This window comes from Camelina sativa, chromosome 13, assembly GCF_030686135.1.
Source record: "Camelina sativa cultivar CO46 ecotype springtype chromosome 13, ASM3068613v1".
Classification (NCBI taxonomy): Eukaryota; Viridiplantae; Streptophyta; class Magnoliopsida; order Brassicales; family Brassicaceae; genus Camelina; species Camelina sativa.
In genome coordinates, this window is record NC_141892.1 from 15769142 (window position 1) to 15831397 (window position 62256).

A 62256-nucleotide genomic window follows, 5' to 3' on the forward strand; every position below is an offset into this window, starting at 1 on the left:
TAATACAAATGCTTTCACAAATAATATTAGTATAATTTTTTTTGGTTCAAAGAAAACAGAAAACTATACAATAAGAAAAGGTCCATATAATGTACGATGGACATAAGATGATTGAAATACAAAGAGGACATAATAAAAAACATATCAAACGGTTAGGGTAAGGTAATATTTTTAGTAAATATATTAGAAAATGGGCAGTTGTATACACATATGACATAACGAAATAATATGTTAACGAAGTTATCAACATTTAGCAAATTTACTCAAAAGAAAAGCTGAAAATTATGATTCATGACAACCAACATCCATATATAAATATCCAAGATAATCTAACTAGAGTTATACAAATTCAGTGATAGAGAATTCTGAAAGAAAATTTCTTTTAAAACTGACAACTTCAAAGTCTAGATATTCAAATTTAAATTATGGTAAGAGGTTTACCAAAGACATCTTCTTCTCGGCTTTTTCTTTACATTTAGACAAAATCAGCATAAACTAATTTGACTTATTAAACAATATAATTTCTCTAGTTAGACGCTTTCATAAACTTCTCTAAACAAATATTCTAGTTGTCGCAATGTGTGCTATATATAAACTACCTTCTTTAGATTACAATTCATTCAACAACAGATCGGTTTCGAAATAACAATCGTACTAACAAAAGCTAAGTCTAGAACAAGAGCACACAAATTCAATCAACATGGCCAATCCTAGTAATTGGCCATCTCTTCTTATGTTGGTCTTGGCCTTGTACGCCATTGCTGCTCATACAAGTGCTCAATACACATACTCTCCACCATCACCACCACCGTACGTCTACAATTCTCCATCACCACCTCCTCCATACGTCTATAGCTCCCCACCACCTCCTCCATATGTTTACAAGTCCCCACCACCACCTCCTTACGTCTATAGCTCCCCACCACCTCCTCCATATGTTTACAAGTCTCCACCACCCCCGCCTTACGTCTATAGCTCTCCACCACCTCCTCCATATGTTTACAAATCCCCACCACCCCGCCTTACGTCTATAGCTCCCCACCACCTCCTCCATATGTTTACAAGTCCCCACCACCACCTCCTTATGTCTACAGCTCCCCACCACCTCCTCCATATGTTTACAAGTCTCCACCACCCCCGCCTTACGTCTATAGCTCCCCACCACCTCCTCCGTATGTTTACAAGTCCCCACCACCACCTCCTTACGTCACTACAAGAAAACAAGCCTTTTGCGAGGACACATTGCGACGGAGTACAGCTCTCGCAAATTTGCGATAGATTTGCGAGGGATTTACTAGTAAATAAAAAACCATAGAACATTCTTCGCAAATTTGCGTCAAACTCAGTCGTCGCAAATCCGCTGCTCAATTGCGACGCATTTACGACAAATTCGCTGGGAAGGTCCCTTTCTCGCAAATCCATCGCAATAGTGCGACGATTTTGCGAGAACATACTCCATAGCAAATTTGCTATGGAATTGCGAGTGATTTGTGATAATAATTTTTATAAATATTACAAAACTTAATAGAATTATTCTGAAATACATTTGAAGATGAATTTACTAACTTTTAACATTATTTTGATGGTTTTTACAAATTATATATTCAAGGTTTGCGACAAATTTGCGATTGATTTGCTAGAGCCATAGCAAATTCGTCGCAAATCCATCGCGAACTACGCAAAACATAGCAATTCCCTCGCAAATAGAAACTTTAAACCCTTAACCCTAAACCCTAAACCCTAAAGACTTATTACATTACTATTAATGATTAAAAAAGTTGAATCCAAAACTATTAATCAAAGATAGCAGTGCAACACAAAATTGTTAGAGAGTTGGACAATTTGGCAAATATTTGTCTCAATGTAATGAACATATATGTGATGTAGTGTAGAACATCATCATGTTTAGAGTAAGATGCAAAATTGGACAATTTTTGAAAGTTTGATGATAGAAAAGAGTATAATGACACCATTGGACCTTATAATATACTTGAAAGTTAATTTGACTAATTTGTTACAATTATTTTGATGGTTTTTGCAAATTAGATATTCAAGGTTTGCGACAAATTTGCGATTGATTTGCTAGAGCCATTGCGAACTACGCAAAACATAGCAATTCCCTCGCAAATAGAAACTTTAAACCCTTAACCTAAAGACTTTGCGAGGGATTTGCTACGTTCCCTCGCAATTTGCTCGCAAAAACTCTAAATTATAAAAATTTAAATTAATTAATATTTGCGATGCTTTTGCGAGGGAACGTAGCAAATCCCTCGCAAATTTTGCGTTGGAATTGCGACGCCGTTAATTTCCTATATAACTAAAAAACCTAGTTTGAGCGAAGCTCAAACCCAGCCGACAAACCCTAATTTCCTTCTTCTTCTTCCGATTTCTTTCTTCTCCGGTTGCTCTCTTCTCCGGTTGTTCTCTTCTCCTCTCTCTTCTCCGGTTGTTCTCTTCTCCTCTCCCCTTTTCCGGTTGTTCTCTTCTCCTCTCTCTTCTCCGGTTGTTCTCTTCTCCTCTTCTCCTCAGCAATCAACTTTGCGTATCAACAGTATTTCTGCCTCTCAAACTTTTTTCACTTTGGAACAGTTACTTGCAAGTCCCGGGCGTGCTGGCTTACCAAAACTGGATCCTAAGCGACCTCCGGATACTCTCTGGTGAGAATGTTATGTATCTAACCTATAGTTTATTTTTATGTTTTGTATTTTCAATGATCCTCATTCCTTTTATCTTATGTTTTGTAGGTTTGACCAGGATTCTTCGGTTGCTGCTACTGTCCGGACCATTTTTGAAAGAGATTTCAAATCAGCTCATGCCAATTGGACCCAAACACCAGGTCCGGTTGTAAACCGGTGGTTTGAAACTTTTGCGGTAAGTTACAGATTGTTGATGTGTTTAAATTACAGATTTTGTTTGTTTATCACTTGATTCATTTCTCTGTCTTTACAAGCAAACATATAACTGGGATGCGTCCATCAATGGAAGAGTTAGAGCTGAGTTTGAAAAGAAGTTGAAGAGTCGGATGAGTGATCAAGTGTCTCGGTGGAAGGGTAAGTGGAAGAAGAGAGGTAATGACGCAATGCCGCGGTGGCTTGATCCTACCGTATGGGATGGCTTGGTCCAGTTTTGGTGTGAACCAAAATCAGAAGCAAAGAGTATCAATAGCCGTAATGCTCGCTATAGTGATCCTAATGGCACCGGAATACATAAGCACCGTTCTGGTCAGACCTCTTTTAAAGCCCGAGCACGAAAGCTTGTAAGTATCTCTGTTTAACACAAGTTCATTATTCATATCATATCTACAATATAGTAATATAGTTGTTTCATTTCTCTGTTTTTAGTCTGAGAGTACTGGTGAGCCACTGCCTGATTTCCTATGAGTACTAGAAGACACTCATAGGAAACCTGATGGGTCATTTGTTGATGGACTGTCTGAGAAGGTGTTCAATGAAGTGTCGTCAAAGATAGCTGAAGCTGAGTCTGAGCTATTATCAGCGGATAACATGGAGAGTAGTGCTTCTGGCGGGTTATCAGTAACTGTGAAGAACCAAATCTATACCGAGGTAAAACATGCTTCATTGTTTTTGTTAATGTTTGTGTTTGTGTAAACTATGTGTGTAAACACTTATGGTGTTTATGTTTGTGTAAACACTTATGGTGTGTATATGTTTTGTTGGCAGGTTGCTCCGAAGAAAAAGAACCGGATATATGGGGTTGGTAACATGCAAGCAGAAGCATCTTCAGCTCATATTGGTCAACCGCCTCCTCCTGATGAAGATCCACTTGTTCTAGCTGCGAAGCTTGCTGCTGCCGAAGCTGTTCTTGCAACTCAGGCAACTCAGTTACAGAAGATGCATAGTTATGATGCATACTTTGATTATCTTGCAGAGAAAGATCCAGAGTTTGCTGCAAGGTTTCGCCGACAAGATACAGCTGTTGGAGACATAAACACCGGAGAGGCAACCGGCAGAGAAGCTACCGACGGCCAAGCAACCGACGGAGAAGCTACCAGCGGCCAAGCAACCTGATGAACTCTCTTTCTCTTAATGTGTAATGTGTAATGAACAGCTTAGAACTTGATCTCCCTTGTAAACTTATTTTGTGTTTTTGAAAACTTAGTACTTCTAATTACAGCTTTAATTTGCATAAGTTATAAGGTTTAATTCTAATTACAAGTTTAATTTTAATTACAAGTTTAATTCTAATTAAGCTAACCAAAATGAAAATTTTAATTTTTTTTATACCATAATTATTATTTGCGACGGAAAACATAATTGCAAAAGCATCGCAAATTTGCGAGAGAGTTACTAGATACGATATTTGCGAGAAAATTGCTTTTTAAACAAGTCCTCGCAATTTGCGATTAGTTTGCGAGGGAATTTTTTTCCTCGCAAAAGTTGCGAGGGATTTGCGACGTTGACCAATTTACGAGAAGCGATTTGCGAGGAACGAACTTTCCTCGCAAATACCTCGCTTTTGTCGATTTGCGAGGGATTCACTACATATTCGTCCATCGCAAAACCGTTGTTTTCTTGTAGTGCGTCTACAGCTCCCCACCACCTCCTCCGTATGTTTACAAGTCTCCACCACCTCCTCCTTATGTCTATAGCTCTCCACCACCACCTCCATATGTTTACAAGTCTCCACCACCTCCTCCTCCTTATGTCTACACTTCTCCACCACCACCTCCATATGTTTACAAGTCACCACCACCTCCATATGTTTACAAGTCACCACCACCTCCTCCTTACGGCTACAGTTCTCCTCCATATGTTTACAAGCCACCACCACCTCCTCCTTACGTCTACAGCTCTCCTCCATATGTTTACAAGCCACCACCACCTCCTCCTTACGTCTACAGCTCTCCTCCATATGTTTACAAGCCACCACCACCTCCTCCTTACGTCTACAACTCTCCTCCATATGTTTACAAGCCGCCACCTCCTCCTTACACGTACAGCTTTCCTCCATATGTTTACACTTCACTGCCACCTCCAAGCTATAGTTATAGCTCTCCCCCTCCTCCAAAATACTAAACAAACATATACATGATATATTCGTTTATCAGCCATCATATTCATGGAATTAATTAATATTTCCTTAATAACTTTTCATATATGAAATGTATTTCTTTGGTTACAACCAATTGCATTTTTGTTGTTTGATTGCTTCGTTTGATGTTGTTTTACTCACTAAAAATCCATGTACTTGTTGTCCATCTTTTATTGTCTAATGAACTCAATGAATCCCTTTATTTTAATAGATTGAAATAAAAATCTTCGGGCATCTCAAAGTTTCTCAACTATCATAGTTTATACATGAGATATATATAAACTATCAAAGTTTCTCTCAACTATGGATTTGAAAACTTTTTCACTAAAAGATCCATACTCGAAAACAAAGAAAATGTAGCTATAACCTATGTTTCCAAGGAAAGTTGATTAGGTTTTAAATAATGGTATTACTTCTTCATACAAGCAATAACCTATATTTTTGTTATTTTTATAATACTTAAGTAAATATGATGATATCTATTATAATCATAATCATAATAAGAATAATATCTAAGCTAGAAAAAACTACAATTCGTCTACTTTTTAATCTAATTCTAGTCCAAAAAGATGGTGACAAAACAAATTAATTAAGTAGGCAGATTTAAATACTATCTTTTTATATCCTCAAATTGGGAAGTTGTATATGTCCCTATAACGACATAAAATGTTACAGAAAAAAATCGTTCTATATAGTTAAACGAAGAATATAATCAATTGTTACTAAAAAAAAATATTGACAGTAAACAATGTGAATTGTCATTATTTACCTAGTTAGATCAAAGTTATTCCTATCTTTCTAATTAATTATAAAGAAAATGAAAAAAAAAAAGATGACATATCCATATTTCAAAATTACAAGATGTAATATAGAACTAGCTAGTGTATCCAAATTTGAATTGACAACTTTGGAAAGAATTTTATAGTTTAAAATGAATTAGGAAGTTTATAGTTAGTATATGGTAAATTGGGCAAAGAGTAATCCTAGTTGAACGCCTATACGACGACAGCCCTATATTTAGGGTTTGAAACGCAAGGTCGATGAGAAGGAGAGGTTATGTAGCAGCCGATGTAAAGTTACTTAAAGATCCGATCCCTGTTGATCTAGTGATGGCTAAAGTGATAGTCCTCGACTCCTCGTATGAAGAGCCACCAAAATAAAGTCCTTCGGAAGTTGCTCTGTAACCCTAACACGGAGCAATTCACTACGTTACCCGATAACACAGAGCAATTCACTAAGATCCAGAAACGTGTGTTTTGATGTTAGATCTGAGATGCTAAGTTTTATCAAAGCACCTAACGTTGTCCTCCAATGGAAGAAGGATGCGATATTGATAGATTACAAAGGGAAGCTGGCTGCCACTGTGAGATTCCCTTATTGTCAATTCACCAGTTTTGATTTATGGATACTACAATACCGCAAGAAACATGTATGGTCAAAGCAAGTTTGCTTTCAAGTTAGTGTTTCACCAACTCACCGAGTTAATGTAGCATCCCCAATTTCATAATTGGTAACCAGATCCCAAACTTAATGATATTAGTGGAGAAGAATGGATCCGATCTCTGAAGAAATTTAACTGAAATCATCTGAATTAAAAAAAAATAGCTAAAAGATCAACGGAAATTTGTTATAGAGAGTATTGTATTCAGTATTTATAGTAAACTCGCGTTTAAACGTTTAAATTTTTCCTATCATTTATATTTTCATTTGATAACTCAACCAATAGTGGAAACGATAGGACATTGCACGAAAAACACAAATTGGAAATCAGATTCAAAGGTTTTTTTTTCCGATGATAACTGGAAATAGTTCAATGTTTTCTTTATAAACTATAGAGAAATATAAGATTACAATATACGGTCTGATGACAAGATAAAAAAATTCAACGCTCATTAGAACACTATCACGGTTGCACAAATTTGGCTAATATGGCCAGGTCCAGAATCTTGACGTCAAGATTATCATCTATCTTAACGATACCGTCTGAACCGTCGATTCCGATAAGCTTACCAGTAGACCCACGAAATTGCCCACCAACTATTTTGACACGGTCACTCTTCCTCGGAGGTACTATCTCCAGTTCGCTTGGGAGGGCCATTATAGTGTCACCTTCACCACTGGACCCGAGAGATACTTTACACGTTCCATCCTGACATTAAGTAGCACATAGGAAAACTGGGGGGTTAGAAAGGAGCTACTCATTCAGCTTAAACAGCATCCACAGTCAGCATCACTTCTAGCAAGATCATTTAATTTTTTTCCTGGTTTTGTTTATTACTAAGCTAGTAGTTTTTTTTTGTTTTGTTTATAAACAAGAGCTGGAGTTCGGGAAAGCCACGAGACTAACCGAAACATCTCGGATGACGCCCACATCGCTGTCCTCTCCAGCCTTGTGTATGTCAACCAAAATATCGGGCATGAACCATGCTTCAGCATCCCCACCTGTCGTATTAACAATAATAAGCTAAGATAACCGCCATAAAAATGAAACTTCTAAAGGGAACTGAGACAAGTAATATGCAAGGTCAGACGAAACAAATAAATTATCCTTCTAACTATAGTCTATACCCCAAGAATAGACATACCTATAACAGGAGACATGACATCCAGGCCAGTTCCTGGAGTCATTGGTTGTCCTCCAGGAGTTCCAGGTAGGTATGAAGCCGAGCTTGGTGTCATCGGTTGTCCAGGTGTCGATGGTAGGTAAGGGCTTGGGGCATTAGCTGCATAACAAGGTATATGAGAAAAAAAGACTGGCCAAACAAGAAGAGTCAACATTTTGAAAAAATATTACACGCATCTTACCATAAGCTGAACCATGGTCCCTAGGTGTCCCTGCATCCGAGTAACTACCACCAGGAGTACTAGCCCATCCTGAGCCAGGAGTTGGTGCTTCATATGCCCGTGAAGGAGGACTTCCCGGCTGGAAACAAGTGTCACATAAACGACATTAGTGCAGAATTACATATGTCAGAGATATGAAGCCAATAGTAAGGTTAAAAGCAAAATCATAGATGGATAAATCTTACCTGATATTGAGGACTTGTTCCCCAAGATCCCGGATTTCCGTCTTCCCAGCTATCCCTGATTCATAATAACCATAACTTGAGTTGAGAGATATACAAGTTTATTCTTTTAATCAAGATTTACAATTCTCAAACATGCGTTAAGAATTTCTGGAAATAATTGAAACAATTGCCATTGCCATGAATATAAAACATAACAAAGAACCTCACATTGATGCATACTTACAACAGGATCAACGAGAAACATAGGGGAGATGAAAGAGAAATTCAACTTCAGATTATAGAAACGCAACAACAAACTTACCTAGATGGACTCATAGGCGTGTAAGGATTCCAAGCTCTATCACGCATGGGTGTCCTCATTCCATCATGGATGGGTGTAGCTGAAATTTACACAATCATCAAGGAGCTTAATATGTCAGGTGAACATATTACAGAGGAGGTGCCATAGCACATTAAAATTGAACTAGAAAACAAACCTCCAGAGTCCCGCATTGGAGTCATATAAGGATGAAGTGGAGTCCGAGAAGGATGCATAGGTGTTTCGCTTCCCATACTATACCGAGATGTATCTCTGTAGAATTCAAATGATATAATGAATGTCCTTCATTATAGTTGGAAGTCAAAATAACAAATGAGATATAAATTAGTAGATTACCTAAACGGTGTTGTCGCAACATTATCTGATATTGCATCCCGATCAACTGTATATACAAACTATTGTTAGAACTCCTTCGACATGTAGAAAGAAACCCACATGCGGAGAAGTGAATACAAGAACTTGCCTGTTACAATCTTCATCTCAAGTTCTACACGCACTAAATTTCCTTTCACTTCTACTACAGGTCCCCTATACCCCTTGAAAGGCCCTAGACGGATTTTAACAGTAGTACCCAACAAAGAATCGTCCCCCCCTCCTCTTCCACCCCTGTGCCTCCCTCCAGCTGCATTTAAAGATACAAATAAGAATATGCACAACTCTACGTCGATAAGTTGTATAAGCATTTCACCAAATATATGCAAAGAAATATTGGTTTGAAGCAATGAATGATTATTTTACAGAAAAACTGTAGCCATAATAGTATAAAACATAGCCTTATTCGGGAGAAATGGTAAGAGCAACGTACAAGTAAAGAATACAAATCAACTAAACAAAACCTTAGGTATTCTTACTCATAACCAAAATAGAAAGTAAAAATATGAACATACAGTTATATCCGCCTCTGCCGCGCTGGAATCTTCCTGGAGATGAGGGTACTGGAGCAGGCGCCTTGAAATTGCCATACCTTGGAAAAGAATCACCACCCTAGAGTAGAAACGTGCTGGATAAGGTGACGCTACAGTTTGATTAAAATATGAAAACACATGGCCACATCACAAGACACTTACATTTCTATTAGCACCAGAACGTGATCCACCAACAACAATGCATGATGTGCATTTAGCGCAGATAAACCCGGCATGCTCAAGATGATGCCGATCATATATAAATAGGACTCCTTTGTAAATATGCTTTACAGGACCTTGTTTACCCTAGAATGTACAAATTAATTGTAAGATTATAAAGTTGAGCGAGGTAACCAACAACAACCAGACTGCAAAGGTACTCACTTTGCTAGGACCCTCAATAACTCTGACATCATCTTTCACAGCAATGACATTTTTGTAGCGATCTTGAACATTAAATTTCTTCTCAATTTTGCATTTGATTTCTCTGAGTTTGACAAGAGCAACCTCAGGTCTGTCAGGAACCCCTTTAAGAACCTAGGGATATTAAAACAGAGTTATTCCTAGATCCATTGGGTGCATATAGCAAGAAAAATATCTCAAAAGAAGACTTTTCATTTTATAGCAGTTAAGGGTAGACTTATCTATAGTGGTATTGTTGAAAAGTTGTCAACTTACCTGAAAAGCTTCATTCTCTAGTCGTATAATTACTCCAAAACTCAGGTTACTGCATCAAATAGATAAATAAAGCTCTCAGACTGGAAATATGTTTCACTTCAAGTTATGGGAAATATGTTTCACATCAAGTTATGGGAAATATGTTTCACTTCAAGGTAATTAAGCATCCCACTTACTCCAGCAGCACAAGATCATGAAGTTCATAGTCCCCAATTTTGGTAACACCAGTTGTCACTTCTGAGCTCTCAACAACATGATCAGCAAACACACGGACCTACAAATATATTCTCTTGGGATTTAATTACCCTACTAGTAAGAAAGAAGCTCAATATATAAACAAAAGTTGGCTTACGTGTTCTTTGGTTGTGTCAGATAATATGATCAGGACATGTTGATCAACTTTGACAACCATGCCTGTTGCTCCTTCATGGGTCCCAGAAACCACTTTCACATGATTTCCAGGTTCAAAGTACTTGCAGAGCTCTTTCTCATTTACAGCAAGAGGATCCTGCGACACAAGAGTAATGCTCGTCAATTTTTCATGGCTGGATCATTTTAGAAATTTGCAAGCAGTAACAGCCACAGAGTAATGATGCTTACAGGAAGACCTTTCATTTCTGATCTGATAAGGACATTTTCTTCATCTACTTTCTCAACCCAACCCTTCAAGTTTTTTAAATCCCCCTTGATAACAATAACCGCATCACCCTTCATGAAATGACCTTTCTTTCTGTTAGCGAATAAAGTTGACAGACCACCAAAGTCGCCCTCTCCATTTTCACTTGGTTTATTAAATTTTTCAAGTTCGTCAAAAGTTGGTGTAACATTCTGAACAGTAATAGACTTCAATGATACTGTTTTGTACAGGAAACCATCTTTGAAAAGCATCCCACCAATATTTTCAAAGTAATCACCCGTCATGGGATCACGCCGTCGCTCTACACGTATGTGCAATTCCCTATAGGTTAACAATTATTAATCCAGCACTTTTATAAACCTTCTCCCTAACAGGAGTTATAAAATTAAAGTACAACGTACAGTATCTAAACGGAGTACCTAGCTTCATCAATGTTCATGAACCGTGGAGGTGGAACAAAGGCTTTTTTCTTTGAAACTTCTCTTCCATCCTGTAATTAGTGAAGCAAAGTATGGCCAAATTATTGTATCGTTATATTTCTAGAGCACACTACAAAAACCTTAGCATGCAAGGAGGACAGTTGCCATGATTTTCGTAACACATTAAATTTAGCGATGTCTCTATTAGACATGTTTACCAAACACAAAGAGCACCATCTTTCTTATGCAAGGACATAATCCATACCAGTTTACTGGCTAGTGCCTGCAGATCGATTCTTGGGATTAACTTGACTGTGACCCTCTGGCGCACATTATCAACATCAACTACCTGCAAAGGACTTACATTTTAGCAGTCTGTGGGTACTTTTACCAATGACAACACATGAAAATGGATCATACCTTAGCAAGATCACCTTTATACGTCCCAATTTTCATTCTAACCCATGTATCCCGAGATAGATCAATTGCTTTGCTTTCAACAGAAAGAACATCCGTCATTTCTCTTATGGGGACAAGTAAGATCTTCTGATTAGCATATATATTCCTCATGCCCTTGATTGCCTAACACACGTAAACGAAACAGCGCAAATACTGTCTTTACACCCACCATTCACAACAATAATGAACACTATCACTGACACGGAAATACAAATCCCATATCATAGAGAGAAGCTATTAAATACCTCTTTCACATGTGCTTCCTTGTCTGCTTCAACATATATATAATTTTTAAGATGGTCAAGGGCAACAACAGATCTGATCTGCAGATCTGCTCCTCGATCTATGAACTTTTGCATAAGACAAACAGCAACCTCCCTTTCGCGGCCAATCTGAGATTGCAGCGCAAAAATCAGGGAGAGTCAGTTCCAAGTATCACAGAAAAGAATATTAAACAAGTAATGACGAAGAAGAAGGAAGACTTATAACTTCTAACACGCCAATTATGTAAAACCATACCGCACATTTCACCATCCACAATTTTGGATCACGAACTGATGGCAAAAGCGCTTGTTGTTCTACATCTGTAGCTTCTTCATCATATTCTTCATGATGCCTAGAGAACCGCTCTTGAATTCTTCTCTCGAGATCTTCCACATCCTCATCATTTTCATCACGAGGAAGGAACCTCCGCTCATACCGTCTATCACCACGCTCATCCGGAAGGTCTGTTCCAGCATCCACTATAAAGTCTGCAATTTTCAAAAGAACCTCCAAGGAGTTAAAATTTTCCACTGACTAGCAAAGAGACGATAATGATAGATGCTTAAGTAGTTCTACGAGTAACCCATTTAAGACGAATTGTTTAAAAACACAAATCTTCACCAATCGATCTAAAGAGAACATTAGCAGAATGGTGGAATTCGAATCCAAAATCAAGAGTACTTACCGTCTTCTCCATCTTCTTCTTCCTCTTCATCCTCATCATCAACCTGGTGAGCTTCTCGGTCTAAGAAAATAGAAGCAGAAGGCTTCTTTCTCTTACTAGCTGCTGCACCTCCTTTACCTCCACCACGGCTACCATAATCTTCATCATCATCGTCATCTTCTTCCTGAGAATCCTCCTCCGCATAATCATCAATAAAACTTGATCTTCCTCTCTTCCGTCTAGAACCGCCGCCACCGCCTCTTCCTCTCTCCTCTTCTTCTTCTTCCTCCTCTTCTTCCTCTAAATCCAATCCTTCGTAATCTTCGTCAACATCATCGTCTTCGTCCCTGTTTCGAGGCATAGTTTAGGGTTCCGATCTGTGAAATCCCCAAATCTGTAAATTACAAAATTTGCTTTCTCTTGGTTTGTTTGTTTGAGCGAACCCTAGAAATTTGAGGGAAGTGAAAAGACTCGCGATTGTCCGAAGAGGCTGTCGTTTTTTTTTGGGCTTTAACCGGAATGGTTTGCAATTAAGGTTAATTGGTTAACCCCAAATTTATTTAAGAGTTAATCGGAGTTTTGATACATTTTTTAAACATAATTATCAAAATGATACTCTCGCTAAAAACCCATATTTAACATTGTTCATCTGTTTTTCTTTTCCTTTTTTGTCATTCAATCATCTTATTAATTACATTTGTTGCTATTGTACCTTTCTTTTTCTCTATATTTCTTGATTTTTCAAATAATTATTGATATAATCTTTTTTAGAAAACTTCTTAGATACACAAAATTTATATGTTTTTTCTTTACAATTTGATATGAATTTTGTTTAATAATTTTTAAATATATTATATATATTTTGTATCCGTACACATTTTTAAGTATACAAATGTCTATACACCTTATTAAGTGTACAGATGTATCTACATATTATTAAGTGTACTAATGTCTGTACACCTTTTAAGTATACAGATGTTTAGACACAAGTGTACAGATGTCTGTACATCTTTTAATTGTACAAATGTTTAGACACAAGTGTACAGATGTATGTACATATTATTAAGTATACATATGTATTTTTTACAAAACCATTACAATACACACATTTGAAACTCTAATTATTAAACAAATTACATTTGTACACTTAATAATGTGTACATGCATTTGTACATTTAATAATGTGTACAAGCATTTGTATACTTAATAAGGTGTATAAACATCTGTACACTTAAAAAGATGTACGGATATAAAGGTGTACGGATACAGAGATGTAAAAGATATTTAATATTGTCAAAATAAAATCATCAAACAAAATGCATATCAAATTATCAAGAAAAAAACATAGAGTTTTTTTATGTCTAAAAAATTTGGAAACAAAAGATATATTAATAAATATTTGAATAATTAGGAAAAGATGAATGTGATGAAAAAAAAAGAAAAAAAAATAATCATATACAAAAAGAGAAGGAGAGAGAGAAATAAACGTAAATGATATAAAAAAAAAAAAAACAAATCCAAAAACAAGGAGACCGTTACTCGTAATTTTGCACATTTGGACTCAACCCCACATTTTCTCTATCTCACACCATCTCTATTATACACATAATACATATGAGGGATTTTTCTAATTTTAAATATTAATTGTACTATAAAACCTATTATGTTTCCAAAATGTATTGTTTTGCTAAGAAACCCTTTATTTTATTGGTTTCTTAAGGCAGAACTGAACCAAAATAGTTTGTAATCACGCTTTTAATGGTCTAAACCAAAGTTAACAATGATGCTCCTTAAACTATCTAATTATATAAAACTGGGTTTTGAAAGTTACTAATTTATAATATCGCGACATGTATCAAAATCTTATTATATTGTAGATTACTAAAATAATAATAAAATTTTATTATAATATTTTAAAAGTTACTAATTCATAGGATCGCGACATGCATCAAAATATTATTATGTTGTTGATTATTAAAATAATAATAAAATCTTTTTATTAAGGAAAAGGAATCGTCCAAACAAAAAAATCCGTAATTCAAAAACATAAAAGAAATCAAACAGATAATTTTACAATAAAGATACATGTAGTTATCCTAAAGAATATCCTAAAAATTCTACAATAATTAAACTTATACAAAACAATCCTACGTTATATTGAATTCATTGGCCTAATCTTAAAAATATATCTTATTATATCAAGTTGGGTTCTGAAAGTTACCAATTCATAAGATCGTGACATGTATCAAAATCTTATTATGTTGTAGATTATTAAAATAATATTAAATTTTTATTATAATATTGTAAAAGTTACTAATTCATAGGATAGCAACATGCGTCAAAATATTATTATGTTGTATATATTATCCAAGTAATTGTACATTATCTCTTCGCGATATGTATTCTCTCATATCTTTGTCATATACTCCCTCCGTTTCAATATATTGGATGTTTTGAGTTTAGCACACAGATTAAGAAAAATACTTATTTAATTTAAACACATAACTAAAACAGTTAAACAATTAAAGTCCGCAAAACGTGCTTAATTATTTTGCCCAAAAAGGCCAAAAAAAAACAATTAATAAAAAGAAATACTAAACGTCGTTACACAATGGAGGCAAAGTAAAATTTAGGTGAATTTGAATTACTTGAAAAAAATAGAGCCAACGTTTTACATAATTATTTTAAACTTAAAATTCAAAATTTTTACATTGGAGCCAATGTAATTTTTTTGTGAATCTGTTATGCTTATTTAAGTTTCAAAATTAGAATAGTTTTTAAATTTTTTTTCACAATTCTAAATTATGATTTGAGTATGTCACTACTAAATAATGAGAATGATTTTTTGTTTGATTAAACGAAATCCCACCAACAGAAGAAACTTTTAGCAATGGCAATGGAGACTTTGCAGTTGTTCCAGGTTTTTTTTTTTTTTTTGGCTTAATAAAACCGAAGTTGGTTATTGATTATTTTTTTAGTTCCTACTTTTTCTCTATTAGTTCTTCATAATTAGTCACGTTCTCGTATTCTTTGTTTGAGGATAGTTTTTTTTAATTGTTCTAGTATTCCAATTATTTAGTCTCTTTTAAAATTAGTTACGATTTTGTTGTTACATGGTTTAACATCATGATGACTCATACAGTTTAACTTCTAATTTTTTTTCTTAAATCTATGTTCTTAAATCAGAAAACGAAGATTTACAAAATTCGGGACAAACCAGAAAAAATCTATCAAATGAAGAGCGATGGATGATTTTCATTCAATGCTTTACTAATGAGAAGTAATGATGGAGTTCTGGGAAGAACTATTACCAGAGAAGTTTCTAATTACTTTTCGTTGCCTATACTAATGGTGCAAAAGATTTGGCGAAGAGCAATAGAAACGGTTAATAGTACTGGAACAGTGGATGTATCTCACAGCAGATCTATAAATTGTGGTCGCAAAAGAATCTTGATTGAGCCACACCAAGTCACTGATATTCCGTTCCATAAGCGAACAACTTTGAGATCGATGGCCATAGCTATGAATGTGAGTCTTACAACATTATTTAGACGGAAGAAAGAAGGGTTTATTCGACGTCATACCAATAGCATCACGCCTCATCTGAAGGAAGAGAATCTGAAAGGTAGACTACAATTTTGCATTTCTATGTTGGATAAACATACTATACCTCATGAACCAAAGTTTGTTGATATGTACAATATGGTGCATATCGATGAAAAATGGTTCTACATGACAAAGAAGACCGAGAACTATTATTTACTTCCGACTGAAGAAGAGCCGCTAAGTACATGTCAAAGTAAGAATTACATCGTAAAAGTAATGTTTTTAGCTGCTATGGCTCGTCCAAGGTTTGACGAGGAAGGAAAGGAGATATTTTCTGGAAAGATTGGAATATTTCCTTTTGTTACTATGGAGCCAGCTAAGAGACGAAGTAAAAATAGAGAAGCTGGAACTTTGGAACTAAAGGCAGCAACATCGGTCAAAAGAGAAGATATAAAAGCATGTTTGATTGAAAAGGTTCTTCCTGGTATTCATGAAAAGTGGCCACTAGAAGATAGACACAAAACTATCTTCATCCAACAAGATAATGCAAGAACACATATTGCAGGTGGGGATAAAGATTTTCAAGAAGTTGCGTTAAGTAATGGTTTTGATAACCAGTTGATGTGTCAGCCACCAAACTCACCGGATCTAAATATTTTAGATCTTGGATCTTTTAGTGCTATTCAATCATTGCAGCATAAAGAGTGTCCAAAAACCATCGAAGATCTTGTTCGTGCGGTAGAAGATTCTTTTGAAAACTACTCTACTGAAAAGGTAAACCATATTTTCCTAACTCTTCAATCGTGCATGCAAGAGATTATGAAAGTTGGAGGATCGAACAAGTACAAGACACCACATATGAGCAAATCGGCGTTGGAAAGAGATGATCAGCTTCCTATACAAATAAGTTGTGATCCTGTATTAGTCCAAAGTGTGTTTCGCTATACAAATAAGAGAGAGGAAGAGGTCATTCCAATGTGTCAAACTCAATTAGAATTTTCAAACATGTGCACTACAGATGGAAACCAAAACTGGGAAAATAACAAAAGTCAAGATCATACAAATTGTTTAGGATAGAAAAAGTCTCACACAATGCGTGGGTAAAATGAACATAATAAAATATGTTTAGTTATTTTAAAATAAATTCAATATTAGTTAACATTAATATTGTAACTAAGATATATTATGTTTTTTTATTGTCAACAACTTAAATGAATTAGTTTAGAAGAGAAATATACTCCTACTTTCTCATTTTACAGTTTGGAAAATGTAAGATTAATATGTTGACCCCAAAAAATGGAAGGTTAATATATGAATCTTCTTTTTTTAATAGACTAATATTGTATTTAGTTGGACGCAAGATTACCTTCCCATAGGAGGAAGGCGGCCCCAAGGTTCTCTCCATGGTGGAGAAGGTTGGACGCAATGTTCTCTCCATAAGAGAGGAGGACATAACCGAGGTTCTCTCCATAAGAGAGTAGGGCGGAACTGAGGTTCTCTCCATGGTTGGTCATGTAACAACCCGTCCCGTAGACCCCACTAGCCTCACTGCTAGCTGTCCCAATGGACCGTCCGCGGACCCCACTAGCCTCACTGCTAGCCGTCCCAACGGACCTCAAGCTGGCCCTGCAGGGCATCAATCATAACCCATCACTGTGGACATCCCAATCCACCAGTAGGTTATTGGTGCGCCAAGTGTTCCACGAACCCTGGTCCTCACCTTTTATCAACATTCCCACAGGATAAGTTGCCACCAATTGACCTGCAGATCAATTGGTGACAGCTTGTCCTGTGGGAAGGTTGTTAAAGGGTGCGGACCAGGGTTCGAGGGACGCCTGGCGCACCTATATGATCGATGCCCTGCAGGGCCAGCTTGAGGTCTGTTGGGGTGGCTAGCAGTGAGGCTAGTGGGGTCCGCGAGACGGGTTGTCACAGGTCATGCACTATTGTGATGTAATTTATTTTTCATTCGAAATGTTTTTTAAGCTAACAATTTTTAGTGATTAAAGAAATTATGCAAAAGTGAAAGTAAAGAGACATATAATAGTTGACTTAATTTGTTCATATGAACATTTTCTAGGTTGTGGCAAATAATATATTTGTAACATACAATATACACCTAGGTGTAAAAATACACTTTTAATGATAACATACATACAAGATTTGTATATAGATATAAATCAGTGTATTATAACAAAATGAAAATTTATAAATAATGCACAATAAATTCTTATATATTTTTATTAAATTTAATTTTAACTACAAAACTTTAAACATGCACATCGGAATAACGAACAATAAAAAAAGACAATATTTATTAACCAACAAACACATAAAACACAATATAAAGGAATAAAGACATAGAATATTATATTAATAAATAAAAACATAAAAAATATATAATAAATTGATAATAACACTCTCGCGCGTAGCGTGGTCAACTTCTAGTAACTTATATAAAGAAGTCTAGAAGATTTCCATTAAATAAAAAGGAAAAATGTAGAGTAATTAAGCATAAAAATTTGTAACATTTGATAAATCATCAATTATCCTAAAAATGCCAAGATTGTTTGACCAAAAAGAAACCTCTTTAGTAGGAAGATATTATATGTACTATTTTCTTATCAAGAATATGCAAAAATACAAAATAAATAAAGAGCCATGAATTAGAAAGCGACTAAAAAAAAACTCTTCCACCTTCTTCACTGTGTTACATAAAGGGAGAGAACGAGAGACACACAACACATACACAACACAATAAGAGATTATGAGCCAAACCAAAAAGAGAGAAGATCAAACCCTTCAAACTCATAAAACCAGGAAACCAATCATCAAAATCTTGATGGGATCGGTCGTGAAGCCAATGTTTGGAAATAGCCTAACAACGATTGGATCAAACATAGCTGGTCTCTTCTTCGTCTGGTCAACTCTCAAGCGATCCTTCCCTCGACAGATCCAACAGCTCCTCTTGAATGCAATCCAACGAGTACCCATTCTCAAGAAACTCTCAGACAAGATCCTCGATTTCTTATTGCCTTATGCTCACATCAGTTTCAGCGAAATCGAAGAGTTTAGATTCAACTTTGCATATGCAGCTGTCAAGACCTATCTTGGTGCAAAAGTTAACTCTGGAGTGAAGAATCTCAAAGGGAACCAGCTGAAGGAGAACACGTCTTTGGATTTGAAAAGGGACGATGTTACGATCGAAGCGGAGTATGAAGGTGTGACGATGTGTTGGCAGATTTTGAAGTGTGCTAAAGGGAAGAAGATATGTAAGCTTACGTTTCATAGAAGTAATTGGGATGTTGTCACTGGTTCTTACTTGAGCTACGCTATGGATGAAGGAGGTCCATTGAGGCTAGGAAGAAGAAGGTGAAGGTGTATATGAATAATCCAAGCTTACATTGGAAGCATCATACGAAAGGTCTATGGACTAGTGTTGATTTCGAGCATCCTGCAACTTTTGATACATTGGCGATGGATACTGAGAAGAAGGATGAGATTTTGAGTGATCTTTTGGCTTTTAGAGATTGAAAAGAGTATTATGTTAGGATCGGGAAAGCTTGGAAGAGGGGTTACTTGTTGTTTGGACCTCTAGGGACAGGTAAGTCTACGATGATTGCGGCTATGGCCAATCTGATGAAGTATAATATCTTTGATCTTGAGTTGACTTCAGTAGAGAACAACTGGGAGTTGAAGAAGTTGTTGATATCAACGTCTAGTAAGTCCATCATTGTGATTGAGGATATAGACTGTTCCTTGGATCTCACTGGAGAAAGGAACGGTAAAGACGTGAAAGGCGATAAAGAAGGGAAGAAGAAGAAAACACTTACACTCTCAGGCTTATTGAACTTCATAGATGGGATTTGGTGAGCTTGTGGGCAAGAGAGGATCATTGTGTTTACAACGAATCACTTGGAGAAACTTGACAGAGCTTTGATTAGAAGAGGTCGTATGGATATGCATATTGAGCTATCTTATTGCACATTCGGTGCTTTCAAGATTCTTGCCAAAAACTATCTGAATCTTGATTCACTTCCCTTGTTTGGAGAGATCGAGTCTTTGCTTAAAGAAACGAATATAACACCGGCTGATGTTGCAGAGAATCTGATGGTGCAAGATCTTCAAACTGAAGTTGATGGCTCACTTAATGGTTTGATCAGAGCTTTGGAGATAATCAAGTGGAGCCAAAAGTTGAAGGCTGATGGACAACACATCAAGGAGATTACCCATATTTAAAACCAATTATCTTCTCCTAGTAATAATATATAGTAACCTTTTAATAAGAAATTTTCACAAAAGGTTATTTATAATTCGAAATAAAAGTTAGGATTTTGAGATCTTGACTTTTGTTTTTACGCTTCAATATTTTTTTATTTTACAAATCACATATGTTGTAAGTGCGCATTTAAACATCAATTGTATTCAAATTAATAGAATAAAAAAAAAATACACAATTAATGCATGGTTTCTTATTTAGTATTCAAGAAAAAAAAGTTATTTAAACAATTTTTTCCTTTCATTCTTTTTTCTTTACTATTTTGTCAATCAACGTTTGAGAAAGTGCAATATAAGGTAGACGTTGCCATTGTTTGGTAGACATAATATCCATATATAAGTAAAAGAGAAGTACAAAAGTGCTTTCGGATCGGATCAATTTCACAAAAATAACCTAAAATTAAGGGAGTCGGATTCAGATAAAAAAGATCCACAGCGTTATAAATGGGTTATCGGGTTTTCCAAAAAATAAATCATAAAATAAATCATAAATGTAAACATTAATAAATTCCCCCAGAAAATAAACCATAATAGTTAAGATAATATATATTTTCCTACAATTTAAGAAACTAACAAACATACATAATTAATGTTTATTTTAAATTTATTGATATTAAATCGGACTATCAATTAGTAAGATCTCAATCTTTTATATATGTAAACTAATTTAGTTTTCATTATATATTAGTATATATTTCCGGAATTAGATTCCAATTAAATATAATTCATAAATAATGGTAATATAATTAAATAATTTTAAAAATATGAAAGATAAATTTTAAATTATATAACTATACAAAAACGAAAATACTAATGAGAATTAATATTTATAATTACATAAATATTTTCTATCAATTTGGTTATCATTCTTAATATGTATAATAAAAATACTAATGATAATTTTAAAAAGATATGGAAAGATGTTATGAGATTTTCACATATCTCTATCAATTTTGAGTTGCCTAAAAATCGGAAAACGTTTGTAACATTAGCATAATTTATGCAAAATTATTGTTCAATTTGGAAACAACCAATAAATACAGTTTAGCAACCATATATGATTAGATTTCAAAGATTTTCACATATCTCTATCAATATGAACAATAATTTTTCTGATATTTTTATTTTTTTATGATTTTGTTTACTATATTCATGTATTTTTACCCAATATGATATATGTAAAAGTTTTTAATTTTAATTTTATTGAAACATCAAAACCATTGTGAATCTATCAAACTCATATCTTCTTATGTGATACGGGTATGTACAAAATTTCATTTAATATTTTCTAATTAAGATGCTGATTACGACTATCAAACTCTATTATGAATTTGATTAATATTTTTTATTGTATTCAGGACATATGAAGCATTACAAAAATTATCAAATTACTAATATTTTTGTTATGTGAATCAGGTATATACATAATATAACTTAATCTATGAACTATTTTACATTTTTGTAAATAATTTGACTTAATATATGAACTATATTAATACTTTTATTTTTTTACCCGTTTCCAAGAGAATCTAAAGAAGAAACCTGTAAATATCTATCCTATGCAAACTCATTAACATAAAAAATAAAACCAAAGTTAGAAAATTCTAACAACACAATATAATAGATAATTATGATGTAATGAAAATAGTGGGATTAGTAGTTCTGGGTTTTATTTATTTAATTTGTTTTCAGTTCAAGAAATATGATTTTGATATTTTTTAAAAGAGTCAATGATAATTTTTCGGCTTTAATGTTTTGCTAAGTTTCAAATTAGATAAATTTGAGTAAATGATAAATTGTTTTGCTAAATTTGAGTAAATGATAAATTAGACTAACATTTTTGGGTAAATGATAAATTGTTCTTATGGTTCATCACATTATACATATTAGTGTAACTTTTACAAGCGGAATATTTTTATAATATTTTATGTAGATTACTATTTTCTACTACTAAAATGATCAAATTAAATTATCTATTATTTGTGTGTTGTTAGTACTTTTCTAAACTTTTTAATCTTTATTTTATCAAAACTCACTTTATTACCATTTACTCTCTTTTTTCCCTACTATTCTTTATCGAAACTCATTACACAAATATATGATTTAATGTAATTGACTGTAAAAAACTAAAAATGAAAATATAGGATATTTCAATCTATTAATATGATATATATATATATATATATTAATAAACAATCCTCCGCGCTGTAGAAAATATAGTATTTTAAATTCTAAAAGTATTTAGTTGTTATTTAGTCGCTAAATGATATTCTAAATTGCAATCGACTCTATGTTATGATAGAGTTTTCACGATCCAGCATGTTGGGAGGTGTGGTGGCTTAGCTTTATTTTGGAAGAATAATGTGAAGATCGACTTCAAGTATCCTGACAAGAACCTTATAGATACGATTTGTGGATTCAAAGTAGGCTTGATAGGGTTTTTGGGAACAAAGCGTGGTTTGTGGATTTCCCTGCTTCAAATTAAAGGTTCCTGAGATAAGGGGGTCAGAGCATCGTCCGATGTTGATTAAACTCGTGGCCTCTCAAGATTCTTATACTGGTCAATTTAGATTTAATAGAAGGTTTTTAAGCAAACCTAGTTTTGAAGATGTTGTGGCTCAAGCATGGGGATCTTTTGAAGTTGACTAGGATCCCCTTTAGCCAACCGAGTGCGGAACTGCAGAAGAGCCTTAAGTTCGTGGAAAAGGGCTAACAATCTGAATTCCAAAAGTAATATCAGACTGATAGAGGTGGCCTTGGAGACTGATCAGTCTGCTCAATCCCCTTGCTTTTATCAGATAGTTTCTCTTAAAAAGGATCTTGCAAAGGCGTACAAAGAGGAGGAAATCTATTGTAATTTAGAAAAGTAGGAAAAAGTGGATGAAATTTGGAGACCGTAATACCAAGTTTTACCAAGCGGCGGTTAAGGAGAATAGAGCAAGAAATAGGATTGAAAAGCTAGTTGACTCTAGCGGTTACAAACAGTTCTCTGAAGGAGAAAAATGCGAGGTGGCCACTTCCTATTTCCAAAATCTTTTCATGTCCTCTAATCCTTCCAGCTTTGATACTTGTTTTGAGGGTATTCGTCCTAAAGTTTCCAGTCAAATAAATCAGAGACTTACTGAGTTAGTATCCCCTAAAGAAATTAAGGAGGCAATTTTCTCCATTGATCCTTCCAATGCACCATGAGCGGATGGGATGTCAGCTCTTTTTTCCAACACTATTGGAGTATTGTTGGAGCTCAAGTAATTGCGGAGGTTCAAAACTTTTTTATCTCTGGCTTAATGCCACAAGAATGGAACTACACCCATATGTGTCTCATTCCGAAAATCCCTCATCCTTCTACTATGCCTGTTTGAGACCAATAAGCCTTTGCTCTGTCTTATATAAGGTAGTTTTAAAGGTTTTAGTTGGAAGGTTAAAACCCCTTTTGCCTAACATTTTTTTCAGAATTTCAATCCGCCTTCGTGACTGATAGATTGATAACTAACAACATAATGATAGCTCATGAGATGATCCATGCATTGTATACAAAAGATCTTTTTGCTTCGGGGTATATGGCAGTTAAGTCGGACATGTCAAAGAGTTACGACAGAGTCGAATGGAGTTACCTTTGCTCTCTTTTGCTGGCTTTAGGGTTCCAACAAGTTTGGGTGTCGTGGATAATGAATTGTGTGTCCTCGATCACTTGGTGCTAATCAACGACAAAGCTCACGGTATGATAATCCCTGAGAGAGGTCTGCGTCAGGGTGATCCCCTATTGCCCTTTCTCTTTGTCCTCTGTACCAATGGGCTTACCCATCTTCTTAATAAGGCCCAACAAGAAAATAAAATCTCGGGTTTCCAGTGTTATGAGTGTGGTCCAATCATTCACCATCTACTATTTGCTGATGACAGCTTATTTCTAGAAAGCATCAACAGAAGAAACGGAGTGCCTTCATGGGATTCTTGCAGCCTATGGGAGTGCTACAAGACAGGTGATAGATGCTTCTAAGTCTTCCCTTACTTTTGGTAAAAAGGTTCATAAGCTATTGAAAGTAGACATTCAGAAGTGTCTAGGAATCTTGAACCAAGGTGGTGTCGGATCCTACCTGGGACTACCCGAGTGTTTTAGTGGATCCAAGGTTGAGATGTTGGGTTACGTCAATGAAAGGGTCAAAAATAATCTCTCTGGTTGATACTCTAGGACTTTTTCTCAAGGGGGAAAAGAGATAATGCTAAAAACGGTTGCTTTGGCGATGCCAGTCTTCGCCATGGCTTGTTTCAAATTGCCAAAAAAGACGTGTGCAACTATTCAAGCGTGATGTCGGACTTCTGGTGGAACTCCTGAAAATGCCAGGAAAATACATTGGAAAAGTTGGGAGAGGCTATGCTTTCCCAAACACTTAGGTGGAATGGTTTTTCGGGACATTGCTACCTTCAATCAAGCTTTGTTGGTCAAGCAAGCATGAAGAATCGTTCAAGAGCCAGATTGCCTCTTCGCTGGACTTATGAAGAGCAGATATTTTCATGCAAATCAATTTTTGGAGTCTGGTTTGGGTACCATACCTTCCTTTGGGTGGAGACGCATTCTTCATGGCAAAGATCTGCTACTCAAAGGTCTCATCAAAAGAGTGGTAAATGGAGTAAGTACTTGATTATTGTGTGACTATTGGTTGGATGATGGTGATATCAGATCTCCTTGGATCAAAAATCCTATCATCAACATAAATCTGAAAGTCAGTGATCTCATAGATTTTGAGAGAAGAGACTGGAATATTGAAAAGCTTCAGGAGCTTTTCTTTCCAGTAGATGTGATCAAGATAAAGGAAAAAAGACCGGTGGTCGCAATAGAAAACTTCATGGCCTGGAAACTTGAAAAGAGTGGAAACTACTCAGCTTAACCTTATTATAGTAGCTTCTGCGTTACCATCAGTCAATGGGCTCAACGAAAAAATCTGGAAGTTGCACACATAACCAAAGATAAAGGTTTTCCTTTGGAAATTATTAAGTAGTGACTTGCCTGTTGGGGATCTTCTAGCTTTAAGAGGGATCAGACTTAATGGTAGATGCCAGGTCTGTGGCTGGAGTGGTGAATCGATCAATCATGTTCTTTTGTCTTGTTCCCTCTCAAGACAAGTGTGGGCCTTATCCAACTATCCCTCTCCAGACTTTGGGGCGGAGGATGGGTCTGTCTTCTCCTACTTGCATCATCTTCTTTTATGCTCCTAACTCCACATCTTCTTCTAATATTATAAAAAAAGAGTTGTTGTCAAAAAAAAAAAAAAAGAGTTATCTAAAAATCTTGCCCACGATCCTATAAATATCAACTAAATTGTTAACGAACAAATTAAATTGAGGCCGTGCAAGGTAAGTCTGGGTATAAAAACCGTATCTGAATATCCAATCTGGAATCCAACCCGAAAAACGAGTTTGGGTTAGGTATGGGTTTGCCTATAAAATCCTATTGGGTTCTATTTTCTAATACCCGTGGGTTCGAGTAATACCCGGTACCCGTTTGGGTACCATTAAACCCGAACATATAAACATATTTATAATATTTATCATTAATATAATACAATTACCCAAAATTATGATTATAATTTTGAATATTTCATTTAGTTTTATACCTAAATATTAAAATAATCAAAATATCTAAAATATTTTGTCACATAAGTCAAAATTTAACTAAATTTATTTAATTTTAATTATATTTTTCTAGTACTCGGTTGGATATTAATCGGATTCTTAAATTTGTAACCCAAACCGTAGTACTGGAAGGCACCGGCCTAATACTAGTAAAATAATAAATGTACAGACTACAGAGTATATAAAACTAAAAAGGAAAAAGAAAATAAAATGAGATCTCTGACTACTTCGAATTCGATCGTTACTAGAAACTGCGACCACGACACTGGTCGTGTAGGAGAGAAGAAGTCAAAGTCTCCCGAATCGATTGCGACACGTTCTTCTTCATCAACCTAATTCCAAAGCCCTTTGTCCCGATCGAGACCGTTTCTAATCATTTCAGGCGTTTCACTGAGTGATCTCGACGACGATGGAGAGATCGGCGTCGGTGGGTGTTAACGACGGCCGTTTTGGGGGAAACCATTTCTATTCTCCATCTTTCTCTTCGTCTTCTTCCATGAGACATGTCAATTACAGGTACACATATCAATTTTGATTTGAATTCTTGTATTGTATCTTGTGCCTTAATCTAGCCTCTTTTTTTTTTTTTTTTTTTTTTTTTTTTTTTTAAATTTATTTAGGGTTTTTGAGTATTGATACTTGTATTAGAAAGGATTGTTCTTTTTTAACCCTTGGAATGATAGTAAAAAAAAAATGAAGCAGGGTTTTTTTTTTTACTGTGTTTTGTTAAAAACTCCGCATTGAGACAGAACCCTTTTTATCTTTGTAAGTGTGTTCTTCAGAAGAGTTTTGAGAATTTTGATGTTTACATATTTAGCTTGAGGAGAGTTTTATCATGTGAATCAGGAATCATTAATCAATTTGATTTGATTTGATTGTTTTATTGAAACTTTATAGGTAGTCTAGGATTTGTGATTCAGGGTTTTGATTGTTGATTTTGTTAGTTAGAGTAGTTTTGATTTAGTGGAAAAAGATTGTTCATTAGTAGTTTATGACTACTTGTAGTTGGAGACAAGGAATCATGTGAATCAAGAATTTTTTAATTTGATGGTGATTGATGATTGTTATGTGAATTTTGTTATGGTGAAACATTTAGTTGTTGTCTTATGTCTATGAACTCTGATCTTCAGTTTTGGTGTGTTTTTTTTAAGATAATGAGTAATGGGTTTTTAACTGTCTTGCAGTTGCGGATCTTGTGGGTATGAACTGAACTTGAGCTCCACTAATCGAATCACATCAACAATTGGATCAAAATATGGTAAATCCATGAAGAGTGGAATCATATCCTTCTTCAACATCGACGAGGGTAGATTTAGTCAGGTCGATGAGTTCCAATGCATGCCTCACTTCTCCAGATTCTCTTGGGGTTTGTTCAGACGTAGAACAAAGCTTCTCTGTGGCAAATGTAATAATTATATTGGAAATGCTTCTCAGGAGAAAGCTCCTCATGAGTACGCACTTGTAACACATAACTCAGATCCGGCATCGCCTAGGACTGGTAGTATTACAAAGTACGATATCAGGATCCGCTCGCTTCAACCCTCCTCTGCTGTCGCGTTGCTGTGAGTGCTTCTTGTACTACTGTATATACCCGCCGATATTATACATCTTCTTCAAAGTATCCAATTTAGATCTTTGGTGAAGTGTTTGTTATCGGCTTTGGTACTGTTTTGATAAGGTTGGTTTGGATTTTCAGTTGTATAGTAAAAACAGTTTACCTCTTGTTTTTGGGAATATTTACTAGCTCAAGTTCGTTCATCATTAGTGTTTACCAATTTTATTTTCAAAAACTGTGTACCACCATCCAGATGATGTATGTATCTGATAGTTAAAATTTTACTTTCCAGTGTAATGTAATGCAAAAAGGTTTTATCAACAAGAAGCCAATAGTATCCCTTCATCATTTTGTAATAACATGTCACTTCACTACATTTTTGATGTTAAAGTTCAAATGTACCTAACAAAGTCTTTGTAGCACAAACTCAGAAATTAACATCATAGAATAGAGTCATGTGATTCTAAGGTTGATTCCCAGATGGTCTTCCATGTGCACCATTAGTATCTTGAGGATTATTAGTACCAGTGCCTCCCTGTGATCCTCCTCCAAACATCTGCATCATTGATCGTAATGCACCTGATAAGTCTTCTGGCATTTGCTCTGTGCCTCCGAGATCGATGTTGATATTCCCACCTACACGAATCTCAGGCTCATCCGAACCATTTCTGTTTCCATCTGCTCCTGCTCCTCCCTCGTTATGAGAATGATATCCCGGGAATGTGTTTCCCGCCATGTTCATGAACATGCTCATCAAATCGGGGTTTAAAGGCATTGAGAACTGTGATGGTATTCCCTGTCCTCCTCCCATTCCCGGTTCTTGATTGTGACCTGTGCTTGTATTCTGCTCTTCCAACACCACAAAACTTTAGGTTCTCGTCTTATTTCTAATCCATAACATGATGACTTAGAGTCAGAGGTCTAACTACCTGACCGCGTCTCTGTCGCTGTTGTTCTTCTCTTAGTTTTTGTTCAGCCACCTGTGTTTCGCAGCATGTCAATATCAGACTCTCATGTAAATGATATTAAGTAGGGAAATGTATTAAAATAATAACCGACCCTGATATTTTCTTTCACAGATTCGTTATGCGGATCCAACTGCAAAGCTGCCATGAGCGTAATGAAAAAGGTTACACAGAATAAATGCTAGCTAACTCGGAGAAGCAAGTTGTACCCCTTTAGAAAGCAATCGATCCTATGAAAGGAATATGCTAATAATTTCTAAGAACACATACATACCTTTCTTAAACCCTTTCTCGATGGCATCAGCATACTTTCCTTGAGCATAATATGCTAACCCAAGACGACTGTACGCCTTACTATAATTTGGATCAATTTCAATGGATTTAAGACAGTCCTTAATTGCTTCCGAGCACCTGTTGATCTGGGTATATGCAGCAGCCCTGATAAATGATTTTTTATAAGTTAAACAGATCATTGGACGACGGAAAAAAATATTTAAGCACATCAAAATCAGATTTATGCAGGAAGCACACTGCCACCAAAGAGCTACAACTAAAAACTAAAGTTGACGAGTGATCACACACCTGTTACAGTAGAAAACAGCGTTCTTATCCGTCAGTGCAATTGCAAAAGAATACAGCTCAACTGCCTCCAGATAAAGATTTGACTGCATAGCCTTGTTACCTGAGAAGCAGCAAATGTCACATAGAAGTAACAAGGACACAAAGATACCCTTCCAAGAAAATTGGACTGACCACATATTGTTAAAACCAGACACGTTAAACAATTTCTCAGTAATCAGATCTCAATATGACAAGTATATTATATATTAACAAGATAACACAAGCAATCACAAGTACCTTGGCACTTGAGTGTTTCTGCCAAGCTTTTCACATCAAAGGTCTGGCATCCAGACTTCTCCATTTCCTGATATACAGATACGAAACTTATCACCAAACTAATTACCAAGTAGTACTATACCTTCAATGAAGTCAAACAACGAAATCAAACCTACATTGACAGCATCATGAAATATTCTTGTAGCTTTTTCCAGCTGAGCAGGATCATCATCTCCCTCAGGTGTATTCCTGAAATACCGTACTTTCTCAAGTGCACCAAAGAGTTGTCCAAACAGTTCATCTCTAGAAGTCCCTACAGGAAGCATAATCAACAATATAAATCAGAACAAGCTCCATTACAATATCCAGCACTCACATTGGTCCAACGAGCATAAAAGAAACCATTACTTACCAGTAAAAATAGGCTCTTTACTCGTATCAACAGAGACATGAGAACCCAAAAAGTCAGAACCTGAGGAGGAACTAGGATCCTGAGTAGCAGCAACAGGTGGTGGTGGTGGTGGCCATGATGATGATGGTGGTGGTGGTGGCCATGATGATGATGGTGGTGGTGGTGGCCATGATGATGATGGTGGTGGTGGTATGTTTTCTAGAGGTTCACTTTGGTCCAATGAAGTGAACAAATTGACAAGTGAAACAGGTTTCAAACGATCATCTCTCGAAGAATCTGAATTCACTTTAAACGCTTCACCTAAACATTCCCTAGCAACCTCAAGCCCTTCCTCATCAACACCTGGAGCAACCTCCACTACAAAGAACAACAAATACATAGAAGATTAAAAACCCTAAATATCACGAAACCAACCATTAGTTCTATCTCTAAATCAAACCCTGATACGAATAGTGAAATCGATTTACCCAATTCGTAGAAATGAGTAGTGGTGCTTACCGTAATCGAGAAAATCCAAGAATGAAAGGACAATTTTCCGGCAGATAGGTGAGTCCGTCGTAAGTTTCGCCATTGGAGAGAGAGAGAGAGAGAGAGGGAGAAAAATCTGGTTTCTTCCTTCTTCTTCTCTGCGATTTGAGAGTGTTGTCGAAGGAGCCAATTGAAAATCTTGTTTGGAAACAGGGTTAATCATTGTTTAGACTTTAGACTATTTAACCCGGTTAGGCTATTCCCAGTTTGGAAACAGAGGTTATGCTAGTAGTTATCCAATAAGTGCTTAATTATAGTCTCTTTTAATGATCACAGTATTAATAAAATTAAAGAAAACTAAGCTGGAATCGGGTGCGGGTACGCGGAAGCAGAAGCGTTTGAAAGCGGCGAAGCGAAATATTTTGAAAAAATAGAAAATAGGTATTTGTTGGAAGCGATATACATATATATATATAAAGAAAATACTAAAAGTAAAAAAAACAAATATATATATATATATATATATAAAGAAAAGGAAAATCACGTTTTAAACCTTCAAAGTGTCACTGGGTAGCAATTTAAACCTCGATAGAATTTCACTAACACTATAAACCTTTAAAATGATTTTACTAACACTTTAAACCTTAAAACTAACTTTCTTTTTTATACCGCCATAAAAAATAACGGAATAATAATATCCGTCAACACGAAATAGTTAAATTGTGTTGGTTTAATTTAAATTTTTAATTAGTTTTAGTTTTTATTAATAAATAAAAAAGATAAAAAAATAAATTTGTGTTCATCTTCATTGTAGACAAAACTTTTACGTCGTTACCTTTATCATTATTAATCCTTTTAACAAATGCATATAGATTCTGATTCAAATCGATTGATTTCTCATTGGAAACTAATAAATCTTCTAAATATATTGCCGTCTTCAATTTTACATTTGTCAAATGTTTTAACCTTACCTCTGATTCTTAATTTTTTGCTTTGATGTATTTTTTTTATCAATCGTCATAAATAATTAAATTAAATTAAATTAATTAAACAAGTATTTAAATTAGACCAGCATAGTTTAACTATTTCACGTTGACGGATATTACTGTTCCGTCATCTTTCGTGGCGGTGCAAACAAGAAAGTTAGTTTACGGTTTAAAGTGTTAGTGAAATCACTTTAAATATTTATAGTGTTAGTGAAAATATCTCAAAGTTAAAGTGCTACTCAATGACACTTTGAAGGTTTAGAATGTGATTTTCCCTATAAAGAAAATAGTAAAAGTAAAATTATATTAGACTATCTACAATGATTTATAAATTCAACACCCTCCACCTCAACTTTTAACACTGCACATCAGTTTCTCTTTCTTCCACCTAATCATTCAACACCCAAATCAATTTTAATCCCTCCAATATTTTTGTTTAATAAAATTCAACACCTTACCCCACTATATTCACTTTATATTCTTATTTTTACTTAATTTAATAATAACACATTTATAGTAATAACTAAAATTAATAAAAGTTAAATTATTGTTATGAAATATGATTACATTATTTTGGATAGAATTGTTGTTGGGATCCATGCCAAAAAAAATATATATGAAATAAACAAGAATTTATTAGATAAGAATAAAAAAATAGTAGAAATGATGGGTTTTTTGTTTTTTTTTTTTTGTCGAAATAAAATGAACCAAGTCTCTATTTATAGAGTTTAAAAAATAATAAATTTTGATATAAAAAGTATTTTTTAAAAAAATTATTTACTACATAATAATTGATCTTAAAATGATAAGATAAGAAAAAAATCTCTAAAATTTCACTCTCCAATAAAAATACAACACATGTCTCTCTCATCAACTTTTTTCCTTTTCGACAAAAAAAAAAAAAAAAAAAAACTTGAGCGTCCGCTTATGTGTTTGTGAGGTCCAAAAATTTAGATTCAACATGTTGAATTGATTCAACAAGAATTAATCAACGTCGGTTTTTTCTTTTTTTCAACACCTTCATTGCAGTCATTAAACAGTTGAATAACTTTTTCAACATCCCCATTGTTGATGGTCTTACATTGTAAACAACATTTCAATAGAAAATCATATAAACATTACAAAAATTGTAACCCATTTGAATATAAAATAATGCAACAACTCAGTGATTCACTGGACGAGACCGTCTTCATCATTCTCTTCTTCATCAACTCTACCAAACACAATTGCCTCTAACTCTGGTTCATCAAGATAAAGATCTGCAAAATCAAGTCTCCCTAAATTAATCTCATCTAAAGAATCAAATTGATCACGTCCTACATCCCACATATGATTCAGACCTTCTTTATAAGCAAAACGCTTTCTTGATAAAAGACGAAGGTTAGTGTGCACAAATACCAAATCTTCAGCTCTTTGTGGAACAATTTTTGTTTTTTGTTGCAGAGTGTATAAATTTGGAAGTACTCCAATTCCTTTTGCAACATGTGGATGAAGAGGGTTGTCCAAGCAACTTAAACGCTAAGGCTTGGAGTGTTGGTGCTGAAGAACCATGAACTGCCCACCATCTCAAAGGTTCTAGAATAAACTTATCATGAATAACATAGACACTACCAAAATCTTCCAAACATAAAGAGAAATTAGAACATTCAACATTAACCTCTCTTCTTTCATCTTGATTTGGAAAATACTTCATGATGCAATTCTTTCTTTCTCTAGTAATCTCCAAATCTTGATGAGGAGCTTTTTTATTGTTCTCATCTCCAAGCCACTCTGAACTATAATACCTACAACCAACAAAAGATATACAATAAGTATATTTAAATCCTTTCACAAGTCACCTAGCCAATAAGATCATGCCACATAAATTATTATTTTATAATTTAAACCTCATTCAATTTAAAAAAAAAAAGATCCTTGGAAAAAAAATAAAATAGGGGAAAAAGAGACATAACTGATAATTAAACAAAACTTACCCCCACAAACTTCACAATTTTCCCAACTGCACCTTCCCACTTTCGTCAAATAACCTTGCTTCAACTGCCCCAAGGGAAAAATATCAAAACAGTTTTGCTCATTATATCCTCCGAAGATTTCACCTTCTTTTTGCAACTATGATAACCAATTTTGTTCTTCAAAGTATATCTTCATTTGTTTCTATCATTCCAAATCTTTTATGCCATTTTTTCTTTTCTTTACATACGAACTGAAAAATGGGCGGGCATATCACTTCTCCAACACTAGCTTGAGAGATCTTATACCACCAGCATCAATTAAATTTCTCCTACGTTGTTGATAAATCTATCCATTTTTCATCAACAAATTTGAGAAACTCTTGGCTATATGGATTATGATTCATCATTGGTGAATCTATCTGTTTTTGGTACGTTTTCTCTTTATTTCTCGATGTTTGTATTGATATGATATTCGTCGTATTTTTCTTTCATGAATCTGTTAGTTTCCTCATTTATGTATCTTCTTGATGTCTGCGTAAGAGGAAGACGGCCGGTAGAGAATAGATGGCTAATGAAAATGAAAATTCCACTTGAGTTATGTTCCTTTCACATTCAATTGGTCAAATCCAATTATTTAATCGATCTTACTATCCATAAAAAACTCTTCTCCTTCTGTTATTTATATATATCCATGTTTCGTGATTTCCATTGACAATAATTTGATTGATGTACCACATTTCAGACCAAAGATAAACTTTTACTACAATTTAGGTTTTTATAGTTCTTCTATCATATATAATACATATCGATGATAACACTAATTTTTGTCATTTGTTTTGCAGAAGAATAACAAGATCAATATGTAACAACTACAAGGTCATTCGTTACATTCAAATTCATATTCTTCTCTGTTAAGCCATTTTTATAAGTCTTTGTTTCTTAGGTCGTAATATGGTGTGATTTCGCAAAACTTCCTTAGTTCCTTATAGTTTGGCTAATATTAGTTTGCAGATAAACTTCGCATAATTTCTGTATAGTTGTAAGCGTATACAAAACGAAAAAACAATTTGGACTATAGATGTGTCTTTCAATATTTTCTTATTTTTCCCTGCAATTTTTTTTGTCTTTATGTACTTGATGTCTTCTTCATAGTAATTGTTTTTTTTTATTTCTTTCCCTCTCGACAATGAGTACATATGTTAAACTGATCTCCAACCAGTTTCTGTACACAACCATCTTAATATCTTAATCTACTTCTATTTGCTTTTCTTCGAAAATTGATGTGTGATTGTTGGAAACTATACTAAAGATGGTTTTGCATTTTTTTATCTAGGTGTATTATGCTTTGGCGGAAGAACAATAGAGAAAACAATTGAAGCAGGAAAAAACGAAATAATGTCAATTTTGTCCGCGCATGGCGCGGGTGGTATACTAGTATACAATAAGCCACAAAGAAAGCAATGATCCATAAAGTGACACACTAACGTACGTGTATATATATAATAGAATTTGATCACGTTAGTGCATGCATGAAAACAAGAATTAGTATAAAGGCATCTCCAACCCTACTCTATTTTAGAGCAAAAACTCTATCTATATTAACATTTTTGAAGTACATTTTGTGTTATGCTCTTTTAGTTTTGTTTATTTAAAAATTTATCTACAACATTAACCCCTAAAAAATTTCCAAAACTAACAGTACTCCAGATTTTGTTTCCTAAATATTTTACTTTTCATTTCAATTAAAAAATAACATCAATCAATATGGAAATAGAAACTATCATATATTTAACCATACATTATGTTGTGTTTTGAAGATATTCTATATCTGAATCCTTCGTAAACAAAGAAAAAAACAATTTGATTCCCATTTCGTTTTGCAAAATCTGTGAGCTTTGATTCTTAACGTAAGAAAAACTTTGATTGACAATTATTTAAATATTATAATTAACATATATAAACTTAATAAAAAAATTAATTATTACGAATATGTAAAATTAAAAAATTCTAAATACTACATAATGTGGTTATATAGTAGATGAATTATAAAGAGAACATTTTGAAATTAATAAAATATTATTAAATTTGTGTTAACACGGTTAAATCTTCATTTAGTTATTTATCAACACTACTAATATTAGAATATTTGACATAAAATCAAGTTGATTTAACTCAGATTGTATAAAATAATTAAATCATTAGGAAAAATGTGACTTAATCACAGCGTATAATTACTGATTATGTATTTAGATCCCTTATTTTTTTGTTATAATAATTAAAAATCAAAATAGAATCTCAAACACTAAACAAAACAAACCAAATATAACAAACAAATGGTCATGAAGTGTATTGTAGGTTAAAAAATAATATAAATATTTAGCCGCACAACAACTAGAAAATTTATTTATTCCTCTATTTACAAAACATTCAATATTTAACAAATAGATACAACATATAATAGAAATTATATGCCCGCGGTGTACCGCAGGTTAAAATCTAGTTATAGAATAAAATCTTCTCCAACCCCACTCTATATCTTATTCTTAAAATAGAGAAAAATTGAGATTACTCTATATTTAGAGTAACTCTATTTTTTTACTCTATTTTAGAGATGAAGTTTTTTATTTATACTTTAGTCCCTCAAATTTAAATTTCTTTTTTTTAATAACTCCTTACCTTATTTATGAACAACAACATATACAACTTAGAAACATCAACAAACTTGGATAGTATCATAGAAAATTATGGGCTTGAAGATAACTTTAATTTTTTTTTTAACAGCAACTTCAACTGTTTCTTTTATTTGACACTTTCTTAATATTATATATACTAATTAATTAATTTTATTGGCATATTGAATATTTCTGACACATGTACATCTACTTAATATAACTCATTTTTTCAATAAAATTTTCATATAACGAGAATGAAGCAAACTTAACATACATAGTTTTAAAAAATTAACTAAACAAACAAGTACCAAATTAAAAATAAGCAACATAGGATAAAAGTAAAACAATAAAAAAAAACTAGCAAGTTAATATTTTGGTAAATTGCTTCTTGGTCTACCAAGATCATTAAAATATTGTTCAAATGGAATAGATGGAGGAGGAGCTTCCTGATCTTGTTGTTGACCACGTCGTTTTTGTAAAATCCTTGCTTGTTCAGTCTCAAAATACTCACAAACATTTGAATTCTGAAAGGAAGTCAAATCGCAAAATAAAATTTTGTTTTTCTCTTTTAACTCATTCAAAGCATATATTTTTTTTTTTGAATATCCAAATGATGTTCTCTTTGTGCGCTTGTCTTCTTTAACTGCTCCAAAAAAAATTATTTCCTTCTTCTAAGGTGTTGATAACTGATGTTGTTTGATCAACAAGTTTCTTTTCATTTTAGACTTCTTTACCAAATTTGGTCTTGGAGAGGGAGATCCGCCAAGAATTTTCTCCTCATTAGTATTATGAGAAAATGAAGACAAACCTGAAAATGTTTGTATAGGAGAATCAATGGTAGGATTTTCTGACTCTAGAGATGTATACTCAAAATCACATGGGATTGATATGCGTTTAGCAGGGGTGACACCATCTTTAAACTTTTCAAAGTTCTTAATAATACTCCAAACATGCTCAAATTTCCAACCTCCTTTGCAGCTTGGATCTTCACCTAACATTGATTTAGCTTGATTAAACTACACACCATTAAAAATAAAATTTATTTACTTAAACAAATGTAAATATCATAAAAATTATATATTAATATATACTTACAATATCATCATTTGAAGCACCACTTGGACGTTGGTTTTCACATTGTCTGATGCATGCATGCCATTTTTTTTGTTGCTTTCTCTATAGCTTGAATACGACATTGAATTGATTTTTTTGTATGTTCACTCCAATTTGCATTTTTTTTCCTTTCTCGTAAGCATCCATCACACGAGCCCAAAAAATGATCAGATGATTGATAAACACCTTTGATAGGATCTTGAGAAATATCAATGTAAACTTGACATAAAAATTTATCTTCTTCTTGAGAATACCCATAAGAACGAGATATTTTTAATAATCAAGTGTAAATATTATAAAATGATTAAGGGTGTAGATATTGACGTAGTTATATGTGTTGCTATTTATAGATACAACAACACTTCTTTACATTGGTGAAGAGCGAGGGTTTTCAGGAATGCTTGGTAGCTTAGATTGCATGCATTGGAAGTGGAATAATTGTCTTACAGCTTGGGCTGGACAATATTTAGGTAGTAGTGGATCACCTACTATAATTCTTGAAGCTGTGGCAGATTATGATCTTTGGATATGGCATGCATATTTCGGGTTACCAGGCACTAATAATGATATCAATGTCTTAGAGTCTTCCCACCTCTTCTCCAATCTCGCTCAAGGTATTGCACCTCATGTTCATTATATCATTCAAGAAAAAGAAAAAATATTTATCCAAAATGGTCAACCATAGTGCAAAGTATTCACGAGCCAATAGGACAAAAGAAAAAATATTTTGCTACACAACAAGAAGCATGTAGAAAAGATGTAGAGCGTGCATTCGAAGTTCTCCAATCTCGTTTTGCTATTGTGAAAGGACCGTTTCGTTTTTGGAAAAAAAATGTGTTACATGACATAATGACCACATGTATAATTTTACACAATATAATAATCGAAGATGAACGTGACCTCAATGCACCAATTGAAGTTGGAAGAGAAGCTCCACCTCCAGAAGTCGAGATTAGAGAGAATGATTGTAACAACCTGTCCCGTAGACCCTTGATAGTCCCCCGCTAGCCGCCCAAATGGACTCCAAGCTGGCTCTGCAGGGCATCGATCCTAACCCCTAATCCCCACCCTTTAACAACCTTCCCACAGGACAAGCTGTCACAGATTGATCAGGGGTTAGGATCGATGCCCTGCAGGGCCAGCTTGGGGTCCGTTGGAACGGCTAGTGGGGGGGGGGGGGGGGCTAGTGGGGTCCACAAGACGGGTTGTCATAATGATAATGTCCCGTTTCAAGAGTTTCTTGGTCGAGTTAGAAAAAATCAAAGATAAAGAAGCTTATTTCCCACTTTGAAATATTTTAATTGATCATTTGTAGGAAAGATTTAATAATGGTGGTGTATACACTAAAATCTAATTTTATTATTTATATGATGTATTGTAATTTTCTTAAATTACTGAAATGTTCAAGTTAAATAATAATATGGTTTATAAAAGTTTTGCAAAAAAAAATATGGGTCTAATTGTAAGTTTTATAAATAAAAGGTACTAATAATAAAATAGAAATAGAATATATTTTAGAATATTCTTTTTAGAGTAAAAATAGAGTGGTACATTGGAGAGAAACCTTACTCTATTTTAGAGAAAAAAATAGAATAATACATTGGAGATGGTCTAACTAAAAGTTACGTACCTGGGGTTTAGAGAGTGTGCCATACAATGAAGAGGAGTGTTGCTTTTGCTCCATCGAAATGTCAAAACAGAACAAATAGCATTCCAAAAAACAGAATCATCATCAAGTTATTTTAAAGAATATAAATAAGATTTAACTTATAAAATAGATTACAAACCTCGTAGAACCTATCGTGAGGAGCTTAAGGTCACAATGTGTGGTGAACATTACAAGCCTCATTCCATGATTCATAATGAAATTCTTGATCCAAGTCACATCTTTACTTATAGACTTTATCCAAGAACAAGCTTCGTACACATCTTCATTGTTTCTTGTGGCCATTGATGGTGAACAAATGTTTTCCAAAGCAAGGTTCAATGTATGTACCACACATGGTGTCCAAAAGATAGTAGGAAACTTCGCTGAAATAAGTGAACCAGCTTTTTACATAGTTTGAAGCGTTGTCGTTGACTACCTGAACCACATTCTCATGCCCCACCTCTTTTATGCATTCTATGATCAGTAATGCAACCATCTCACCAGTTTTTGTTTCACCTTGACTGTTGATCGCCCTTAACATCATTGGACCACTCTCATTTGCAGCAATCAAATTAAATATTGGCCTTCATTGTGGATCTGACCAACCATCACTAAATATGCTAACTCCTTTCTGTTTCCATGTGTTCTTCAAAGGCTGCAAATGCATATCAATGTTCTTTCTTTCTTTTTGAAGAAGTATTGTTCTTAGTGCATTATACCCAGGTGGAACATATCCCAGAATTTGTGATGCGGTAGTGAGGATTTCTTGCAACGTTGAAAGACAAACCAGCTACGTAGAACATTCTAGCTACCTCACCATCACATTGCTCCCTAGCTTGTGAAACGACCGGACCCGTTCTTTTTTTTAAATAATAACTAATTAAATAATAAATAATAATAAACTACAACTAGTGTTCTCATACCCACTAGTCACCTAACCACAACCACGACCAACAGCGGAAATAACCAATACCAATAAATATCCAATAATCCTCCAACAACTATAGCATATAACAATATCCAATAATCAACCAACAAGAAACATAGAACCAGCAACCTAGCAATGTTTCTAACGACCCAACTCTAGCAACCTAGCAATGCCAGACAACATCCAATCGAGTCCCTAGAACATCCTCATCTTCATTGCCTTGATTCCACGATCACACTTTGCTTTTACTTGCATCACAAACACAAATTGTAATGCATGAGTATTTTATAAACACTCAGTAAGGCCCATCTACTGGGCTATACACACAAGCAATAGAGACATCTCCAACCATCAAAAAACAATCAACAATCAACAATAACAAACCAGGACTTAGCATCAACCGACACAGACATGCATCGACCGACACCAGATGGAGGTTGCGTCGACCGATGCAAGGTTAACCTGCATCAACCGATGCTCCCATTGCATCGACCGGCGCATGCTCGACATAGCACGAAAACCCTAGATTTCACGCGCCGTCCTCACATCTGCATCGACCGATGCAATGCCAAGCATCGTTTTCCCCCGAAGCTTCTCGCCGGATCTTCATTCCTACAACCACAAAACTCGATCCCAAGCCACAAGAAAACTTCCCAACGTCCCAAATAACAATCTAACAAGACTACCAACACATGACAAGCAAATTAGAGATATCTCCAGCTTAGATAAGCCATGGTCATGCACTTACCTTTGCCACAGAAGAAATCCGACCCAACCACATGAAGAAAACGTTCCTAGGAAGCTCCTACAACGTTCCCAGCTATAGATATCTACATAAACAGCTTCCAACTCCAAGAAATCACCAAGAACACTCAAAAACACCAAAAACTCTTCTCTCTCTCTTTCGCATTTCTCAAAAGCGGCGAAACCCGCCTAATGAGACAAAACTCGAGTTTAAGGATTTTTCCTAACCCAAAACGCAGCATTTAACTTAAGTAAAACCGCAGAAAACTGAACTTGCATCGACCGATGCATTATATGCATCGACCGATGCAATCCCCTAAACCGGGATTTTGGTTCGCGGATGTTACAATTCTCCCCCACCAATATAGATTCGTCTTCGAATCTCGAACAACCATCAGCCAAGGACTCCCATGCAACTGTCGTCACGGCCCGCACTCCTCCAACCGATCTACGAAAGGTCACCTCTAGGCGATAGACTCACGCTCCAGGCATTATTTGCTCTCGACTTTTGGACTTTCCTTTTACTCACAGGCCTAAACCTTGAGTTTTTATTGGCTCCTCATCAGACCGAAGCCTGCATGCCATAATATTGGCTCCTCATCGGGCCTAAGCCTGCATGCCATAATATATAAGGAAGTCTAATACTCGTCTCTCGGGTTGCCACCCTACAGGGCGCCCCCGGATCGTCATCCGAAGTCGATATACCAACCATATTCCCAAGCCACAAAGTCTTGGAATATTACGGTACTAGGAGAACCTAAGTTCCCCAAGAGTCGCGAGCAAACAATTCTAAACACGTCTGAGTCCTATCCCTATCCAGGTTTCATTTTCGTGGCTCGCGTAAGACAACACGATGTCCTACCAACCACATATACCCTCACTAGAATACCTCATGACCACACAAGGATCATCTCTCTGCCCCACGGGCCGCCACAAAGGCCAAAAAAAATGTCCTAAACAGGACCGCCACCAAAGCCAAACAAATGTCCTAAACAGGACCACCACAAAGGCCAAACAAATGTCCTAAACAGGACCGCCACAAAGGCCATCTGTCCCGAAGGACCGTCACAAAGACCATCTATCCCGAAGGACCGTCACAAAGACCATCTATCCCGAAGGACCGTCACAAAGACCATCTGTCCCGAAGGACCGTCACAAAGACCATCTTTCCCGAAGAACCGCCTGAACAGGCACTCTGGCTAAACAGCCCGCCACAAAGGCCACACAATTGGCTAAACAGCTCGCCACACAGGCCACACAATTGGCTAAACAGCCCGCCAGAAAGACCACATAATTGGCTAAACAGCCTGCCATAAAGGCCACACAATGGCTAAACAGCTCGCCACAAAGGCCACACAATGTCTCAAAAGACCGCCACACGGCGCAATGACTCAAAAGTCTGCCACAAAGGCCACACAAGCCCCTCCAAGGCTCACAACCACTAAAAATGGACATTTCTAACTCCCATAAAACTTTCCATTTTTAGAACTTTCCACTTTTGGAATTTTTTCTCTTTTAGAAACTTCTATTTCAGGAAATTTTCCCTCAACACCATCACAATCCCAAAGGACTCTCATCAAAGGAATCCTCCTCTCGAGAACCCTCACTGGTCTCGCCTCCAAAGTCATGTTAGGCTTAAGATCTTCAGGAAACGTAGCATACAACTGATTATCCTCACGGAGTCACTTCCGCAACATAGACACATGGAAAACCTTATGGAATGCTCTCATAACCTCAGGTAACTCCAATCTATATGCCACTGGTCCAACTCGCTCAATCACTCTGAACGGACCCATATACCTCAGACTCAACTTAGTCACAGTCAATGACCTGTTCGGACCCCGCAACAACGCCATCTTGAAGTACACTCTATCTCCAACCTGAAACTTAAGATCTCTCCTCCTATTTTTGGCATAACTCCTCTGCCGATTCTGAGCTTCCTTCATGTTCAGATTGAGAGCCCAAATCTTCTCCGAGGTCTCCTGAACAAAATCTGCCCCGTACATGCTCCTCTTCCCCACCTGAGTCCAGCATAACGGTGTACAACACGACCTCCCATACAAAGCCTCATAAGGTGCCATCCCGATACTCGCCTGGTAACTGTTGTTGTAAGCAAACTCTACCAAGGTCAAATAATCTGCCCAATGGCCACCCCAATCCAACACACATATCCTCAGCAAAATCCTCCAACGTCTGGATCGTCCTCTTTGACTGTCCATCTGTCTGGGGATGATAAGCTGTACTCATATGCACCTTAGTGCCCATCTCTGCCTGAAATGCCCTCCAGAACACCGAAGTGAACTTGGAATCCCTTTCAGACACAATGCTCGCTGGCACCCCATGCAACCTAACTATCTCCTTCATATACTTCTTAGCCAAGACCGTTTCTCCATCAGTCCTCTTAATGGCCAGAAAATATGCCGACTTAGTCAACCGGTCCACAATGACCCAACAAACATCAAACGTCCTAGACATTGGCAAACCAACCACGAATTCCATAATAATCATATCCCATTTCCACTCTGGAATGGGAAGACTCTTCAGCAATCCACCTGGTACCTGATGCTCAGCCTTCACTAGCTGACACACATCACACCTCGCAACCCAACTAGCCACGTCCTTCTTCATCCCGACCCAGTGATAGTACCTCTTGAGATCACGGTACATCTTAGTCGCTCCTGGATGAATAGAGAACATGCTCGCATGAGCCTCTCTCAGGATCTCCTGCCTCAACTCCTCATCCTTAGGCACATAAATCTGCCCATGCACCAAAATAGTATCATTAGCCGAAACCTGATACTCTGAATCAACATCCTTTGAGGCATTCACCAGCCCCAAATCCTTCTCCTGAGCCAACCGCACTCTGCTCAACAGATATGCTCTATCAGCTGCAACCAAACCCAATGGCTCATGAGAAACTGCACACAAGCTCAACGCACTGATCTCTCCTACCAGAGAATCCATATCCTGCTCCTGAGCCGAAGCTGCCCTCTTCCGACTCAGAGCATCTGCAACCAAGTTAGTCTTACCATGGTGATAGGCTATCTCCAAATCATAATCCGCCACCAGCTCCATTCACTGAATCTGCCTCAAATTCAGCTCGGTCTGAGTGAATATATACTTCAGGCTCTTATGATCTGTAAACACATGTACCTTTGCACCATAAAGATAAGATCTTCAAATCTTCAGGGCAAAAACTACAACACCCATCTCCAAGTCATGAGTAGGATAGTTGTCCATATGCTTCCGCAACTACCGTGAAGCATAGGCAATCACCTTTCCATGCTGCATCAACACACACCCCTAACCAACTTTGGATGCATCTGTATAGACCACATAGGATTCTCCCTGCTCAGGCAAAGCCAATACTTGAGTTGTATTTAACATCTCCTTCAGGCTTGCAAGCCCTCCACGCACTCCTGTGACCACACAAAAGGAACATCTTTCCCTATTAACGTAGTCATAGGACGTGCTCTGCTTGCAAACCCCTGCACAAACCTCCTGTAGTAACCTGCCAACCCAAGAAGACTCCTGATCTCCGTGGCATTCTGCGGTCTAGGCCAATCTCTGATTGCGTGAATCTTCTCCGGATCTACAGAAACTCACTCTGCAGAAACGATATGACTCAGAAAAACCATCTCTCGCTGCCAAAAACTGCACTTGCTCAACTTAGCAAACAACTCCTGCTCCCGCAGCTTCTCCAGAACTGCCCTCAAATGCACTGCAAGCTCCTCAGGACTCTTAGAATAAATCAGGATATCGTCGATGAAAATGATGACATACACGTCCACACCTCTTGTCCACCTAAGAACCTCTAGTAACTTGTCTCTTAGGGAAACTTCCACAAGATAGCGTATTACAAAGTTAGCTTTTCGCTTAGCAATTCTCCACAGCAAATTATTATCAATACGAGCGTAATAAAACAAACAAGTACCATACGCTCGCACATTCTGATTCACCGCATCAAATGCTTTGCAGGCCGCCAACTCAAACCACTTGCCTTGTTTCCCTCAGCAAGCTTACCAAAACCTTGAATCTAGCAACCCTGTCCATCTCCAATGAATGTAATCCAACATCATCGCAACGATTAGATTATCCTGCCATGAAGGCTTCTCGTGAACTGATGTATCTAGCAAACATGCCTTTCCGGGCTCGAACCTGCTGCAACTCCCCTTCCCGGGACTCCAGCACCACCGACCTCACAATCATGGCGCAACAGCCAACATTCATAACCGCTCTAGTCATAAACCCTAACCCATTGGTCAACACATCCAAAACCTGAGATTAAAACACCATCACTCTCTCTAGGTCAACATCCAGTCGTTATGTTTATACTCACTTTCTAGGCATTGCTTGCTCCCAACTCTACCACCCTTAGGTTGCAACCATCGAGCCATACTGATCTCACGTTTAGACTAACGTCTTCGAGTTATACCGTCTCACTCTTGGACCACAATCCTCAAGATCTCGGTATCAGGGGAACTACTCATCCCCTCAGGAGAACATCATCCCCTCTGCCACTCTTGGTGCCCCAGCCCCTCGAGCAATCGGTATTCAGGAGAATCACCATCCCCTCAGGAGCAACAATCCTTAACGACTATAAACATCTCCCGACCAAAAGAACCTCATGTGGTCCGAGTATAACATTGCAATCTTACACCTGCCCACTCAACTTCTCGTATCAACCTGGTTTACCCACTAAACAGAGAAGTATCCAATCTAACTTCATATGACCACCTATCTGCTCCTCTAGGCTCGATACCTCTCGAGAAGAATCTCGTACCGGTCATCTACGGCTGCTTCATCCTCCTAACAACAGATGGATAGTCCTCAACATCCACAACCCTCTGATGCGCCCCGCCACATACGGTACAATGGAGCCTGCTCTCGTACCCCTCTCTGTAACCGCTCCCACAACACGTCAACAGATCCACCAAGCGATCATCTCAACCCTGGGATTCACCTGTTGCCACCCCACACCTGGGTTCCCAGCACATCCGGCACACTTACCGTCTGAAACCCCTTCTGGTCCCTCCTGATAACGTTGTGACCCACTGACATACCTCCTCGTGGAACTCTAGACCACACACTCGCTGGCCTCGGGAACTCGCCCAACCACGACCACGACAACGCCCACGTCCACGACCAGCAGCTCAACCACCCTTAACCACTGATCTTCCAAGAACAGAGGCTAACAAGCATAGAACAAAACAAAACCACACAAAGAAACACAACAATAACTCACCGTGGAATCTCATTCAAGGCTCGAAGAGAATATTCTAGGACTTCATGCCCCATACAATTGACTAACTCACATAATCAATCAAGACATGCAATCCCAAACATCACAACAGAAACCTAGTGAACCCAAACCTAGAATCGTAAGGGCTCTGATACCAAACTGAAACAACCTGACCCGTTTTTTTTTAAATAATAACTAATTAAATAATAAACTACAACTAGTGGTCCCATACCCATTAGCCACCTAACCACAACCACGACCAACAGCAGAAATAACTAATACCAATAAATATCTAATAATACTCCAACAACTATAGCATATAACAATATCCAATAATCAACCAACATGAAACATAGAACCAGCAACCTAGCAATGTTTTTAATGACCCAACTCTAGCAACCTAGCAATGCTAAACAACATCCAATCGAGTCCCAAGAACATCCTCCTCTTCATTGCCTTGATTGCACGATCACACTTTGCCTTTACCTGCATCACAAACACAAATTGCAATGCATGCATCGACCGACACCAGATGGAGGTTGCGTCGACCGACGCAAGATGCAAGGTTAACATGCATCGACCGATGCTCCCGTTACATCGACCGACGCATGCTCGACATAGCACGAAAACCCTAGATTTCACGCGCCGCCCTCGCATATGCATCGACCGACGCACAAAGTGTATTGACCGATGCAATGCCGAGCATCATTTTCCCCTGAAGCTTCTCGCCGGATCTTCGTTCCTACAACCACAAAACTCGATCCCAAGCCACAAGAAAGCTTCCAAACGTCTCAAATAACAATCTAACAAGACTAGCAACACATGACACGCAAATCAGAGATATCTCCAGCTTAGATAAGCCATGGTCATGCACTTACCTTTGCCACAGAAGGAATCGGATCCAACCACAGGAAGAAAACGTTCCTAGGAAGCTCCTACAACGATTCCAGCTACAGATCTCTACAGAAATAGCTTCCAACGCCAAGCAATCACCAAGAACACTCAAAAACACCAAGAGCTCTTCTCTCTCTCTTTTGTTTCTCTCAAAAGCGGCTAAACACGCCTAATGAGACAAAACTCGAGTTTAAGGGTTTTTCCTAACCCAAAACGCAGCGTTTAACTTAAGTCAAAACGCAGAAAACTGAACCTGCATCGACCGATGCACTATATGCATCGACCGATGCAATCCCCTAAACCAGGATTTTGGTTCGCGGATGTTACAACTTCATTATGAAATGCTTTATCTAAAAAACACATTCCCTTTCTCCTCTTAGGATCAGACTCATATCATAATCAAGAGAAAAACTAGACGGGTTCCTCGATGATGAAGGTAATGGGACTGATTAAGAAGCTGCACGTTCAATCCTCTCCTTGCATTCATTAACTAGTTTTTTCATGTGAGCTCTTTGTTGAGGAATAACCTTCAAGCATCCTTTAATTCCCTGAATTCCTTCTTGTAACAAATGACTCAGAACTCTAGTATGAGATCCGACATACAAAATATTGCAAGAATTGCATTGAAACCTCCACGACCCTCCTCCAGCCAGCTTCTCAATTCTTTTCACATATATCCATAAAGGTGCTTTGTCATCTACTACAATAGATGACTCATCAATATTTTGAGAATTTTGAGACATGGTGTTATTATATTTCTAGAGAAAAAAAAATTGCCAGCTACTTAATTTTAACAACAAGTACATTAATGTTAATCTATAACTGAAAATGAAAAACCGAAAACATTAAGAAAGCATAGCACAACAAAGAAAACAGAGCACACCAATTAAACAATATATATGAACCCATAATCCTGAATAATACACAGTTAATTCAAACAAAACAAACAAAAACAAAGTATGATTAGATTAGTATTCAGAAAAATAGCTTTGAATTTACCTTTGTCTCTTCTAGTTGGTGATTTGAGAAAGAAAATTCAGAGGCTTAGATTACGAGTTACGAACTTAGAGACTTTTCAGTTTCCAGTTTCTCATATAGGTAGATAACCATCGATTTAAAAAGAATAGAGAGAATAACCTTGTCTCAGAATTCATTTGTCAATAACATTTTAATTTTGATTTGTTTATTTTATCTTATTTTTCTATTTTTGAATTTTCATAGAAAAACAAAAAAAAAAAAAATGGAAAAATTGAAAAGAGGAAATTGGGGAACCCGAGGGTCAACCCGACATCGTACTCGATGCGCCTGATCGTGTCCTTGCTCGGGTAGCGAGTGGAGTCCGAATTCCACAAGGAAGCCCACTCTCGGTGAAGCCCACCAACCAAACCCTACTCTATTTAAGGGAGTCGAACCCTTCTCCCTCATTATCACCGATGAGTTGTCTCTAAACCCTAGGGTTTCTTTAGCTTCCATACTTTCTATTCTCTCTGCAACTCGAGTTTTATTCGATTTCTTTGGGACTAACCCTATTAACCTCGAGACTTAGCCTTTTTCTTCTCAAGGAATTCAAACATGGAGTCAATTGCGAAAACCTATCAAAGGAAGGGAAGGAGATCGACCTCCACCGCTGCTACAACCGGAGGTGATGCCGTCGAAGCTCGAGAGTCTCAAGGGAGAGGAAACGTTCCACATTCCCAACTGCTGGTTGTATGTTATGCCTCCCCAACCCGATGCTCAACTCGATCCACCACCCGATCTGATGCTCAAGTAACGGATCGAGTGGGCCACCGAGTTTGCTCACCAAGTCCAATGGCTAGTGCTGTTTGCCGTTCTCCTCAATGTAGGGACCTGTCTACGTCCGTAAGAACCATAACCGACCCCATGGAGGTCGATTCTGATGCTGGAGGAGAAGAGCAAGGGGAGATCCAAATCTCTTGATCAAGGAGCAGAGCTGCGGTTGCAAGAGGGAAGAGATCGGCTTCAGAAAAGGATGAGAAGGCAGCTGAGAGAGCAGCTGAGGAAGAGGATCAACAAGGAGAGGAGGAGAACCAAGAGAGAGAAGAGGAGCAGAGAGAGAGGACACGCAAAGCCTTGCGGAGGCTGAAGCAGAAAGAGGTGGACACTCCGGCAAGACTATTCAAGGTCTTCAAGAAGATGAGCTTTGTTGGTACCTGATACCCACACCGTGAGACCATGAAGCAATTGGGCATCACTAGGGATGTAGAGTTTCCGTTCAATATGTGCCACCTGGGCAATATGATGCGAGCTCACCTTGAAGCATATGAGGAGGAGACGGTCCATTTCCTTTCGACCTTGAAGCTGCATTATTTCGAGGACCACCCAACCCTACTACCCGATGGGGGGATCGGGTTCATCACCTTCTCCGTGAGGAACAAGGAGTACCAGCTCACTTTCAAGGAGATGGAGAAGCTATATGGCTTCAAAGCTGGTAGTGGAGAAGGAATGGAGGTTAGCAAGAATGAGATGAGGTCCCTATGGCTGACAATAGGAGACAAGCTCCCCTACAAGTCCACAAGCTCCAAATCCGCTCAAATAAGGAGCCTTGTTTTGAGGTATTTTCACAAGTCCCTTGCATGCACTCTTTTTGCTAGAAAAGAGACTGGGAATGTGAACGATCATGAACTCCAGCTGTTAGACATTGCACTGTGTGGAGTTTTGGATAGCACTAGGGATGGCTCACCACTAGTAGGAGATGTTGTGGATACTAGTATGGTGTTTGTGCTACTCGATCAATTCCTCTATCTAAAATTGTGGGCCGTGAAAATAAGAGAAGGAGGCGGAGAGATCTCCATTGGAGGACTGATTACACCGATCCTAGTGGCATGTGATGTGCCCTTGAAAGGAATTGTGCACGAACCAAGATGACTGGATGCGGATTACCTCGTGATGGCGAGATTTTTGGCTCATGAGAGGCCTAATGACATTATGCTGTTCAAGTTCGTCCATCCAACCGCCTGAGCTGCCCAAATGGTCCTACCTAATGTCATATGCACCAAGGTTCGGCTGGGAAACAACATTGACTTCGCACCACCTTTGGAGGAGTTGTACAACCCGGAGGAAGAGTCCGAAGCTGAGAAGAGAGAGGAGACTGCGCAGAGACAGGGAGATAGCTCGGAGGATTTCGAATTTGAAGAGTATGTGTGCTCGCAAAAGCAACCAGTTGGAGTGAGGGAAGCTCACAAGAGGATCAGATGGCTGAAGAGGATGAACAAGTATCTGGCGAAGAAGGTAAAAGATCTTGTCGGTTCGGTGAAGAGAATGGGAGGTCAAATTAAGGAGCTGCAAGACAAGGCAAGTTGTGCCTCACCTCCTACCTCGGCACAGGCACCAGCTTCGATGGGGAGAAGCGGACCGCTAGGAGGAACTCGAGGACTGCCACCTCCGGAACCTTACAGAGCATCATCATACGAGCCCCAAGCTGAGGAGAACATCACCCGACCTGAAGCATCTCGAAGAAGCCATTCAGACGCCTATTCGACGCCCAACCCGATGGGATACACGATGAACTACCCGATGCACCCATCGAGCACCCAATCGGTGATTACTCAGGTATTTTCCCTCTGCCTTACCCGATGCCATACACGATGTCGTACACGATGCACCCTGTGAGTGGATACACGGGTGATCATTCTGGACCTTTTCCACCATTTCCAACGTACTACCCGATACCTTACCCGATGAGCTACGTGATCCCACCCTCGATCAACCCCTCGGATGCTGGTCCGAGTAAGTCATCTGTGCGCATTTCTGAGCTCTCTGACGAGCAAACACCGGCACCTGCTGAAGCCGGAGACGAACCAGGCTACATGTTGGCGAGTATGGAGGCTGCTGCAACCTCCTTCTTCTCCAACCCATGAGGTACCAATTTCATCCACCCTTGTATATATCATTGCATTTAGTTTAATTCATTTTGTGTGATTCTTGGATTCTTTTTCCACCTTTTATTTACACAGGGACTGTGTAATTTAAGTTTGGGAGAGGGTCCTAGAATGTATTTAACATTGTGTTTTATTTTCTTAATTTTTTTATTTCTAATTTTTGGATGCTAGTTTTATTTATTTGAGTTTGCTTCTATTTGCATTAAAAAACAAACAAACTTTTTGAAATTGCATTTACATATTAGGATTGAGTCTAGTTTGTTTCATATAGGATTGTTGCATTTGCATCTTAGGGTACAATGATTAAAACTACCTTGTTTAAAATCAAACCTTAGGATTGAAGCTATAGCCCTTAGTCACAGTTCATTGTTGCTAGATCAATCTTTGGAAAAAAATGAAAAATCTTTGCTTAGAACCTTGTGTCTTTTGAATGCTTCCTCCACTTGCTTGAACATTAGAACATCTCTATATTATTGGATTTAATTTGAACTTTAATTGTCTTGCTTATGGACCTTGAATACTTGCTCATGGTAACTCTAAACTCGGGTTAGCACTCCATTTTTACCAATCTTTTTGTTTAACCCGATTCATTTGTCCTACCCATGAACCCAAACTTTTCTTTCAAACCTTGTTGTGAATTGTTGAGTGAGACCTCTTTCATTGTGCTATAGGTTGTGAAACCTTGAGAGTATTGAGAACTACAAAGAACTGCCTCTTGATTTAGCTAAGTCAGAATTTGAACTAGCTAATAGATTCGGTTTTGAAAGATAGGTGGTTAGAATGTTTATTTGGGGTTGGGTTGTGCAATAAAAAAAAGGAAGAAAAAGTCCCTAAGGTTAGAGTCAATTAGCTCTAAGTCTCTAAAAAAAAAAAAGAGGAAAGCTCTTGCTATAGTCTACTAGAAAGAAAGAAAGAACGACAAAAAATATATATTCATATTAGGAGTTTAGCAAAGAAAGAAAAGCAAAAAAAAAAAAAAAAAAAAAGAGAGAGAGAGCTAGAAGTTTAAAGTCTAAAAGTCTAAACCTTAGGGAATATATAAAAAAGAAAGAGTTAAAATCAAGGATGTGTGTAGTTTAATTCTAGGGGGTTTAATAAAAAAAAAGTGAATGAGAAAAGGGTAGATCATCAAGAGTTAAGCTTTGTATGCCCAAATTGTTCTTAATCTTAGATAGTTTTCACAACTGTCTAGCATTCCTTCTTTTGAGAGAAAACCACCCAAAGAATTTATTTGAAACCACCTTACTAAAAAGCCTTACCCTTGAAATCGATTGAGCTTGATTCACCTTCCATTTGCAAGAATTCGCCAAACACTTAATTGAATGTGAAAGAGATGTTCTTTATCTTTAGTTGGAGGTTGAACTAGATCGATGCATGGTAATAAGCATAGAAAAATATTTGTAAGTATGTTGATTGATCTTAGCACCATTAAACTATCTTTATGGACTATAGCTTGAATCCTTCACTTAGCATCTTAAGGTTATGAGTCCCCACTTTCAAACCGCACCCTCTTACTTCCTTGCTAGAGGACTAGCAAGATTTAAGTTTGGGGGTCTGATAACTCTCTAATTTATATGTTTTTAGCATCCTTTTTTGTCCATATTTTGCATTGTTCATACCTCTAACTTAGCATTTTTAGGTCATTAACTGTAAGAATTCACTTTTAGACCATTTAGGGTGTTACATTTCTGCATCTGCATATTTTGGATGAAAACAGGTGCTAAAAAGCCAAAAATGGGGAAAAACAAGGACAATCCGAGCATGTATCCGAAGGAGCCATCGAGCTGCAAGAACAAGTCCGAACCCCAACACGATCGAGGAGGATTCGAGAGCATGAAGAACAACCCGAAGATCCACCCGAGGAGTAACCCGACTTCACCCTCGTGTACCACATCGAGTAGACCATCGGGCATGTCTGGGAAGCTAGGTCAAAAGGTTTTCCATATATAAACCCCCTCCTCTCCTAGCTCACAAAGGAGCATGCCGCAGACCCTCAAACCAGAGAGCGAGAGCTTCTATGAGAGAACTGAGCGACTCAAACATTTTTCTTTTCGTTTTGCATTTTTATTTCATAGTTTTTATAGTTTTCTTAGATTTCTATCTTGTACTCTTTCTACTCTACTCTATCTTTTAATACAATGCAAGTTTCATTCATTTTCGTTATTTTGTTCCTTGTTATCATGTCCGAGTAGTGTAGTAAAGTTTCTAGGGATGGGATAGATGATTTTGTGTTCTTGATCGGTTAGAATGCCTTAGTTTGATTGTAAATGATTGATAGATTTCCTTCTAGGTTGGTGTTCTTAATGCTGTCAACAGACTGAGAGGTTGAAATTAGATCTAGGGCGTTTCAGCGACCAAGAGGTGTAGATGAGATGCGTGAATTAGCCAATACTAGAGGTTTACTTGACTCTGAGTAAGAGATTAGATAAGTTTGAGTTGACTGACAATAATGAATCGTTCTTAATGCCTGCTTGTTCATATTGCTAGTATGAGAGTGTGGTAAGTGATCAAGGTTAATTGTTGCTAGTGCGAGAGTGTGGTGACAAGGTTTTAGAGATTCATTGTCTGGGAAATAATTGCTTGAGGCATGTAAGGCATCTTTACTGGTCTAGAATACTTAGGATTCGATTACCACATCCTTAGGAGCTTTCGTATTTTATTTGTTTACATTTTCTTTACTTACTCGACCACTTACCCGATCAGGTACACGATAACCTGCATCGAGTAATACCTCGAGCTGTTCATATCTCATTTGCTTACTCGATCACCCCACTCGATCCTGTACTCGACTGCTTGCATCGAGTGCTTAGGTCGTGTGGTTTCTTTGTTTATATTCCTTTCTTTTATTTATTTTAGGACTGTTAGAACAAAAACCTTATCTGCTTGGCTTGACTTGTATTGTTTTGATCATAACCTTCCTGCTAGCAATAGACAACCATTTGGATTGATAACCCTTTGTACTACAACTGCATAGGGAATTGATACCCTGGGTGAAAATCTAACTATCAGTCTCCTGAACAAAATCTGCCCCGTACATGCTCATTTCCCTCACCTGAGTCCAGCATAACGGTGTAGGGCATGGCCTCCCATACAAAGCCTCATAAGGCGCCATCCCGATACTCGCCTCGTAACTGTTGTTGTAAGCAAACTCTACCAAGCTCAAGTAATCTGCCCAATGGCCACCCCAATCCAACACACACATCCTCAGCAAATCCTCCAACGTCTGGATCGTCATATGTGACTGTCCATCTGTCTAGGGATGATAAGTTGCACTCATATGCACCTTAGTGCCCATCTCTGCATGAAATGCTCTCCAGAACACTGAAGTGAATTTGGAATCCCTATCAGGCACTATACTCGCTGGCATCCCATGCAACCTGACTATCTCCTTCACATACTTCTTAGCCAAGACTGCTGCTCCATCAGTCTTCTTAATGGCTAGAAAATGTGCCGACTTAGTCAATCGGTCCACAATGACCCAAATAGCATAAAATGTCCTGGACACTAGTAAACCCACCATGAAGTCTATAGTAATCATATCCCACTTCCACTCTGGAATGGGAAGACTCTTCAGCAAACCACCTGGTACCTGATGCTCAGCCTTCACAAGCTGACACACATCGCACCTCGCAACCCAACTAGCCACGTCCTTCTTCATCCCGACCCAGTGATAGTACCTCTTGAGATCTCAGTACATCTTAGTCGCTCCTGGATGAATAGAGAACATGCTAGCATGAGTTTCTCTTAGAATCTCCTACCTCAACTCCTCATCCTTGGGCACACAGATCCGCCCATGCACCAAGATAGTACCATTAGCCGAAACCTGATACTCTGAGTCAGCATCCTTTGAGGCATTCACCAGTCCCAAATCCGACTCCTGAGTAAACCGCACTCTTCTCAAAAGATCTGCTCTATCAGCTGCAACCAAACCCAACGGCTTCTGAGAAACCGCACACAAGCTCAACGCATTGATCTCTCCTACCAGAGAATCCATACCCCGCTCCAGAGCCGAAACCGCCCGCTTCTGACTCAAAGCATCCGCAACCAAGTTAGCCTTACTGGGATGATAGGTTATCTCAAGATCATAATCCGCCACCAGCTCCATCCACCGCATCTGCTTCAAATTCAGCTCGAGCTGAGTGAATATATACTTTAGGCTCTTATGATCTGTAAACACCTATACCTTTGCACCATAAAGATAAGATCTCCAAATCTTCAGGGCAAAGACTACAGCACTCATCTCCAAATCATGGGTAGGATAGTTGTCCTCATGCTTCCATAACTGCCGCGAAGCATAGGCAATCACCATCCTATGTTGCATCAACACACAACCCAAGCCAACTCTGGATGCATCTGTATACACCACATAGGGTTCCCCCTGCTCAGGCAAAGCCAACACCAGAGCAGTAGTCAACATATACTTCAGGCTTGCAAAGCCCTCCTCACACTCCTGTGACCAAACAAAAGGAACATCCTTCCCTGTCAACTTAGTCATAGGTCGTGCTCTGCTCGCAAACCCCTGCACAAACCTCCTGTAGTAACCTGCCAACCCAAGAAAACTCCTGATCTTTGTGGCATTCTGCGGTCTAGTCCAATCCCTGATAGCCTGAATCTTCTCCGGATCTACCGAAACCCCATCTGCAGACACAATGTGACCCAGAAAACCCATCTCACGCTGCCAGAAACTACACTTGCTCAACTTAGCAAACAACTTCTGCTCCCACAGCTTCTCCAGAACTGCCCTCAAATGCACTACATGCTCTTCAGGACTCTTAGAATAAACCGGGATGTCGTCGATGAAAATGATGACAGACACGTCCAGAAACTCCTGAAACTCGCTGTTCATCAATCTCATAAACGCAGCTGGTGCGTTAGTCAACCCAAACGGCATCGCCACGAACTCATACCCATACCACGTCCTTTTACTTGACGAACAATACCGATGCTCCCCACAGTGAAGTGATAAGACGTAAGAATCCCTAATTTTCTTCCTCAGCTCTACTAGACTAATAATCAAGTATGCTGACATCAACTCACCACCACCCGGATATCCACACCTCTTGTCCATCCAAGAACCTCTAGTAACTTGCCTCTTAGGGAAACTTCCACAAGATAGCTTATTAGAAAGTTAGCTTTTCGCTTAGCAATTCTCCACAGCAAATCATCAATACGAGCGTAATTAAAGAAACAAGTACCATACGTTCGCACATTCTGATTCATCGCATCAAATTATTTGCAAGCCGCCAACTCAAACCACTTGCCTTATTTCCCACAGCAAGCTTACCAAAACCTTGAATCTAGCAACCTTGTCCATCTCCAATGAACGTAATCCAACATCGTCGCAACGATTAGATTATCCTGCCATGAAGGCTTCTCGTGAACTTATGTATCTGGCAAACATGCCTTTCCCGGCTCAAACCTGCTGCAATTCCCCTTCCTGGGACTACAGCACCACCGGACTCATAATCCTGGCGCAACAGCCACACATTCATAACCGCTCCGGTCAATAAAACCATGACCCATTGGTCAACACATCTAAAATCCGAGATTAAACCACTGTCAATCTCTCGAGGTCTACATTCAATCGGTTTGTTTATACTCACGTCCTAGGTATTGCTTGCTCCCAACTTTCCACCCTTAGGTCACAACCTTCGAGCCATACCGATCTCACTCTCAGACCACCATCTTCAAGTTATACCATCTCACTCTTAGACCATAATCCTCAAGATCTCGGTATCAGAGAAACTAATCATCCCCTCAGGAGAACATCATCCCCTCTGCCACTCTCGGAGCCCACAGCCCCTCGAGCTATCAGTATTCTGGGAAAACCACCATCCCTTCAGGAGCAACAATCATTAACGACTATAAACATCTTCTGACCAAAAGTACCTCATGTGGTCCGAGTATAACATTGCAATGTTACACCTGCCCACTCAACTTTTAACATTCAACTGGATTAACCACCAAACAGCAAAATATCTGCTCCAAAAACATATGTCCACCTATCCGCCTCCCTACGCTCAACAACTCTCATGAAGCATCTCGCACCAGTCATCTACAACTGCTCCATCCTCCTAACATAAGATGGAAAAATCCTCAACCTCCTCAGCCCTCGGCTGCACCCCGCCACATGCGGTACAACAGGAGCCTGCACTGGTACCCCTCACGGTCACCGGTCCAACAGCACGTCAACAGATCCGCCAAGCGATCATCTCGACCCTGGGCTTCACCCGCTGCAACCCCACACTTGGGTTCCCAGTACATCTGGCACACTCACCGGCTAAAACCCTCTCTGGTCCCTCCTGATACGCTTCCGACCCTCTGACATACCTCCTCGTGGAACTCTGGACCACACACTCGCTGTCTTCGGGAACTTGCCTGACCACGGCCACAACAACGCCCACGTCCACGTCCACGACCAGCAACTCAAACACCTTTAACCACTGATCTTCCAAGAACAGAGGTTAACAAGCATAAAACAAATCAAAACCACACAAAGAAACATAACAATAACTCACCGTGGAATCACACAGTAGGCTCGAAAAAGATGTTCTAGGACTTCATGCCACACACAACTGACTAACTCACATAATCAATCATGACATGCAATCCCAGACAACACAACAGAAACCTAGTGAACCCAAACCTAGAGCCGTAAGGGCTCTGATACCAAACTGAAACGACCTGACCCGTTTTTTTTTTTAATAATAAATAATAATAATATAATAATAATAATAAATAACTATGACTAGTGGTCCATACACACTAGCCACCTAACCACAATCACAAACAACAGCGGAATAACAATACCAATTAAATAACCAGCAGAACCAATAATCCAATAATAATCCATAATAGAATAACCAATAACCAATCCTAACCATTTCAATGTCAAACAACAGGAAACCAAGGAACCGGCAACCTAACAAGTTCTAAAGACCCAACTCTAGCAACCTAGCAATGCCAGACAACAATCAATCGAGTCCCTAGAACATCTTCCTCTTCATTGCCTTGATTCCACGATCACACTTTGCCTTTACCTGCACCACAAACACAAATTGAGATGCATGAGTATTTGATAAATACTGAGTGAGGCAATCCTCCCATCTACTGGGCTATACACACAAGCAATAAGATCTCTCATGCCACAAACAACAACAATAAAACAAACCAGGAACATGAACAAGTGACCCGACACGATCCGGTTACTGTCAGAAGGGTGTCGATCGAAACCAGAAGGTGTCGACAAACACTGGATATCTGGTGTCGACCAACACCACTTGGGTGTCGACCAACACCTGCTCGACACCCCCGAAACCCTAACGGTGTCGACCGACACCTCCACATGGTGTCGACCGACACTCGCTAAGTTCCCGAGCCGTCCTCGCGTTAGTGTCGACTGACACCATATTGGTGTCGACCGACACCACTGTCGAGCATTGATTTCCTTCGAACATAACCTCCGAATCTCGCCTCCAAACTGCTCCTTTTCGTCCCACACAATCTCAGGAACGAATCCAAGCCTCAAGAGATACGAAAAACTCACATACAACCAAAACAAACAACCAAACAACACACAATATCACAGAAACAGAGATCTTAGCTTAGATAAGCCATGTTCATGCACTCACCTTATCCAACAATGAGGTATAAGCCCAAAAGACGAAGCTAACACCACAAAAACCTTCCCACCACGTTCCTAGCCTTGGATCTTCACTCTCACAGCAAGATCTCTCCAAAAACCCTTTCAAATCTCACAAACTCTCTCCAAAACCTTAAGAAACCTTTTTCTCTCCTTTTCTCTCTGTATTTTTCTCAAAAACGGCTTGAGACAAAACAACCACGACCTAGGTCGTTTTCTCCCTTAATAACTCGGTTAGATGGTTTTCCCTAAACCAAACCGGTCCAAATCAATAATTAAATCAATCTGGTCGAACCAAAAAAAGTGGTGTCGACCGACACCACCATGAGTGTCGATCGACACCCACCCCCAAAAAACTAAGTTTTGGTTCGCGAGCATTACACTTTCTCTCCTCCATACCCACCTTACTCACGCCAGCGGACAGCCACCACCACCATATCCACAATCTCTTCAATTCTTCTTAATTTTTCTGTCTCTACCACCCTCAGATTTAATCTTTTTTTTTTCTTTTTTCCCTTATCTCCCTTTCATCAGATCTCTTTACCACCAATTTTCTCTTTCTTTCTCTCTCGAAATCTATCCTTCTCTCACCAACGTAACATCAAAGTAGATCTGATTTTCACCAACGTAACATCAAATTAGATCTGATTTTCAAAACACGTATAAAAATTTCATGCTATGAAACAGAATCACGTGATGTTTTTGTCCATATATCATGTTATTTCACATAATCACATGAAGTTTAACAATTCTACACAACCAACACACATATTTTGTCCATTTATCATGTTATTTCACATAATCACATGAGTTTGAATAATTCTACACAACAACACACATATCTTGTCCATATATCATGTTATTTCATAAAAACACATGAATTTTAATAATTTTACACAACCATCACATGTATTATATCAATATATCATGCTATTTTGTAGAATCATATGAGTTTATAACACCAGATCTCGTAAGTGATAAGTGTTCCATTTTGTAAAAAAAAAATAACATAGAGATATTTTAGTATTTCCCCCACTCCACAAAACGTTATTTACCAATGAATTCTGACACAAGGCTATTCTCTCTATTCTTTTTAAATCCATGGTTATCTACCAAAGTTGCTCTATTTTTCAATTTCATAGTTATCTAGTATATATATACTCTAGTTAGTTTATATATTTTTGCCAGTTCCATGGTTATCTATTATAAATTTTTTTTAACTTTTAACCTATTAGCTTTTAACATAGAAAAACTAATAAACCTTGTAATCAATTTTTACATTTAAGTTTAATAGAAATTTATATATGGGTTAAGTTGAACTTGGGCCGCAAAACAAATAATGATAATATAAGCCCAATAGCTAGTGACTTCATCTTCTCTGAAACACTACCAAACGATTTCGATCAACTCCATTGACGCTTCCAGTTCCGAATCGTCGATTCCACCAGGCTTCTAAACGCCTCACTTCTAAAATCGTGATTCCTAGACGATTCCAAGTGATTCTCGACGCTTCCGCTTCCGCTTCCGTTTCCACTTCGGGAACGCAAAATGTCACTCTTCTGGTGATTTTGTGCAGCGTAGAAGAAAACTTTGATTTTTTCCGTATATGCAATAGATTGAAGTTTTAAAATAAATAATGTAAATCTATACTATTATCAAAAGAAAAATGCAATGAGTTAATAATTTAAGTTTTCAAAGTATGTGTTACTATTTACTTAGAAAGGCTATATAAATTATTAAAAATCTTCTTATAATAAGATATGTTGTTAGTTATTACGAAAATTTTCACCAAAAAAATTAGTCATTTAATTAAAATTGAAAAGGTTAAATCATTTATCAACTTTAATCGACTGGAAAATTAGATCATGGATTCACACGTTTAACATAGATCCTAAGTGGATCAAATATTTTCTAAAATTAAACTGAGTAACTAATCTATTTTTAACAAACCTTACACGATAGATTCAACCTTAACCATTCATTTTGTTTGGTATGTAATTAAAAGCTAACTAAATGCATATTATCTCTTTATTCGATTATATTCTCTATATATACGATTTTCACATATTTTCTAAACAAAATTGCGTGAAATCTTCAGTCATACATTTAGTTAGCTTTAACTACATCCCAAACAAAATGAATGGTTAAGGTTGAATCTATCGTGTAAGGTTTGTTACATAATTTATTAACAGTATATATAGAAAATATGATACATAACTTATTAACAGTCTAATCTTAACTAAAAATATGATATCATTTATCGTAATTTTTAATGAAGAATCCTTATTTGTTTATCATATCTAAGATATTGTACTTCTTCTCTATGATTTTTAATACTCGATCAAGATGACATCCTAAACATCTAAGTTCTCTATAAATATCACTCTTCAGTTGATCCCTTCAGATCATCAAGCAATTACTTCATTTTCATACTCTTATTATTCCATCAAATCTAGCAATGATGCATTCCTCAAAGATGTCATACATACAAAACGACAACAGTTGGGCCATGCTCTCAGTCAAAGTCGAGTGCAACATCATCTCAGAGTGGACAAGAGTCTCATCGTAGTTTTTGAAACAAAATGGATTTAGAAGAATGGATCTCAGAGTGGACAAGAGTCTCATCAACATCATCTCAAAGGATGGACACTATGTGCAATGAGATGGTAAATGAGATAGGTTTTCAAAATGCAAGGAAAGAGTTAAAGTTATATCTGTAGGAAAAAGTGGAAAATTCAATGACTAACCAGCTTGGTATACCGTTTGATGTCTGGGGATGGTGGAGGATCAATAGTCCTAAGTATCATGTTTTATCCTTAGTAGCGAACGATGTACTTGATATGCAAGTATCCTTGGTTGCATCCGAGTATGCTTTTAGCTATAGAAATCTGAAACATGGTGTTTTGTATAGGTGTTGATGAATGATGGTAGAGATGATGGATGAACAGGTGGATGCAATGTGTTTTAATTACCCTTATGTAGTTGTAGCATAAAGGATTTCAGTCCATAATGAGTGTGATGCAAGCAATCATGATGTTAATACTTCTCTAAGTCAAGCCAAATGTGATGAATGTTTTTATCTAGCAATCTAATGATAATGATGAAATGCAGAATGTAAAGATACTAAAACAAGAAACTCTGGATGGAGCTCGAACAGACACTCGATCGGATGCTCGAACAGACACTCGATCGGATGCTCGATCGAGTGGTAGGTCGAGTGGGAATGCAGATGTAAAAAAGAGACAGGACAACAATGAAAACAGAGCAAGCAAAAGTGAATCAAACAGCAAACAATTAACAGGATTAAAACAGGAAGTCAATAAACAAAGAAAGGTCCTAAGGATGGATTCATGGGCTGGGTTTAAGCTTTGGTTATCTAGATTGACCAACAAACCTTAATCAACAATGAGCTATCTCTAGAAAATGATCTTCCAAGACTTGTCAATCCATTCTCATGGCAATAACAATCAAGCTTAGATACTCTTAGACCTATCTCTCACTAGCTATTACATATAAAAGCAAGCATTAAAACCCAGATCATTATTGTCAAAAATCAAACAAAACATCTAATCTCTTAGCATGCTTCATGATAATCTCCAGCATTAGCCTTATCTAGCAACTTAAACATTGGTGTGGTGTTAAGAAGCCTGAGATCTATCCTCACCCTCTCAGTATAAGGATAGCATAGAGCATATCTAATCCAGAAGAGATATATAACAAACAAGCTTGATCAATCTAAACACTCATTACCTTTACCCAGCCTAATCCATCCTTAAGATCCTAAGCCACTACTCACAATCACAAACATGATGAACAAAATCATTAACCCATAAATCAATGAAACTTGCATGATTAGAAAGATGAGATAGAGATCTACAATATTGAAGAAGAAATCAAACTCAAATTCTTAATATTTAGAAAGTTATGGAACCAACAAGTATCAAAAGATTCTTGGCTTTGGTACAAAAATGGCTAATGATCTAAGCAAAAAGTAGATAAACCCAAAAGGGTAAATACTAGGTATTTGTGGCTACTGGATATTATTTTTGACTCTCTCTCTCACTTGTGGGCGGCCATGAGGTACAAAGGACTTATATAGAAAGGTGGGGAAGCCCTAAATCTGCTAGCAGAAAAAATAGGGAGGCGGCTCGGTCAACTCGACCATGTGCTCGGTCGAGTGCTCAGTCGAGTGACCTCTCTTCTGCTTCTTCCATCTGGTCGAGTCCTTCTCCGCACACGGTCGATTGTCTGGTTGAGTGGGCGGTCGAGTGTCTGGTCGAGTGGGCGGTCGAGTAGTCTCCCGGACCTTGATTCTTCAGCTCTAGCTCCCTTGTTTTCTTCACTTGATAGCTCCAATCCTCTTCAGCATTCTTTCCATGCTCCTTAGGATCTAAAATCACCTGTTTGTGCAAGAAACTATG

General features: G+C 37.4%; 3 protein-coding genes and 5 pseudogenes across 4 annotated transcripts; 4 read left to right on the forward strand and 4 right to left on the reverse strand.

The window, feature by feature from the left end:
- The first annotated feature begins 700 nt into the window (after positions 1–700).
- LOC109128417 (uncharacterized) lies at positions 701–1414 on the forward strand (annotated as a pseudogene).
- Positions 1415–6858: 5444 nt separating this feature from the next.
- Positions 6859–13032, reverse strand: LOC104736877 (putative transcription elongation factor SPT5 homolog 1). Its single transcript, XM_087480041.1, has 22 exons — positions 12448–13032; positions 12018–12250; positions 11744–11890; positions 11460–11621; positions 11305–11388; positions 11040–11110; positions 10584–10941; positions 10336–10491; positions 10160–10257; positions 9984–10032; positions 9690–9842; positions 9468–9611; positions 9288–9384; positions 8864–9022; positions 8737–8782; positions 8558–8652; positions 8383–8461; positions 8082–8136; positions 7858–7975; positions 7638–7775; positions 7400–7494; positions 6859–7201 (listed from the first exon to the last, which is right to left on the reverse strand). Exons 1-22 carry the CDS (start codon positions 12785–12787, stop codon positions 6956–6958), a joined length of 3123 nt encoding a protein of 1040 aa, XP_087336167.1. The 5' UTR covers positions 12788–13032; the 3' UTR covers positions 6859–6955.
- Positions 13033–15656: 2624 nt separating this feature from the next.
- Positions 15657–17049, forward strand: LOC104738274 (uncharacterized; annotated as a pseudogene).
- A 1504-nt stretch (positions 17050–18553) lies between these two features.
- Positions 18554–20433, forward strand: LOC104736876 (AAA-ATPase At3g28570, mitochondrial pseudogene; annotated as a pseudogene). Its single transcript, XR_015578786.1, has one exon. The product of XR_015578786.1 is annotated as an AAA-ATPase At3g28570, mitochondrial pseudogene (transcript).
- Positions 20434–25997: 5564 nt separating this feature from the next.
- On the forward strand, positions 25998–27757 carry LOC104736873 (uncharacterized protein At4g08330, chloroplastic). The gene is made up of 2 exons (XM_010456953.3): positions 25998–26394; positions 27063–27757. Exons 1-2 carry the CDS (start codon positions 26288–26290, stop codon positions 27442–27444), a joined length of 489 nt encoding a protein of 162 aa, XP_010455255.2. The 5' UTR covers positions 25998–26287; the 3' UTR covers positions 27445–27757.
- LOC104736874 (uncharacterized) lies at positions 27746–30394 on the reverse strand. Its single transcript, XM_010456954.3, has 9 exons — positions 30146–30394; positions 29648–30004; positions 29412–29548; positions 29257–29323; positions 28981–29080; positions 28673–28836; positions 28493–28539; positions 28363–28413; positions 27746–28277 (listed from the first exon to the last, which is right to left on the reverse strand). The coding sequence occupies exons 1-9, from the start codon at positions 30336–30338 to the stop codon at positions 27897–27899; spliced, it is 1497 nt and encodes a 498-aa protein (XP_010455256.1). The 5' UTR covers positions 30339–30394; the 3' UTR covers positions 27746–27896.
- Positions 30395–32271: 1877 nt separating this feature from the next.
- On the reverse strand, positions 32272–38789 carry LOC147929620 (uncharacterized; annotated as a pseudogene).
- Positions 36091–36723, reverse strand: LOC147929621 (uncharacterized; annotated as a pseudogene).
- Positions 38790–62256: the final 23467 nt, after the last annotated feature.

Bases quoted from the DNA above. Each gene is read 5' to 3' on its own strand.
- LOC104736873 (XM_010456953.3), top strand. From the start codon at position 26,288: ATGGAGAGATCGGCGTCGGTGGGTGTTAACGACGGCCGTTTTGGGGGA. The intron at 26,395-27,062 runs GTACACATATCA...ACTGTCTTGCAG, and splicing joins ATGAGACATGTCAATTACAG to TTGCGGATCTTGTGGGTATG.
- LOC104736874 (XM_010456954.3), bottom strand. From the start codon at position 30,338: ATGATTAACCCTGTTTCCAAACAAGATTTTCAATTGGCTCCTTCGACA. The intron at 29,549-29,647 runs GTAAGTAATGGT...TGCTTCCTGTAG, and splicing joins TAAAGAGCCTATTTTTACTG to GGACTTCTAGAGATGAACTG. The intron at 29,324-29,411 runs GTAGGTTTGATT...TCTGTATATCAG, and splicing joins TATTTCATGATGCTGTCAAT to GAAATGGAGAAGTCTGGATG.
- LOC104736877 (XM_087480041.1), bottom strand. From the start codon at position 12,787: ATGCCTCGAAACAGGGACGAAGACGATGATGTTGACGAAGATTACGAA. The intron at 10,033-10,159 runs GTAAGTGGGATG...TATTTGATGCAG, and splicing joins CATGATCTTGTGCTGCTGGA to TAACCTGAGTTTTGGAGTAA. The intron at 7,202-7,399 runs GTTAGTCTCGTG...ACTTAATGTCAG, and splicing joins GCGTCATCCGAGATGTTTCG to GATGGAACGTGTAAAGTATC.